Raw genomic sequence first — 72,089 nt, forward strand, 5'->3', positions numbered from 1 at the left:
GTTTGGGCTTTGAGTCAGTCTTTGATAGAACCAGGGAGCTTATCTGTTTTTCTCTTCCCCTATTCCATTGTCCCTGGCTTTATTAACTTTACCTTTGTTGTAAATTTTATTCCCATTAAGAAAACCTGGTTTGTTTGTGGAAAAGAGGCTGTTAATATCCTTTCTTATTAGCCTGGGAGAAACAACTAAAAAAGGCAGTTTGGAAGGAAGAAAACTTTGGATCTAGAGGCCTCTCATTATTTTCTGAACCCCAATATTATAGTGAGCCACCCAATTAACTCTCCCCATAATAAATTTGGCCCCTACAAAGTGTTGGCCTTTATGTCAGGAAGACTTTAACTCCTACCTCTGACAGTTAGCTATGTGACCATTGGCAAGTCATTGAACCTCTCAGCTTTGGTTTCTTCATCTGTAAAATGGGAAAAATAATAATATCTGTAGCACTTACCTTACTGGGTTGAGAGACTCAAATGAGATGATATATTTAAAGGGCTTTGTATATCTTTGAAAATGAACTCTAAAATTGGGAGAAATTATTATTTCTGGATCAGGGGTCCATGTCCTCAAATAGCAAGGGAATCTACCTTGTGAGAGGGGTGATAAAAATATAATTTGTCTGGAGATGTGAGAATCTGTTCAAATGGCTTATAAACTGAAATTTTTAAGGGGAAGGAAAAACATCTTATGTTTATTCACTAAGGCAGATAGCACAGGGAGTAATAGTTATTACAGTGGAAGCAGAGTAGAAGTGGGGAAGAACAATAAGTTGCAAGATAAAATACTCAACAAGAGGGATGCTCCACTCCCCCCCAACCCCCCCCACAAACAAGCAAACAAATAAACAAACAAAAAAAACCCCAAACCCTTACCCTCTGATGTTTAGACACAAAATGGTCAAAGAATTGGTAATGAAGAAAATGTGCTATGTACATTTTAATGCAAGGAGATAAACTTAACCTTATGGATATAAACAGAAGCAGCAGTAACAATAACTAGTATTTTTAAAGTGCTTTAAGGTTTGCAAAACTTTTACCTATGTTCACTTATTTGATAAAGAAAACTATTTCTTAATAAAAAAGGAACACATTTGTTAAAAAGGAGTTTATATCTTTTAAAAAATGTATACTTGTAAAGACATTCATGAATTACAGTAAAGCATGGCAGATAGTAACTTAGAGAGAACTCTAAATTGGAGAGGTCCAAGCTCTATCATTGGTCCAGGGCTACTTAACATTTTATCAGTGAATTAGGTGAAGGTGTAAATCTCATATTTATCTAGTTTTCAAGTGGACAAACTGGGATAGAGAGCTAACTCTTTGGACACGTGAGAATCCAAGAAAATTTCACAAAGCTAGAAACATGGTCCAAATTTAAGAAGATGTAATATAACAGAGATAAATGTAAAATCTTACATTTGGACTACAACTTAGATTATCTGTAGACGTATCAGGTAGGCATGACTCAACAACTCTTCTTATGAAAAAACATATGGAAGTTTGAGTGGACTGCCAGAATCCACAATTTGACATGGAGAAGAGTTAATCCATTCATACCCTGGATGCAGAACAAAGAAAAGTCCATTTAGTTCTCTGATCCACATTTCAGGAAGGACATTGATAACATGGAAAATGTTCAGAAAAGAGTAACTAGGATGGCAAAAGAACTTCAATCTCTTCCACATAAGTTGATCAGTTGAAGGACTTGGGGATGTTTGGCCTGGAGAAGAGAAGACTTGTAGAGAGGAAGGGACATAATAGGTGTCTTCAAGTACTTGAAGGATTACTACAATGGGTGGCAGTTGCAAAGGGGGAAATCTTGTCTTCATGTCTGGAAAAAAATTTCCTGAGTTATCCCAAACTGTAACAGGTTTTCTCAGGATGTAGTGAGACTCTTCCCATTAGAGATCTTCAAGTGGAGCCTGGATAGGCAATGGTCAGGTATGTTACTGTCAAAAATTAAATATAGTTTTTATTTGCATGTCTCTTACAAAAATAATAAACATATCAGAGAAATCAATTTTATAATATCTACTATAATTTGTTTCCATACCTGTCCTATGAACAAAACAGATCATAGAACAGAAGAAACATAGTACTAATTTATTTTGTCCCAAGAAGAAACAAGCATGATCTTGCTGGAGACCCCTTTCTAAGAAGCTCAAAGACTCCCTCTTTCTGAGGGTATAAAAGGTTCCTTTGCTCACTGGTTACAGAGTAATGTCAGTTTTATTAGCATGATACAAATTAACCTAAAGTAAATACTATAACAGGCAGCTTAAAGATACAGGAAGGGTTTATCAAGGACAAGGATGCCTGGGTATTTGCTAAGGAGAACAATAAGATCTATTTACACTCTTGGGGAAATAAATTAGTAAATAAGGACTTATTTGCTAGCTATCTGGGTTCATTTTGGAGTTTTAGTCAAAGGGCATTTTGTTCTGTAATGATTGGAATGATGCCACCTACTGGAGACTTACTATTGGAAAGCTCCACCCTGAGGAGAATGCCTCAGAGGGCAAGGCCATGCAGCTTTTCCTTGGCGTCAGGAAGTAACATTTGCACATGGATACTGTCAACCAAGGCTACCAGCCAATCAACTTGAGGAGCCTCCCATTTTCTGGGAGGGGACAGGAAGGAGGAAGGAGGGCCTGCGCGGAGAGGTCTCTCTCTTTTGGGTTCCTGACTGGATGGTGGTGGTGGCGGCAGAGGACTTCATAGGAAATTTGAGGAAAGATAGGAATACCAGGCTGTTGGAATTCTGTTCTCAATCTTTCTCTATCTTTCAATAAACCCTTAAAAACCTAAACTCATTTTATCAGTGATTTTACTCAGTTTTCCCCATTAATCCAGAGTCTCATAAAATCCATTTGGATAACAAGGCAGCTCCATCAAATCCAGGTGATCCATACATGCATATTAACATTGCGAAGGGAATTCATCTGGAAGTCCATGTTAAACTTCATAGCCACAGAAGCACCTCCTACACCTGAAATTCTGTGATCCAAGACGACTATAAAAAGCTGGCTCGTGCTCACTGAATATCAACATTCAGTGCAACAAGCATTTGTTAATCACCTACTATATACAAGGTGTCATAGTTAGAGATAATTATTCCAGATATAAGTTGAAGTGGATCCTAGAGATCATCATGAAATAGAAGAGTCAGAATTTTAAACCAAGTCCCTGTTGTTCATATCTGACTTTCTGCTCCATCTCATTGCCACAAACACTGCTGATCTTTGGGAGGTCACAGTCAAAAGAAGGGGAAGCTGGAAAACATGTCCTAGAGGATCTAAGATCACAGGTTTAAAACTAGAAGACACTATAAAAGTCATTTAGTTCAACACCCCTCTCACCTCATTTTACAGAGGAAGAAGTCCAGAGAAGGAAAGTGAGTAGCCCAGAGTGACACAAGGAACAAGTGAACAGACAGATAATTCAAAGCCAGGTCATCTGATTCCAAATATGATGCTCTTTGGTCCTTTAATTTTGGTACTGGCTTATTGATTTACTTAATCTGTTCTCTGCAGGTAAGAATATGGAAGGGGGTTGTGCTGATGAATTCTCCTAGTGATTTAATTTGTTGTGAGCATTGAACATTAATTAGCTCTTTAAATGAACATCTATTTTTGAACAAGGCTTATCACAGACCAAAGCAGTAATGTTATGAGAAATTGCACAAAACTCCTATTTTTTCTCAGTTCCTGTGAAAATTCTTACGTCTCTGGCAAGTCACAGAATTTAAAAATCAGAAGGAACCTCAGAGTCTGTCTAATTACTTGACCCCTGAGATGCTTTTCCCTGCAATGCTCTTTCCTCACCTCTGCCTTTTGTAATTTCTCCCTCCATAAAGGCTTCAGGGGGTCCTAATACTAAAAGAGATGTTTTCTGACCACCTGGTAAATTGTTAGTTATTCATGCTCCCCCAAGTACTTCATGTTTACTTTGTGTATCCTTTATGTTTACTTATACATGCTCTTTTCCTCTACTTAGAAAGTCCGCTGATTGAGGGAAGGGATTGTTTTCATTTTTTGTCCTTGTATTTACAGCACCTAGTACAGTGCTTGGTTCATATACAATTTAATGAATTGTATAAAGTACAATCTATAATCAAACAAGAATTCCCTGTAATATACACCTGAGAGGGTGATGATGTGGTAGAAAGAACACCAGTCCAGAACTTAGAACATCTGAAGTTAGCTCTGCCTTTAACCAACTGTACATTCTTAAGTCACTTGACTTTACTGGACCTGTTTCCCCACTTTCCAAGCATAAAAGTGACCCCTTTTGGGGGTTGTGTGAAATGTCCCTGTCCAATTATTGGGAGGTGGAGTGAGACAGGAGCTGAGAATATGTTGATCATTCATTCTGTTTCTCCACATAAATTGTGTCATTGACTAAGTGTATTAAGGTAGGGGGAAGCTGGAAAAGGTGTTAACTATATATTGATGCTTGGGGATATTTGTTACTTTAGGTGAGCCAAAGGTGGGAAGCAATTGGTGATCTCACCTTGGAGTTTGAGGAAATAGTTCTAGGATCAGGAGACAGGTTTCAAGGAACCTGGCACAGGCATAAATGTATATTCCGTGTGGCATATGTGCAAGAGGTAACAAAATCATCAAGGGCAGAAGAAACACAGAAACAACTCTCCAGCTAAAGGGGGTCAGTTTTAGGTTGATTGGGCAGAATAGATCTGCAGTGAGACAGCAACTATCCAGAGGCCCACCCCAGAAGGGTGGGATGGTTCAGGCTATAGGGGTCCACATTCTAGCATAAGTCTCAGACTTCCATACTCCATAAATGAAGGGTAGAAAAGCATGTTTGTGAGACCTGAGAAGACCAACCCTGGCAAACCCAATCCATAGGAATGGAGCTAGAGCAAATCAAAGCCAAGACCATTGAGAAAAAAAAATTAGGCAAGAGAAAGCTAAGAGGAGTAGTCCAAAAATTTTATAGTTGGTGTAGAAAAGCAGAGTTTACTCTAAATACCTATGAAAACTGGCCACCCAAGTATATGTTGCCACTGAAGTGCTTTCTAGTAATATCTCTTTTATATACTGAAGAGTCTGGTGTGTTATTGTAGCTTAGTAAGGAAAACAATAGGGAGGAGGAATCAAAAGAATTCCCTGTTATCTTTTCCAGTAGGAGCCCAGGGATTTAGAGAAAGAAGCCTGGAAGCAAGATGGAATGGTGACCCCTAGAAAACTGAAGGGGGCACCATTGAACTAAAACCTGAGTTTGCTTTTAGTAAAAAACAATGGGGGCAGCTAGGTGGCACAGTGGATAAAGCACTGGCCCTGGATTCAGGAGTACCTGAGTTCAAATCCAGCCTCAGACACTTGACACTTACTAGCTGTGTGACCCTGGGCAAGTCACTTAACCCCCATTGCCCCACAAAAAAAACCAAAACCAAAAACAAAACACCAAAACAAAACAAAACAAAACAATGGGGGAAGTTTGCTCTATGTGATCTCCAAGGTTTCACTAAATTAAAAAACTTCTATTGTCTTATCTGTCCCTATCAGAAAGCAGTTAGGAGTTGTGGAGTTAGTGCTACCACCATCCCTCCCAAACCTCCAGTAGTGTGCCTCTCTCAGGAAATCCCTCATGGATAATAAAAGCCAGTGGGTGAGTCTAATACAGCCTAGCTTCCAGTGATTTTTTTTTTTAACCTGAGCCAGCTGACAAGCCCTAGAGTGGAGTTATTAAGCAGTTATATCCCTGCCAAAGAACAAATATATCCCAACCTGCTTTTTGGGTGGCATTTAGAAGGAAAACCAAGGCCAATGCTCTCATGAAAAGATGAAACTTCCTTTAAACTGAAATTATACCAAATTTGAAGATTCTTTAAAGACAACCTCCCATGCTCTGTCTTTAAGCCAAGTCTGGAATGAATTGCTGGGTGGGGGAAAATTATGTGTTATGGCTGCCATCACAATTCATGAAGTGGTTTTAAAAGTAATTCCAATTTCTCAGACTAGAGAAAGGAGCACAAGGTAGTTGTATTGAATGTTCCTGACCATGATAACATTATCCTTTGAAGACACACAAACAAACACACTAAAAAACAAATTTCTTTTTAAAACTTCCTTTGAGATTTGTTCCACTGGGTGGCTCCCTTTGAGTTCTGACCCTCCTGCACAGGGATTTAAAAAGTTCATTCTCTCCAGCATCTTCCTCTGCCCTGAAATTCCTTTTTGTGTAGCCATGTGGCTTAGTCCAATGAATCTTTTGTGTTTCTGCATCATTTTCCAGAATTTTTTTTCTAGTTTGTTTCCCCAGTGGGGACAGATTTTTCTTCCATTTTCCCCTACCCTCACATTGTTTTAATTACCATTGCTGTTTTGTTACATGATAAACTGTGAAAATGTCCTATGGTTGTTTTAGTTGCATATCTTGTTTGGAGGAGGAGTATGAGACCCAGAAATCTATTGATTTGTTTATTTATTCTATAGAAAGGGAAGCAGAAATGAAGATAAGGTATAATCCATCTCTTGATTATCATCATCCTTGATAAGTCATTCTTCAGTTTTTGTTTGGTATTAGCACAGTCTGCAAATTTACTGGGCCAGGGTCCAGTGCTGCGTCTTGCAAGAGGAAGGCAAGGCCTACAGTAGTAAAATATCTCTTAACTATATCTTTTATTAAAATTTAATCAGGGTAGAAGAATTAGGGCTGACTTGGCTCTATTTTGCTCTTAGTCACAATGGATGTTTACTAAACTCCATGATCACTATCCTTAACTGAGACTAATCTGAAGGTAATAGGAAACTGGAAGTAAAGGAGGTTCAGAGAGAGAGAGATACAGAGAGATACATACACACAGAATGTGAAGAAAAAGGACAGGAATGGAGGCCATTATTGTCTTTGGGAAGTATCTTTGTGTCAAGAAATTCAATGCAGCAAATATTTACTAGGTGACTACTATGTGTAAGATGCTGGAATCTGTCTTGGGGGTACAAAGAGACAATATTCTTCACATACAAATAGCATCTTAATTAATAGTAAAATTTTAGTCGACAATAGAAACACTGTCATTGTGGACTATATCAGTTATGCTTATGAACTTTGCTTGCTGTATATGATTAGAATTTCCTTAATTGAGAAAGTTTCCTTTATACACATAGATACATAGATCTCATATCTCCTGTTCAAAAATTTTCAGGGTTCTCTATTGCTTTTTACTTTTTTGGACTGGATCTAAGATATCAGTGACAAAGGGAAATCTAGATGAGAAAACTCCCTCCCAACACAGATGAGCAATTGCTTTTTAATTTGTAATATTAGAAATGTTTCTGGGGTGGGGTGGGGGGTGCTAAGAGGTTAAGTGACTTGCCTTATAGTCACTTGGGCCAGATAGTCAGTATATGTCAGAGGTGAAACTTCAACCCAGTCATTCCCAACTCCAAGGCAGGCTTTTTATTTATTTATTTATTTATTTTTAGTGAGGCAATTTGGGGTTAAGTGACTTACCCAGGGTCACACAGCTAGTAAGTGTTAAGTGTCTGAGGTCGGATTTGAACTCAGGTACTCCTGAATCCAGGGCCGGTGCTCTATCCCCTGCGCCACCTAGCTGCCCCCAAGGCAGGCTTTTTTAAATCAACTATGACTTATTTCTATTAACTATGGCTTACTGAGTAAACTTTTAACTCCCTTTCCTGGCATTTCAAAGCCTATCATGATTTGACACCATACTCTAATCCTTTTGCCATTTGACTAGGATTATTTTTTCTTTCTAACCATGAAATTACCATCAGTAGTGGATGGGGTACAGGATTGGAGTCAGGAAGATGGGTTTGATCTCACTTCTAATTCTTATTGCTATGTGACTATAGACAAGCCATTCTAACTCTTTAAACTTCAGTTTTCTCATTTGGCATAATGGAGTCATAATAATAATGATTATAGTTACTCTCTCATAGGGATTTTTTTTTTTAGGTTTGAATGAGATAACGTATGTAAAGGACTCTGTAAAGCTTTAAGGGCTACAGAAAAAAAAAAAAAAAAACAACCACATATGTGATTACCAACATCATCATCACTTATTGCCTCCTCCTACTCTGCTTCATACTTGTCACACTTTCAGTATACCTGAAATATTCTCTTCCTTCCAAAAAATGACCTGTGTACTTTCTTCTCCATCTCTTTGCTCATTTTGTTCTTTATGCATGGTTTCCTTCTCTCTCCTCTTTACCTGTTGAATTCCTAGCCATATTTCAAAGGCATTGCAAATGCTACTTTCTCCATAAAATCTCTCCAATCTCCAAATCAATAATGGTGACCTTTCCCCTTCAAGCTCACATTATATTTTATTTTAAAACTCGCTAATTAACCTGTCATATAATACTTCGTATTATACTTTTCTGTACTTCTTATATATCCTCCTAATATATTTTAAGGCACATTAGGGCAGGGACTCTGTTTTAGCCAAATTTTATATCTGTTCTAGTGCCTAACACAAGGCTCTACTTTCAGTCATTAATTTAATACTTGCAGAATGAAAGAGAGAAAGAAATAAGGGAAAGAAAGAAGGAAGGAAGGAGGGAAGGAAGAAAGGAAGGAAGAGGGAAGAAAGGAAGGAAGGAAGGAGATAAGGAAGAAAGGAAGGAAGGGGGAAGGAAGGAAGAAGTAAAGGAAGACTGAATGAATGTTGACAAGTTATTGCATCTGCAACTAATAAGGCTTTAAGAATGTCTTCAGTTTCAAGATACCTCAGAATAATAGAATCTCAGAGCTGCAAGGGAGGTCACATTTAATTTAATGTTTTCACTTGTTAGTTGAGAAAACTGAGACTTAGACCTATTAAATATTAAATTCTCACTGGGTAAGCTACAGACTTCTCAATCGTGCCCCAGCAACCTTTTCATCCTGGAAGATTACTTCACTCTGATTAGATGACTCCTCCCAGAATCTCAATTTAAGGAATGGTCCACATTCCATTTTACCATGTCTTCATTTCACACCAGGATAGAATAAATACTTCTTTTCTCCTCATTCCCCTTCCTTTTTCAGTTTTCCCATTGGAATGTTGTCTTTCCCCACTAGAATGTCAGCTTCTTGAAGGCAGGTATTTTTTTTCTTTCTGTTTGTGTTTGTATTCCCAGCACTTAGCACCATGCCTACTACATAGTAAGTCCTAATAATTGTTTGTTGACTGACTTACTGACCTCTTATAATCATATAGCCACTGTTATAGCTGGAACTCAGATCCAGATCTTCTGCTTCCCAGTCCAGAATTTATTTAATCTACAAAGAGCTTGTTTCATCATTGATTCAATAAACTGTCTTGTGCATGCAGCGAGATTGCCCTTTTTTTTTAATTTTACTTACTATATCACTACTATGCAAAGCAATCTAAATTTGTCATTGTTCATTAGCTATTTGTACTGAAGATCTCACTGCCTTTTTAGAGTGTCATTTTTGACAATGTGCTAAATAGCCCTCTGCTATGAATAGTCCTCTGGATGAATCAGTCTAAAGACTGGCAGTTGTTGTTCTTGTCAAGTCAGTGCTAATCTCACCTCCTCTAATCACAATACTTCTGTTTTTCCTCCTCCACAGCTCCCTGGCAGATCTGGATAAATAGTGGTATAATGAAGAAGTAGCTAGCTAGGGGAATACATTGAAAGGAATTTCCTGCCCTTTCTTTAGATACAGGCATTTCTGTGTCTGGCATGAATTTTGGTTGCTACAGTACGAGACACCTGTGTGTGTGCGTGTGTGTGTGTGTGTGTGTGTGTGTGTGTGTGTGTGTGTGTGTGTGTTTTCCCTGTGGAGTACAACATCTCCTAGAATCACAGCATACTATGGTCTATAGCTACAATCTCAACTCTTGCTTGTATTGAGGAACCAAGTTCTCTGAGGTGGCTAGGCTTGTCCCTAAGGAGTGGAGGGTATGTTTTCTACCATGAATGCCTTTTGATTATCAATTAATCAGCCAGATGGAATTAATTTTTAGAAAAGAATATTTTCTAAAGGGTATAATAGTAAGAAGATGTTGTACAAAAATTGTCCCAAAGCTTATGATACATTTACCTATTATGAACTCTACAGTATAGGGGGAAGTGGGCTCAAACTTAGAAAGCACATATGACAAAGGGGTAACTCACAGCTCTTGGGAGACCTTTTGCTGGCATTCCCTAGATGTCCTCCTTTGGTATGGCATAGATTTCTCCAGAAATCTTTGTAAAACTGTAAATTTGTGTCCAATCTGTCTTTTGTTCCTTATGCAAACACTGTCATCAGATGACCTGGAGGTGCTACTAGGATGGTAATGGAAAAACAGAACATTTTCTGAATCTTTGATGTATACAAGTTTCTCTTTGGTTAAGAGGAGGGAGAAGGAGACTGAGTCTGAGACTAAGGTCTAGGGCTTTGCTTCTTATCCTGGTCCCCCACCCTCACCCCAACCCCAACCATAAACATCGATTCCTTTTCAAGGAAACCTCTTTCCTTTCTTTTTTTTTTTGGGGGGAAATGAGGGTTAAGTGACTTGCCCATGGTCACACAGCTAGTAAGTGTCAAGAGTCTGAGGCTGGATTTGAACTCAGATACTCCTGAATCCAGGGCCGGTGCTTTATCCACTCCACCACCTAGCTGTCCCCACCTCTTTCCTTTCAACTTGCTTGAATCTATGTGACCTTGTCTAGGATAAAACTGGGCTCTTTGCATTTGTAGAGATGACCAGGAAAGATTCTCTATATGGGACATTGGTTATTTAATTCCCTAGTTTGGAGAGCTACACAAGAAAAATTGATATTTTTTTTCTTTCTTTCATTTTTAGACTCTGTTGAATAGTAAGTTTTTGTTTGTTTTGTTTTTTGGTGTTTCCTTTAAAAGTCAGAGATGACTTTTGCATAGTTGACTGTTTGGGTACTGATAAACCTTTATCACTGAATCCTTTACAGTATGGATGTTGAGGTTAATATTCCTGGTGTCGAGTTGATAAATGTTCATATTTTTTCTTTTGCTTTTAAAGGGACCTAGATTATTGTGAGTTCCTTAAAAACTACAGACCTCTTAGTAAGGTTTGCCTGCTGTCCTTGAAACCCCAATTAATCATCTCCAAGTGATTAGTTCTTTTTCTTGACAGTTTTGTACTTGTTTGATGCTTAACCGATCCTGTTTCTTTAGTTGCTCATGGAACCTACTTATCCTATTGGGTGAGTTTGGGATTCGGTTTGGATTGCCCTTGAAGTGGCAGAGATGCAGTGGGAAATTTTGGGTACCCTTTGACATGTAGACCCAAAGGGAATTTTCTGAAACTGGAAGGGATTGTCTATGGTACAGGGACCCTTGAGGAAATTTTGGTGTGCACATTATGAAAAAGAAAACTTAGAGATTTTGTTTGAACTTCCAATAGGATTCTCTTTGTGTTTCAAGGTTCCCTGGAGAAAATTTGAGTTGCCCTCATTAAATCTGCCCTTTGAGTATGGGTATGGAGCAGATTGGGTGGTCCCTTCATGGAAGAGAGAAAAGGTGAAGTATATATACTAGGCCCCCAGGACCCAGAGCTGTTTTGCAAACACCAAGTCAAATTGGTTTCTCACCTTACCATGAAGCGGTGAATGTTAATTGACTCCAGGCCCTAGATTCTATTTTAGCTAACCCACCACCTCTAAGATAGGAAGCTGGATTTTCTTTGCCTTTGTGTTGGCGAAGTCCATTTCAATTATGGAGACAGGCACAACTTATTCAATAGTAAGGAAAAATAATCTTTGTTATAAAAGATTCTTTGTTGGACATGTGTGACTATTTGGTGGGGGAAATTGTTATTTTCATCTTTACATTTGAGATTAAATTAGGTATCACCACATGAGATGTTTTGTTCCAGGGAAATCTGTGAAACAACAATATTTATTCTTTCTCAGGGCCTCAGAGGTCTTTTCTGAACTGGAGGCAAGGACTGTGTGTTCAAAATGGACCTTGGCTGATTTGCCAAGATGACAAATTTGAAACAAGGAAAGATTATAATTGGTAGTTAACTCATTTATTTAAATGAGAATCCCTATTCTCAGGTCATGGTTAGCATGGTCTACCAGCTTGGTAAACCTGCTTCCAGAAGTGTGCAATGATGTAATGGATCCTTTTCTTCTCCCCTTTATAGTAGGCACAATTTTAAAATGACTTTTATTGACTTTTATTAGATAGAACTGAGTGTTCTTTCAAAAGTCACTAACCTGCCAAAGAGAGCCTTTCTTTCTCCTTTTCATCCTGGTCGTATTCAAATTAGGAAGCAAGAACTGCTATAAGCCTTCAGGTATGGGGGAGAGGGAGGGAAGGAGGAAGGGGGAGAGAGAGAGGAAGGGGGAGAAAGAGAGAGGGAGGGAGGGAGAGAGAGAGACAGAGACAGAGAGAGAGACACACAGAGAAAGACATAGAGAGAGAGCTAGTTCTAGAAACCTGCTTTCCTCACTCAAGTCGACATGAAGCTATAAGCACATAGCCTACAATTGATTTTGTCCTTGTGTTAGTTCTTTCTTGCCTTATGTAAAAAGTGTATTGGAAAAAGAATGGACTAGGTTTTGACATAGTGAGCTTTTAAAGATTGGAAGAATGAGCTGCTCAAAGTCCAGTTATGGAGTTTCACTGACTATGTTACATTCAGAAATGAACTTGGAGGTGGGACTGAATAATTTGTAGCAACTGTTTTGAGTTTGAGCCTAATCTCTCTAGGGATTGAGGTGATAAAAGGAAAAGAATGCACTCCCGGATGTTGGGAGAAATGTTTATATTTATATTCTTCTTATACTTTTTTAGTAAATATCCCTTTACAAAAGCTAATTGACAGTAATTGGTTAAATTATACTGGAGGCTATCAATAATATAAGGGAGATATTTATTGTTACTAGCAGTTGATATTGGGGAGAATACATTGGAATAGAGGCTTGAACTGAGGGCATTAGAAGAACAATCCCAATCCCATAATGAGTACCTCTAGAACCCTGAGGAGAAAATATAGCTTTGTTCTGGGGAACCAAACTTGACCCTATGAGTAGAAGTTGCAGTAAGGACCTCTGGAATTTAGAAGTGCTACAAAGAAATGAGATCATAGCATCTCAGAGCTGAAAGGAATTTCAGAGGTGATACCATGCAGAAGTTTCAGACATGTGGACTGTAGGGTATGCCATAATATTTCCTAATGCAGCCAGAACCAAATTGAAATGTAATTAGGAAATATTTAACAAAATGAATAAAATGCAAAATGACATAGATGACATTGCATTTTAAAACTGTCAATATGCAATCCACAGAGATGCTTATGTATTGATTTTTGGCCCTCATTTCTATTGGAGTTTGACACAACTGGTCTAGTGCAACCTGTACCTGAAAAAGAATCCCCTTTACGTCATACTTGGCAGTTATCGTTCAACTTTGTTTAGAGATTATATGTAGCTAGGAACCCTCTATTTCCCAAAGTAGCCCATCCTACTTTTGGATAGCACTAATTGTTAGGAAATTTTTCCTAACATCAAGCCCATTTCAAAAACAAAAAAATACCAACAAAACAAAACAAAGCAAAACTTCTAACCAATGCTCCTATTTCTGCTTTTCAGGGCCAAGATGAGAACTAGTTTAATTCCTTTTTTTTGATAAAGCCTTCTGAAAAACTTATGATAGCAATCATATCCTTCTACATTCTCTTCTCCAGGTTAAATAACCCCAGTTCCTTCAACTAATCCTTATATGGACACAAAGCTTCTCACCATCCTTGTTGTCTTCCTCTGGATACTTGGCTTAAAATATGGTGCCCAAACTGAATATAATACCGAACTGCATATAATACTTTAAATGTGGTCTGACCAGCTCAGAATACAACAAGACTATCACCTCTATAATCCTGGTAGCTATGCTTCTCTAAAAGCAGCACAAAATTGCATGATCTTTCTTAGTTGATAAGAGAAATTATTGTTAAATGACAAATTATTTGGGAGATCCCTGACCTTTCCCCCCAAATAAGACCACCTTGTCTAGATGTAATTGTTGCCCCACCTAACTAGAAAAAAAAAACTTACAAAGAGATTCTAGTCCAGTGAAATCTCTCCCATTGTGCTCTACTCAGGCTTGGGTTGGGGTAGATCCTTTGTCTAGATTATCTGAGGTTGGGACTGGTCTGGGAGTAAGAGTGAACAAAGTCACATCCCCAGGCTGTCATTAGAACAAGCCCACCTCTCATAATATTCATTGTTCTCATTAACTGTTAATCAACCAGAGTTGATTGCTCTCAGACTCAGTAATACCCACTCTTCCAAGGGCATATAAGTGCTGAGTGGGTTCCATGAAGGGTCTTAGGCATTTCAGAGTGCCACTGACCTCTTTTATTAATTATCTGCTAGCATGATTAATAAAATGATTAATTACCCCAAAAGTGTCACTCAAATTTTTTATATACCACGATATCATATAACGCCATTTTGTACTTGCTAATCAAATGAATGAAATTATTTGGAGGAATTACCATTGCCAATTCTAGCCATTCCTCCACCATCCTCTCTCATGTTATATTTCTGAAGATAATTTTTTGGAGCCAGATTTAACACTTGATATTTATCTCTCTTGAAATTCAGAGTAAATATATTTGAATCTTCTATTTTCCCAAAATCCTTTTTGAATCTTGACTAAATCATATCACCAGAATGGTAACAGAATGCTTGATTAAACATTCATTCATTCCATAAATTTGGGGGATAGGGTACCTATTTCAAGGGGCAGATAGGAAATAGAGTGAATGGAGCATCAGGTCTGGATGCAGGGAGACTCATCATCCTGAGTTCAAATGTGGCTTCAAACTCTTACTAACTGTGTGACCCTGGGAAAATAATTTAATTACTTTTGCCTCAATTCCCTCATATGTAAAATGAGTAGGAAAAAGAAATTGCAAGCCACTCCAGTATCTTTGTCATAAAAATCCCAAATGGAATCATGAAGTCAGACATGACTGAAATGACTGAACAACAACAACAGCCTACTTCAAGCAAGACATTATGCTAGACACGGTGAAGCATACAAAGAATAAGACATGGCCCTTGTCCATATAGAGCTTACAATCCGATAATAGAAAAGTGTAGATTCATTAGACTAGGCTCCTGTATAAGAGGAAAGAATGGAGACAGGTAGACATAAACAGCTAGATAGATACATGAAACCTTCTTTGAGACTCAAGGATTTTTATTAGTCCCTGTGTGTTTATTTATATGTGACCTAGTCATGGTTGTTATATACCTAGGTACCAGGGATTACAGAATTTGTAAATGTTCCAGTTCCATTTATGTTCCTCAGTATAAACTGACCTAGAAACCTATGGGCCTTTTGGAATCAGTCCATAATGATGGACAGAGAGCATTTTCTAGATTATGTTTATGTGTGTAGTTCATTTCCCAGAATCAGAATAAGACTGGGATCTAAGGGTGTGGTATGGTGAATACAGAAGTCTTCTGGCATCCTTTTGTCAGTCTTCCAATAACTTATATAAAACTAATAAATAGGGTAGTTATAATAGAAGTGAGGGTGGCAGTGTTTCTATTTTTTGAGATCCAGAGTAGAACTAAGGCAAGGAGATAAAACATGCACAAATAAATATAGTGTCAAGTAGCACGTGAAGGTGTGGTGAGATATAACCAGTACAGTGGGTGTTAAGATGAGGGAGAGATCAGTTGGGGTTGGTAGAGTCACAGAAGGCTTCATGGAAGCAATGGCTTTTGAGTTGAGCTTTAAAGGATGTCTTGATTAAAATGCACCACCATGCTTAAAGTTTGCAGCCCTTCCCCATTTTAAAATGTGATTCCAATTATTCTCCTGGTTACCAAGCTTAATTCCCAGCTGTAGGAGAATGTAATGCAGTTTGTATATGCTGTGCCTCCAAATAACTTTTAATTAGACATTTAAATTAGACTTGTGCTGGTTCACTGAATTCAACATTTTTATATTTCTCCAATCCAATTATTAGGTGTTTTAACTCCCCAATTCAGGACTTGGTATTTATTCTCATATTAAATAGTACAACATTAAAACCATGATGCCGAGATTTTTCTCATAAATAAATCGAGACATAAAGGTCCAAGTTTAAAAAACAAGTGAAAGAACCAAGTCCATAGTAGAACCCCACCCCAGCTTATTCTCAAATTCAATGGTATTTTGAAGAAATGCACCATAACAAACATAACTATCAAATGAGGAAGAAAACACTAGTACAATTCTGTGTGGTCTTTGTCCCCTCTGTGAATGAGAGCAGGTCACCATGAACTGGCTCGGTGGTGGAGGGGACACTAAACCACTCCTAACTCCTTGCTCTGCTACCCCCTGATCAAAATTATGGGTGAATCCCAATTGTGCCCAAGCAATTCAAAGGGGAAAATGAAACCAACCTCAAGTGGAGCATATTGTTTCCCTAATGCTTAGTTGAAATGAGAAAAGTGTTGGGACCATACTATATCTACTGTCATGGCCACAGAGCCCTGTTCTATGGCTTTTGGGGCCAGATCCTTTTAACAGGCTGGCCAGCCCCATTAAAAATGGTCAACAGGTATAGAGTAAAGAGCATCTGATTTGGGCTCAGAAAATTTGGGACTGAATTTTGAGTCTATAACTTCCTAGCTGTAGAGCCTTAATTTCCTCATTTAAAAACTGGTGGGGATAAAGTCTACCAAACCTTCTTTACCCACTAGGAGTGGTGACCACCACTCTGATGACTCATCATAGTGTATGTAGAAGCAAACTTGAGTGTTCAGAGCCAGGGCAGCAGTGACACACCCTGATTCAACATCATAGAAAGGTGTTTGGTATAGTCCCAGGGTCAGACTGAGTCTGCTTTCTGAGGAACAGCCTAGGGGAGCATGGAGAGTCTCATCATCAATAGTCTAGTCACTTGGTGATGAATTCTTTGGGGGGAATGGAAGAAATAAGTATTTATCATTCAGTCATTTTCCATTTGTGTCTGACTTTGTGATCCCATTTCTGGTTTTCCTGGCAAAGATACTAAAGTGGCTTTCCATTTTCTTCTCTAGTATATTTTAAACATGCAAAGCTTAAGCAAAGAGGGTTAAAAGTGACTTGCCCAGGGTCACAAATCTAGTAAATGTCTGAGACCAGATTTGAACTTATGAAGATGAGTCTTCTTCATTCCAAGCCTGGTGTTCTATCCACTGTGACTCTTAGCTGCTTACCTAGCTGTATTTATCAAGTGCCTAGAAATATTATCTCATTTGTTCCTCACAGCAACCCTGCAAGATAGGTATTATTATTTCCCCCATTTTACAGTTGAGGAAACTGTGAAAGACAGATTAAGTGACTTGCCCAGGGTCACATAGCTAGTGAGTGTCTGAGGTAGGATTTCAGAAACTCAGGTCTTCCTGACTCTAGGCCCACTAAAAAAAACCAAACCCCCCCCCCAAAAAAAAACCCCAAGTCATTACTACAAATACTACCTAGGAAGAATATTTCAGGTAAATGGCCTATGATTCTAAATGCCATTCTCTCAAATTTTCCTATTTGAAACATTCCTAACTAGCCACTGCTTCCCTCTGTATGCTTCTTCTCCTCTCCACTACTATGTCACCTAGCTGCCTCTTTGGCCATAGCAACCTGAGAAAAAGGGGAAAAAAGGAGGAAAATTAACCTCAGTTTTTTTGTCCCTTTCTATTTCAGTAATAACATTGACAGGATAATGGGGAAAGAGGGGCTGCAGAATCATAGTTTTGTTTTTTTTTTTCTTTTTGAGGGGCAATGAGGGTGAAGTGCCTTGTCCAAGGTCACACAGCTAGTATGTGTCAAACATCTGAGGCCAGATTTGAACTCAGGTCCTCCCTAATCCAGGGTCGATGCTTTATCCACTGTGCCACCTAGCTGCCTCAGAATCAGAGTTTTTAGATTGCCTATGAACATTAACTTAGTTCTTGTCAGATTCTTGTCCAGAGACCAAGAAGTGGACATACTGAGGAAATGAATTATGTTAATATTAACATTCTTATTATAAATGATATCAGAAGACACAAGGAGATTGCTCCTATATTGAATGATGGCTCACAACTTCTCCTTGGAAATAAATGAATAGAAGAAGGAATAAAAAAGCCCCGTTGAATAAGTGGTTATTCTCTGCCAGGTACTATGCTAAGTACTGCAAATACAAATATAAGCAAGCTTTTAAGAGGAGAAGAAGCATACAGAGGGAAGCAGTGGCTAGTTAGGAATGTTTCAAATAGGAAAATTTGAGAGAATGGCATTTAGAATCATAGGCCATTTACCTGAAATATTCTTCCTAGGTAGTATTTGTAGTAATGACTTGGGGTTTTTTTTGGGGGTTTTGGTTTTTTTTAGTGAGGCAATTGGGGTTAAGTGACTTGCCCAGGGTCACACAGCTAGTAAGTGTTAAGTGTCTGAGGCCGGATTTGAACTCAGGTACTCCTGACTCCCAGGGCCAGTGCTCTATCCACTGTGCTACCTAGCTGCCCCGTAGTAATGACTTGTAATGGTAATATTGGCAGTGGTAGTGTTGACTTAGTTCCTGTTCTCAGAGATAGACTTGGAAAGGGGTACAGGTGATATATTATGCACATAGTGTCTTCTCGTGGTACTGGCTGAGAAGTGGCATGGTAGATTTGGGTTTAGGAAAAGGAAAGATGGGGTGACTGCTCAATAGTCAGAAAGCCTGGGTTTGAGAAGTTGAGTTTTTCATGAAAATGGAGGCTAGAATACAGAAGGAATGAAGACAGATAGTTGAGAAGTGGCAAATAAAGGGAAAACATGGAGTTGGTTTTATAAGACATACAAAAGGAACAATTATGACATGCTTGCTTCACTTGTATTGTGATATTCATAATGAACATTTATGAAAAGACAGTAACAAAGATAATGCACCTTACAGACACAAATGATTAAAAGGTCTAGAGAATATAGCATCACATTATACTTATTGTTTGTTGATCATAAAAAAGTATTTGATTAGAAGAGTAACATGCCACCAAAAAGACTGTCTTCCAAAAAAAATGCCTCCTGTCACTAGTGAAATTCAACAAAGGTAGATTGTTTCCCCACCCCCAAGACAGCAACATGAACTGAGGCTGAGTGAGATGAGCAGAACCTGGAGAACATTGTATACAGTATCAACAACATTGTGTGTTGATCACCTGTGATAGACTTGACTCTTCTCAGCAATACAATGGTCCAAGATAGTTCCAAAGACTCATAATGGAAAATGTTCTCCAAATCCAGAAAAAATAACTATGGAATGTAGATGCAGATTGAATCACACTATTTCTATTTTTTTCTTTTTTTTCTTTTTCTTTTTGCTCTGATTCTTCTTACAGAGCATGACTAATGCAAAAATATGTTTAATGTGATTGTACATATATAACCTATATCAGATTGCTTGCTGTCTTGGGGATGGGGGAGGGAGAGGGGAGGGAGGGGAGGGAGGGAGAAAAATTCGAAACTAGAACTTTTAAAGAGAAATGTTGAAAACTATCTCAACATGTTACTGGAAAAAATAAAATACTGTTATGAAAAAAAAAAAGAAGTATCTTTGACAGCTCCATTAAAAAGCAGGGAGGTAAATGCTTGTCAAAGGTGTTTGCCACTGTCATGGAGGATGTCCAACACAGATCCCAAATCCAAGGGGGATTCCTTCTATATGCTCCTAATGCACTTGTAGATGCTTTTGTTTGTAATGGACATTATATTGATTATATCAAGGCCTACAGCCTTGTAGAACCTCCCAAGTGAAATCTATAACCACTCAAACTATGTTGACTATAATCCAGGAAGAAAACAAACACAAATGATGGCAACATATTGTCCAAATTATTAGCAACTCATGGAATTTCTCCCTCAGTACGTTTATCTTAGGCACTTCAGATGGACAATGGTCTGGGTACAGAATTGAATAGGTTAAGATGAACATATTAGATTGCATATGGGAAACTGGACAATGAAGTTAAACTTTTCTCTGAAACAAAGGCTTGTCTTTTTAAGACCTATATTCTTTTCATCATGCTATTTGGCTGAAAACGCCCCTGTTTTTGAATAATAAAAGTTTCACTTCACCCAAGAGGCAATCGAAAAGCACATAGTGGGCTTGAATATACTGTAGCATATTACCATTGAAGAGAGTGTCAGGAGAAGGACATATAGAGGATTTGATCAGGGTAAGAAGCAACTAGGAAAGGAAGTAGGTCAGTAATATAAGTCAACCAAGTGAGACCCAGTGCACAAATTTTGTATTCTCCTGGTTCTAAACCTTTTGGAAACCACTTGCATATATATGCAAAGCCAAATGATCTAGAGGAAACATGTTGGTTAGACATTTCTATGGAGGACATGTGGAAAGGTATGGATAAGAATAATATAGCATAATAAAACATAGATGATAATAATAATAGCTAACATTTCTATAACACTTTAAGGTTTGCAAAACACCATACATGTTATCTCTTTTGATCCTCATAACACTATAAAGTAGATACTATTATTATCCTCATCTTATAGAATTTGCCTAGGGTCACATAGCTAGCAAATGTCTTAAAAGGGATTTGAACTCAGGTCTTCCTGACTTCACATTCAATTCTCTTAATGACTGGGCTACCTATTATGAACTACTATGCTATAAACTGAGATCTGCATTCTTAGAGGGAAGACACACACCAAAAAGATCTTAGATCCACAGAAATATCTATCACTCACAGTCTTGTCAAGAGCAAATGATAATATGAAAGTAAACTATTTTGTAACTATAAACTATATTATGTATTACATATTCATTATTATTGATTACATACTCATGATATAAACATATCATACATTATGAATAATAACATGGATATTACTATCTTTTCTTTTATGATACCTCAAACCTTATTAATATCCTTTATCTCCTCTTCATATAAAGGAGGGAGAGTAGGAAATAAGAGGAAAAAAGATGGAAGACTTGGGAATGTAATGCTTTCAAAATGATTTTGGAGATCTTGAAGCATAGAAAATGATATTTAGCCATTGGATTGGATGATTATTAATTTTTTATTCTGAGAATAGAGCTTCTGGGCCTTCCAGTATTAGTTTTACAAAGGTCTTCTGTATGGTAAAAGTCTTTGTGTGGATAATCAATACTTCAAATACTTCAAGAGTCTATCATTTTATCAGTAGAAATATTCCCACCAGGCACAGCTAGGTGGTGCAGTGGATAAAGCACTGGCCCTGGATTCAGGAGGACCTGAGGTCAAATCCCGGCTCAGACACTTGACACTTACTAGCTGTGTGACCCTGGGCAAGTCACTTAACCCTCATTGCCCCACAAAAAAAAAAAAAAGAAAGAAAAATATTCCCTCCATAGATGCAAATTTTATAAATTAGTGGAGGGTCTTGGAAAGTTTTTGTAACCAAAATATTCCAGTCATCAAACCACTTTTTAGTTCTAGCAAACTTCAATAAAAATAGCAGTGGAGTCAATAAGCGTTTTGAAGCTACAGGGATTTTTGAATTTCCTATATACCAAGATAAGACTATTTCTCATTACTATAAGAATAGCTGAGCTTCAGAAACCATTTGGAAACCCAAGGCAAAAGATCTGACTTCTGGGCCTTGCAATAAGCTGTTATTAACGCTATCAAGGGTAATCTACTTTTGTCTTGACCTCCCTTTAGATTCTCTGCAGGTGTAATGGACAGATTGGTACTGGTTTTGTTTCTTTTGAAAGAAAGACTAGATAAATGTTCTTCCCCATAAGATTATAAAAATCCAATGTAAATGAAAAGTTCACCACCTCTCTTTATAACAGAAATAATCTTCACAATGAATGCATCTCACCCAGAAGATATGAGTGATGCTCCTAATGATTGTAACTGGTGAAAGCTGGCTGAGTATAAGCTTCATTTTCAAGCCATTGAAGGTTTTGCTCAATCTAGTAGATTGAAACCTTTTTTTTTCCCTTTAGCAAATAAAACCAGGGGGAAGACTTTACATCTGCTTAGAGAATACAAAAGAAATAAATTCTCGTTACACTGACTTTTAGGTACATATGTCCTTTGTTCAAAATGAAGCTAAAATAATGATTTGGGCCATTTGACTCATATAAAATTTGATACATATCTAATATATCTTGTAAATATGAGAAATAATTGTAGCACCTAAAAGATACAGGTAAAATTCATTAGCCACTAGATTAATCATAAGTCTTCATGAAGGTAAGTAATGAAAATATTATTTTATATTTGTATTACATAGCCTCAGTATCCTCATTTGTAAAATGTACTACTTGGACCTTGGCTCCTTCTTACTATATTTATACTGACACTTAAAAAGGATTGTTGGTTTCATCAGGGTGGGTATCTCTTTCATTGGCATAAATTAATAAATGGGAATGATAGGGTGACTGCTCAACAATCAGAAAGCCAGGGTTTGATAACTTGAGTTCTTGTTGAAAATGGACACTTAGTAAAGAAATCTCTGGGAATTGAAATGGGTGAAAAATTCATTACTGGACAATCTTGTGATAAGATACTCTAATTGGGCTAAACTTGTCCCTACAGGATAAACACAAAAGCTTTTCATTGATCCATATTCAAAACCTTTTCAGCTTGGTAAGACCTGATGGAGCTTGTGTTCTAACATTTGGGAAACCAGGATCACCTCTGTACAGAGGATTTTTATAATTTGATGGGAGAAAACACCAGGCACTGTAATAAGTGTTTATTGAAATTATAGTATATTGTAATATGACATGACATCCCATGTCATACCATACCATACCATTTCCTACCATAATACAATGTGAACAATATGATATAATGTAATGTACACAATTGTTACAATGCTTGATTTGGTATCAGGAAGACTTGAGTTCAAATTTGCCTTCAGACACTTATTAGGCATGTGACCTTAGACAAGCCACTTAACTTCTTTGTCCCCTTTCTTCAACTGTAAAATGGGGATAATAATAGCACCAACCTTTCAGATTGCTATGAGATAATATCTGCAAAATTTAGCATAGTAACTGGTACATAGTAGGCACCATATGAATACTTATTTCCTTTATGTCCCTGAATGTAACATAACATAATTGATATAATATTGGGGAAACTGAAATATAGTAATATTCACATTCTTGTTATAAATTAAACATAATCATAAGGAAGTCATAACTAAATGGAAAGAGGGCTAACAGATTATTCTTAGGTGAATAAAAGAATTGATAGAAGTGGTTTCGGCATGTATACAAAGTCAATGAGAGAAATCTAGGCTTGTATTGTTCATGATAAACATAGGCAAAAAGACTACAATGAAGATAATTTATATATTACTATCTGTTGCAAAGGATGAAAAAATAGAGACTTTTTTTTGTTTTTTGGGGGTTTTTTGCAGGGCAATGAGGGTTAAGTGACTTGCCCAGGGTCACACAGATAGTTAAGTGTCAAGTGTCTGAGACTGGATTTGAACTCAGGTCCTCCTGAATCCAAGGCCAGTGCTTTATCCACTGTGCCACCTAGCTGCCCCCTAGAGACAAATTTTTGAAGAAAAATTTTGCAGAGTCCTCAAAACTGTCAACATATTTCTAGTAGCCTCAATACAAAGGTGGTCATGGAAACATGGCAAAAAATATGCTGGAAAACATCATTCAGGATTAAGAAAAAATGAATGAGAATGAACACTTGTAGGCTGCTCAGAAACCGTTTCAATTTTAAGGCATATTTTCTTTCTTTTTCTTTCTTTCTTTGACTTTCTTTGTTTCTTTTTCTTTCTTTGTTTCTTTGTTTCCTTCCTTTCTTCCTTCTTTTCTTTCTTTCCTTTCTTTTTTAAATGAATACTTTCTTCATTAAATGACTTATATATTCTATTATAATGGTTAAGGACCAAATAGCATCACAAAAAAGGAAATTGACTTTATTTTAAAAGATGAGTGACTTAGTTACTCATGTAGGAGTAGTTTCTGAATCAGCTATTCGTGTGCAATCTGGCTAGCAACTGTTAAAGAAAATGTCAAAATCAATATCAAATTATAAGCAAGGAAAATTGAAAAGAAGACACTAAGTTAACAACAGTTTCAACTTGACCTATTTAGAAAAGTATTGATGTCTTCAGAATGGGAAATTGATAAAAGGAAAACATTGACTTTGATTATCACTATTTCCAACATAAGTTTAACTAATAGAAAACAACTGCCACAATGAAGAAGCCAAAAGATCCTAAGAAACCATCTCACTCAAGAAACACTTTCCAGGGTGAAAGATATGACAACCAAAGGCATTGTCAATTCAGAACATGTGTTTGTGAAATGTTAGAGAAGGAGAATGTAAGAATATAATAACTATTGCTTGATAAAACAGTGAAGAATGGTGTGGGGAGGCAGTTCTGCTGGTGAATATTTAACAACCCACTCACTAAAAGTATACATATGATAAACCTTTAAGTTTAATTTGCCTTATTTTCTCCTTCACTTTTTAATGTTTAGACCATTAACAAAACAATTAAACCAGCCATTTTTCAATTTCCAAGGTGCAAATGCTCACTTGAAAATTTAACAGTTGGCTCTTGGGAGCCCATTTGAACTGAGTCCACCACTTGGGGCTAATAAATCTAAGAAAGTTTTACGTAAGACATAGCTAAGCTAGATCATCACAAAATGATGGAAGGAGAAAAACTGGAAGAGGAATAATGGAAATAATTTGCCAGTATTTTAGTAGTTGTCATCAATGGCAATGCAACCAGTGTCTAATTTGCTAATTGAGAAGATGAACATGGCACTAAAGTGGTCAAGAGAAGTGAGCAGAATAAAACAAAACATTTATTTAGCACCTACTATTTTACAGGTATTGTGCTAATTTCTGGGCATCTGGACCAGACAAAGTAAACATAGAAGATATCTGTGAAAAGTTAAGTAATCTTGAAAATACTGAAGGGTTGATTTCCAAGATGGGTAAAAGAGGGAAGATGCAAGTAAACTGGAAAAAATATGAATGGTGTTTTTAAAAGCAATGAAAAAGATACCAGTGATTATGGACCCACATTCCTACACACCAAAAAAGGATATTTCTATACATAGAAAACAAAAGAAGCTTCTATATGAAACTCTGAATATGCATTTCATACTTTTAAAATATGTGTGTGTGTGTGTGTGTGTGTGTGTGTGTGTGTGTGTCTTCTATTTTAGTTACAGAAGTTACAGAAGTGGAGTTTTGTGTTGGGGCTGGGTTCTGCATCTTGCTGGTTTTTGCATGAAGTAGGTAGCCCTGTTTGGTCTTCTCTTATTTTATGGGTTCCTATTTTGGCCTCAACATCCTGCAGTTTGACCCTGTCTCTCCATCCCTATCTTTGAGGTTCAAAACACTAGATCAAAGGCTGTGTCCTTGAAACCCTTAGTCTGGGGCATCGGAGCGCTGAAGCAGCACAGTGGTTATTGCCCACTAACTGCTGCTGATCCCTAGATTCCCCCTCCCCCTTAGGGTTTGTGACCATTCTGGGGATTTCTAGGTGTAGCCTTCTACTCTTTTTGTCTTGTATACTACATAGAACCTTGGTGAGACTACTTATCTAAGCCTGCACCAACTTTGCTGAGAACCTCCTAATGCCCCCAGTCTTCTATCTAAAATCTTATATAGGTCTGGAGTAGAAGAAAACACTTATTATACTTTTTGATCATCATTCACTTTGGTGTTAACTTTAGGGTTTTGCTGGAATTAGTATCTGGGAACTGGTCTGCCTGCATTCTGTTCAGGCAGCCATCTTGGCCAGAAGTACTTATGCCTGTTTTCACATTTCTATATAATATTTATCAGAATGTTCTGTACATATATTAAAGGTATCCTTGATAGAATTATGAGAAGGGGTAGACTTTTGTGTAGTATTTTCTATAGCATATCATAATAGTCACACAATTTATTGAAGATCATAAATGTAAAATCCCATTATCCTTATTGTTTGTTAGAAATTTAAAATAACTGATTAAACAGAACAAAATACAACCTTGAAGATCCTCTAACAAAGTGTCTCCTTATGATCAATAAATATCCATTGATAAATGGATTGCTAAATTACCATTCAATAAATACCAAGTGATGCATAAAAGAGCTTGCCAATGCCATGGAATGTATCCTATCAAGAGTCCAAATGGAAAAAGAGATTCCTTATAGTGAATAAGAAATCACAGGGTAGATTAACTGATTCTCTGTTAATTGCAGAATGTTAAAAAAGACTTGGGCAGCTAAGTGGCATAGTGAATAGAGGGTCTGCCCTTCAGTTGGCCAGACCCATTAGAAACTAGCTGCGTGATGCTGGGCAAGTCACTTAAGCCTGTCTGCCTCAGTTTCCTCATCAGTAAAATGATCTGAAGAGAGAAATGACAAACTATTCCAGTATCGGTTCCTAAGAAAATCCCAAATGGAGTCACAAAGAGTCATACACAACTGAAATGACTGAACAAAAACCAACGGCTTAGAGAAGATAGCCTTCAGTACATTGAGTAGATCATTCACGGAGGATTTATAGAAGTACATGGACAAGAATTTCATGGCGCAAGAAGGAGATATACACAAAAACACACACATATATGTATGTATATATATATATATATATAATTTGTACCTTTCAAAAGAGCATCTGATCAGATCATGATCCATTAAAATATGAATGGTATGGGCAGCTAGGTGGTACAGTGGATAAAACACCAGCCCTGGATTCAGGAGGATCTGAGTTCAAGTCTGACCTCAGACACTTGACACTAGCTGTGTGACTCTGGGCAATTCATTTAACCCTCATTGCCCTGCAAAAAAAAATATGAATGGTACAATCTAAGACCAGTTAACATAAGGTAATAAAATATAACATTTTGAAGAATAGATTCAGAATCAAAAGATTTGGGCTTCACTCCTTGTTCTGTGACTTCAGGCAAGTAATTTAACCTTTCTGGATTATAGATTTTCATCTGTAAAATGATCTCTAAGGATTCTTTTAGCTTTATATGCTATAATTTCTGTTTTTCTCTTTATAAAGTTGTAAAGAACAAGAGAAATGATATAACTTAAAGTACTATACAAATGTTATATGCTATTAAGGTAATAACTTTTCAAAGCTCTTTCATATTTATCACTTAATTTAACCTCATAACAACCCTTTAACAAGACAGATTATATTAATTTCCATTTTGAGAAAACTGAGATATGGAGGTCCTTGTTTTGACTAAGACCACAGGAAAAACAATGGAAGAGCCAGGACTTGCTTCCTGGTTCTGCTCTCAAACTACTAAGTCATATGATGAATATGATATGAGAAGAAGTTCCTTATTTTTCACCTACCTCCACTCTTTTCTAATTTTTGTTTTATCAAAAATTTTGTTTATTATCAGGGAAGTTCTCCTTAACAAAAGGAAAAGATAACAAAAGTTCAATGCAACACTGATACATTCTTTTTTTTTGGGGGGGGGTGAGGCAATTGGGATTAAGTGACTTGCCCAGGGTCACACAGCTAGTAAGTGTTAACTGTATGAGGTCAGACTTGAACACAGGTCCTCCTGACTCCAGGGCTGGTATTCTATCCATTGCACCACCTAGCTGCCGCAACACCGATACATTCTTAATGCTTCCTCTAACTTCTTTCTTTATAGATAAGGAGGGACTCTTATGTAATTCCAGATGACTTATGTGGTCCATCTATCTTACTTAGACTCTGGATGCCCTTTTCAATGGAAATTTTAAAGTTTTTGGGGACTTCGAGGGTATGTGTGTGTGGAGTCCACTTTTCTCCAAGTCTTGAATAAATCAAAAGTATAAATTAGATGTGAATAAATCCTAGATACTTCCATTTAATCAATCAATCACTGAAGGTCTAATGTAGATGAGGGCAAGTCAATTCAATCTGGGAGGAATGAGGTCCATTCATTTTTTATAAAGGACCATACATGCAAGAAATATATTGCAAATGACTGAAAGGATCAGATACATCTCTGGACCTAAGATGACAGCAAGACAATACAGCATCCCAGTCATTCTAGTAGCAGTGAGTGCTTTAGAGAATCACCCTTGGTTGGGATCAAATTTTTCATCCTGGTTGGGGGATGTTTTTGAAATAGCCTTTCTTGTTATACTTAGTAAATACTCTTTTCTAAAAACTAATTAACTTTGTCTGGATAATTAGGGGGCACCCTGGATGGGGGCACTTGAAAGATAGTACTAGAAAATTGAGCACTTTAGGGTTACCACAGGACCCCAATGGGGAAAAGCAATCATTTGTCTTCTACAGACCCTATTTGCTTCCATGAATGGGAGTTGAGGGAGTGAGCTAGAAGAGGGGGAGTGCTACACTTTCTAAGTCATTATGTGATCAATTCAATGCAACAAGTTGATTAAATGCCTACTTTGTGTGTAGGTCTATGAAAGCTGCTGGGTGAGAACCAAACTTTCTAGAATATACTCTCCCATTTTCATGGAGTTTTCATTCTTGGGTCATATGAAAGCAGCAAAAATATTTTGTTGCTTTTAGTCTTACAATACTTACAACAGTTCCTTCAAGTAGTAAGGAAATCTTGATCTTATCTAAATTAATATGGGGTAAAGGACCTCAAATTAATACGTGGTTCAATTCAATTCCTTTCAACAAGTCTTTATTTATTTATTTTTTTGATGAGGCAATTGGGGTTAAGTGACTTGCCTAGCCTCACACAGCTAGTAAATGTCAAGTGTCTGAGGCCAGATTTGAACTCAGGACCTCCTGAATCCACTGCGCCACCTAGCTGCCCCTAACAAGTCTTTATTAAAGAATAGATCTCCAAAAACCAAAAAAAAAAAACCAACCAAAAATGGGGGCAGCTAGATGGCGCAGTGGTTAAAGCACCGGCCCTGGACTCAGGAGTACCTGAGTTCAAATCCGGCCTCAGACACTTGACATTTACTAGCTATGTGACTGTGGGCAAGTCACTTAACCCCCGTTGCCTAAAAAAAAAAACCAAAAACCAAAAAAAAAAAAAACCAACCAAAGAATAGATCCCTGGTCTATACACACACACACACACACACACACACATGCACACAACACACACATACATGTATACACATGTATGTACATATACACAAATGTCTGTATATATGTATATTCCACTAGGAGAAACAATATATACACAGATGAAGAAATAAAAAAATATATATACAAATTAAGCATGAAGTAATTTGCAAGGGATGTCATACCAACAACTGCGGGAATCAGAAAAGGCCTCTCATAGGAGATAACATTTAAGCTGAAATTTGAAAGGATACATGAAGAGACTGAGATGAGGGGATAGAAAGAGAAGAAGGAAACAAGTATTTATTAAGCACCTAGGAACTTTGTTAAGCACTTTACAAATGTTATTTTGTTTGATCCGCACAACAAACCTGGGAGGTAGATACTATTATTCCATTTCACAGTTGAGGAAACTGGGTCAAACAGAAGTAAGTGACTTGTTCAGGATCACACAGCAAGTAAGTGTCTGAGATTGGATTTGAATTTAGATCTTCTTAACTCCAAGCCCAGCACACTCTGTTCACTGTACCACCTATGTGCAGAGGGAGAAAATTCAGTGCATGAGAGATAAGCACATGTAAAGGCACAAAAATAGAACATGGAAAAGTATGTATGTGCACATGTATATATATATATATATATATATATATACACATATGTAACGTGTTTTACAAATATAAATGTTTCTGTATATATGTATAAATACATGCATATATATATATGTATTTGTAAACAAAAGGCTAAGTATCATGTTACTTCAGAATGGAAGAAAAAAAGGCTTTCACTGGATTCAAGGAAGAGACTTAGTTAAGTGGTAGGATGTTGAACCCCTATCATCTCTCAGTCCTGTAAATAGCTAGATGGAACTAGTTATTCACAGATGCAAGGAAGAAGGAAATGGTGTGACAGAAAACATCACTGAAGGGCAACTATTATTATGGTTGCATTTTTTCTTCCCACATATTTTCCTTTAAAATAATTCTTCATAACTAGATAAAATAGTGGTATTTCTGGGTCAAAGGGCATAGGTAGTTTAATAACTCTTTGGGCATAATTCCAGATAATCCCCCAAAATGCTTGGATAAATTCACAATTCCACCAACAATGAATTAGTGTCCCATTTTTGCTATGTTCCCTCCAACATTTATCACTTTCCCCTTCCATCATTTTAGACTATCTGATAGATATAAAATGATACCTCAAAGTTGTTTAGTTTGCATTTCTCTAATTAATAATGATTTAGAGCATTTTTCATATTACTATAAATTGTTTTCATTTCTACATTGGAAAACTGCCTGTTCATATCTGTTGACCATTTATTAAATAGAGAATGACTTGTATTCTTAGAGATTTAACAAAGTTCTTTATGTAATTTAGATATGATATCTTTATCTGATAAACTGTCTATAAAATTCCCCCTCCCCCCAATTTTCTGTTTTCCTTTTCATTGTGTCTACATTTGTTTTATTTGTAAAACACCATTTTAATTTAATATAATTGAAATTATCCATTTTACACCTCACTCTGCTTTCTATCTCTTGTTTATTTTAAAATTAAAATCCATAAGTGTGATAAATAATATGTTCTGTGGTCTAATTTTCTTGTAAAAGCTCTCCTTATATCTAGATCATATATCCATTTTGACCTCTTGGTAAATGGTGTGAGATAGTGGTCTATGCCTAGTTTCTGCCATATTACTTTCTAGTTTTCCCAATTTTTTTTGTTTTACCAAATGATGAATTCTTATCCCCAAATTTTAAGTCTTTACACTTGTCAAATACAAGGTTATTATGCTTATTTTCTGCTGTAAATTGTATGTCCACTCCATTCCATTGATCTACCTTTCTATTTCTTAGCCAGTAGCAGAAAGTTTTGATAATTTCTGCCTTATAATATAGTTTTTTTTAAAAAATTAAATCATAAAAGTATTTTACAACTTTCCAGTTACATGTCAAGATAGTTAACATTTGTTTTCTTTCTTTGTTTCTTTATCTTTTTTTTTTTTGGTGGGGCAATGAGGGTTAAGTGACTTGCCAAGGGTCACACAGCTGGTGTCAAGTATCTGAGGTCAGATTTGAACTCAGATCCTCCTGAATCCAGGGCCAGTGCTTTATCCACTGTTCCACCTAGCTTCCCCCACCCCCATTTGTTTTCATAAGAATTTTAGTTCCATATTTTTCTGCCTCCCTCCCTTCCCTCTCCCCTCTCCAAGACAGAAAACAATCTGATAAAGATTATATTATAATATAGTTTAAGAATTGATATTGCTAAACCTATTTCCTTACATATTTTTCATTATTTCCTTTGATATTCTTGACTCTTTGTTTTTCCAAATGAATTTTGTTATATATTTTCTAATTCAGTAAAAGGTATTTTTATTTATTTATTTTTTATTAAACCAAAAATGTAATACCCAGCAAAAAAAGGTGGTTTTGGGGGGATAATTTAATTAGGATGGTGTCAAATTTTATTTTGGTTTCAAGATTAATTTCAAGTTTAAAATTAATTCAACTTTGGCTGAAAACTAATTTTGGCAAAATTGTCATTTTTATTATACTGGCCCTGCCTACCTATGAACAATTAATATTTCTCCAATTATTTAAATCTTACTTCATTTGTATAAAAAGTTTTTAAAATTTTTTTACATGTTTTCTGAATTTGTTTTGGTAGGGGTAATCCCAAATATTTTATACTGTCTAGAGTTATTTTAAATGGGGTATTTTAAAATTATCTCTTCTTGTATAGTTTTGTTTGTGACATATAGCAAGGCTGATGATTTATGTGGATTTCCTTCATGTCCTGCTACTTTGCTAAAATTATTAATTATTTCAACTGACTTTTAAGTTGTCTGGGATTTTCCAATTATATCATCATATTGTCTGCAAAAAGAGAAAGTTTTATTTCCTTACTCCCTATTCTGATTCTTTCAATTTCTTTTTAATTTCTTATTGCTAATTTTAGGATTTCCAATACAATATTGAATAATGTTAGTGAGTGTGCATCTTTGTTTCACACCTGATATTACTGTGAAAGTTTCTACTTCATCCTCATTACAAATAATGTCTACTAATGGTTTCAGAGAAACGCTTTTTATCAATTTACAGAGAAATACACTTATACCAATACTTTCAAGTACTTTTAATAAAAATAAATGTTGAACTTTATCAAAAGCTTTTCCTGCATCTATTGATATAATCATGTTTTTTTTTTACTTTTAATATTGAGGTAATTATGTTAATGATTTTCTTTCTGTTAAAACATCCCTGCATTCCTGCTGTAAATCCCATGAATCATAATATATAATCTTTTAAATTATTGTTGTAATATTTTAGCTAGTATTTTTAAAAATAATAAGCATTTTTATTTATAATTTTGAGTTCCAATTTTTATCTCTCCTTTTATTCCTCCCCTAACCTCTCCCTGAGGTGGTAAGCAATCAAATACGGGTTATACATGTACAATTATATAAAACATTATCATATGAGTCATTTTGTATTGTATTGCTGAGATGAAGAACTGTATTGATGAATTGTGAATGACAACTATTCTCAGCAATACAATACAAATAATGTCATATAATTGCTTTAATTTCATTGTTGTGTTATATTCACCCTTTTCATTTTTAATATTAGTGATTTGATTTTCTTCTTTTTTGTAATCAAATTAACCAATTGTTTATTTTATCTATTTTTAAAATAAAACTAACTCAGTTTTTTTTATTAATTCAGTGGTTTTTAATCTCAGTATTATTAATCTCACCCTTAATCTTTAGGTCACCCCTTACTTATATAACTCTACGATTTATTTCCTCCTGTAACTAATTTAACTTGTCCTTTAAAAATTTTAAATGGTGGGAAAAATGATAAAAGTTTGAGGGGATGTCAAAAAATTGAGACGTTAATACACTGTTGGTTGAACTATGAACTAATCCAACCATTTTGTAGTGTAATCTGGAATTATGCTCAAAAAGTTATAAATCTTTCTACCTTTTGACCTAGAAATACCCCTATTAAGTCTCTTTCCAAAGGTGATCAGAGAAAGAAGAAAACAATCTATAGGTTCTAAAATATTTATTGCAGCTCCCTTTGTGGTGGCAAAGAACTGGAAATTTAGAGGATACCCATCAGTTGGGGAATGGCTAACCAAACTGTGGTGTGTGATTGTAATAGAATTCTACTTTGCTATAAGAAATGATGAGTTGCTTTATTTTAGAAAAACATGGAAAGACTTGCATTAAATAAAATAGCAATATTGTTTGAAGAATAATTGTGAAAAACACATTATTCTGAGTGCTATATATTCAAATCAACTATAAAAGACCTATGAAGGAAGATACTACCCAACTCCAGAGAAAGAACAGATAAACAGAAGTTCACATAATATGGTTTTACATATATTTATGAATCTGCATCAAATGTTGGCCTTTTCTAGTGCAGGGTGGGGAGGCAGGGAGACAGTTAAATGTAACCAAAAAGAAATTAAATTAAACATATTTGGGTGCTATACAATTTGGTGCATATATGTTAATATTGATATTACTTTATTGTCTATGATACTTTTTTTTTTTTAGTGAGGCAGTTGGGGTTAAGTGACTTGCCCAGGGTCACACAGCTAGTAAGTGTTAAGTGTCTGAGGTCAGATTTGAACTCAGGTCCTCCTGACTCCAGGGCTGGTGCTCTATCCACTGCGCCATCTAGCTGCCCCGTCTATGATACTTTTAACAAGATGTAGTTTTCTTCATTATGTCTTTTAATTAGGTATATTTTTGCTTCTGCTTTGTCTGAGATTATAATTGTTATCTCTACCTTTTTTTTTTACTTCTGCTGAAGCATAATAGGTTCTGCTCTAGTCCCTTACTCTTATTCTATGTGTGTGTGTGTGTGTGTGTGTTTGAGAGAGAGAGAGAGAGAGAGAGAGAGAGAGAGAGAGAGAGAGAGAGAGAGAGAGTGAGTTTCTAATATGTTTCTTGTAAACATCATATTGTAGGATTCTGGTTTTAATTCACTCTGCTATCTGCTTCTATTTTATGAGTAAGTTCTTCCCATTCCCATTCACAGTTAGGATCACTATGTATTTCTCTCCATGCTATTTCCCACATTTATCCTTCTCTCTCTTTCTCCTTTTACCCTGTTCCTCCCTCACCTGTGTTTTGCTTTGACCACTGCTTCCCCCAATCTGCCATCCTTTCTATTCATCTCTCCCTTCTCTTATCCACTTTCCCTCCTAGCTCCTCATAGGATAAGATAGATTTCTTTACCCATCTGAGTGTGTATGCTATCACCTCTTTGAGCTAATTCCAATGAGAGTAATGTTCAGGCAATGACTGCCCCCCCCCATCTCTCCCTCCACTCTAATAAATCTTCCATGCTTCTTCAGTTAGATGATTTACCTAATTCTACCTATCACTTCCATATTCTCCCACTGCAATACTCTTTTTCACCATTAATTTTGTTTTTATGTACCATCCCATCAAAGTCAATATATCTTCCCTCGGTCTTTGTATATGCTTTCTAACTGACCTAATAGCTATAAAGATATCAAAAATTACTAGTATCATCTTCCTGTGTAGTGTAATGGCCTAAAATTCTAGCTGTGTTGTCTAAAATCTAATGAGTGGTCACCTTAAATTAGAAGCTTTAGCAATAATTTTGACTTTTAAGTATTTATTAAAGTGCATCAGAAGTTAGTGAAGAGAGAGGTAAAAAGCAAACATCATCTAACTATCTAAGAGAGCCCAGCATCTGTCCTCTTGCTAAACTGCAGTCCCAAAATGAAATGCCTCGCTCCTCCCAGAAGCCTCCTGTGAAACAGGAAACAGGGCCGTCTACACACACACAGCTCCAAGCTAATGGGTTGGAGCTCTGATTGGCAGGACCCACGGGTGGCAAACATCACTTCCTGATGCCGATCTGACCTTCAAAACCCCAGAAAAGGTCACTTCCAGGCACTAAAGTCGCATGGTTTCTTTTCAGGCCAGAGCTCACAATGTCCCTCCCAGCAGGGGGTGTCATTCTATTTCTCACAGTAGGGATATAAACAGTTTAACCATATTGAATCCCTTATGTTTTTTCTTTCCTATTTACCTTTTTATCCTTCTGTTGACTCATATTTGAAAATCAAATTTTCTGTTCAACTTTGGTCTTTTCATCAGGAATGCTTAAAAGTCCTCTATTCCATTGAATATCCATTTCCCCCTTGATAGATTATACTCAGTTTTGATGGGTTGGTGATTCTTGGTTGTAACCCTAACTCCTTTGACTTCTGTAATATATTCCAAGTCCTCCAATCCCTTAATGTAGAAGCTGCTAAATCTTTTGTGATCTTGACTATGATCCCATGAGATCTGAATTGTTTCATTCTGCCTGCTTGCAATATTTTCTCCTTGACGTGAAGTTCTAGAATTTGGCTATAATACTCTTGGCAATTTTCCTTTTGGGATATCTTTCAGGAAGTAACTGGTGGATTCTTTCATTTTCTATTTACCCTCCGGTTCTAGGATATCAGGTCAGTTTTCCTTGAAAGTTGATGTCCAGGCTCATCTTTTTTTGATCATGGCTTTCAGGTAGTCCAATAATTCTTAAAATATCTCTTCTGGATCTATTTTCCAAGTCATTCGTATTTCCAATCAGCTATTTCACTATTTTTTTTTCATTCTTTTAATTTTTTTCTATTACTTATTTGATATGTCAGAGAGTCATTAAATTCCACTTGCCCAATTGTAATTTTTAAGAAATTATTTTCCTCAGAGAGCTTTTGTGCTTCCTTTTCCATTTGGCCAATTCTACTTTTTAAGGAGTTGTTTTCTTCAGTGAAGTTTTCTACATCTTTTTTCCATTTCTTGTGCTTCTTTTACCAAACTGTTGACTCTTTTTTCATGATTCTTTTACATCACTCTCACATTTTCCCCCAATATTTCTTCTTCCTCTCTTCTTTTATTTTAACAATCCCTTTTGAGCTCTTTCAGGAGTACTTTATGGATCTATGACCAACTTACATTTTTCTTTGAGTCTTTACATGTGTGCAGTTTGGCCATTTCCTATTCTGAGTGTGTTTGGAACTTTCTTGTTACAATGGTCATCTTCTATGGTCAGGTTATTATTATCATTATTATTCTCAATTTTCCACTGTATTTCACATCTTTTAAAGTTAGGCTTTGTTCATGTGGTTTTACCATAGCCTCTTGTTGGGTTCTGCTACTCCAGAATTCATTTTGAGGCATTATTTAGGTTTGGAGGTTAATTTAGGAGGATTCAGGTGAATTCCTGCCTTATTTTATTATCTTATTCATAAAACTCTTGAATTCAGGGTCTTAGGGTATTTTCATCAAGGTATGAGAGGATATGAGACTCCAGATGGTGATGGAAGTATTCTGATGTGCCTGGCAATGCTACTTTCTACTTCATTACAGGGTGCACCAATGTGTTATCTAGGCTGGCTTACCTGCTCTGTGGTGGTAGTCTTGTGGCAAATTTGGGGGATGGCTGGCCCTTTTTCCACTGGCTTGCTTTCTAGAATGATGGCAACAGGGACTGAATAGGGAATAGAACTGGTGTTCTTGGGAGACTCCCTCTCTCAGGGATTTTGTGACCATCTTGAGTGTGAAGAGAAGTAAAGTGTAAGAATACTGTAAAGATAAAAGAGGGAAGTTACCAAATGCTTTAAATACCACACACACAAAATATATATTTGATCTAGGAGATAATAGGGAGACAAAAGGAGCTCTCTGAGCAGAAAGGTAATAGAATGACATATTCATACCTATGCTTCAAAAAAAGCACCTTTTTAGCTAAATGGAACATGTATGTCACTGGAGTTGTGAGGGACAGAGTCAGGGAGATGAGTCTAAAGACCACTGCAATATTCTAGGTAAGAAACAATGAGAGCTCAAACTAGGGTGGTAGCTATATGAATGAAGAGAAGTCAACATATATACCTGAGAAATTATGAAGATATAAATTACAAGTTTTGACAATGGATTGAATATGTAGGATCAGTGAAAATGAGGAGTTGAGGAAAACCCCAAGGTTTTGTGTCCATATGTCAAGTACCCTTGACAGTAACAGGAAAGGTTAAAAATATGAGGGCTTTGGGAGAAAGAAAATATATTCTGTTTTGGACATGATGGGTTTGAGATGAGTATAGAATATTGTTTTTTTTAATAAAAATATACATTTTTACTTAAAGTTTTGAGTTTCAAATTCTATCCCTCATTTCCTCCCTCCCCTCCTCCTTCCTGAAGTGGTAAGCAGATATAGGTATGAATGTGAAATTAGGTAAAACATTCCTATATTTTTCAGTTTGCATAAGAAAACTTGATTAAAGAAAAAAATAAAAGAAAGTGAAAAATAGCATGCTTCAGTCGGTGTTTCACTGTGTCCTCTGGGATGCCTGTTATATAGTCAACAAATTTCCTTTCACCTTAAATCTTTTACTTTCCAAATCCTTCCATATTCTAGATATTACTTAAACCTGGTACAGGTGACACAGCTCCCAGTCATACAGCCTCCCTGGACACCCTTTCTAGTAATGGCTGCACAGTCTCTCATTTTCCTAGACTCATTGGTCAAGGTGGAGGAATAATAATCCTTCCCATTTCTAGTTCTAGGTTCTCTCCCTACCTCCATGAGTTAGCCAACTCACCTCCTTTGAGGTTCATGCTATTTATCTCTACCACCCAGTCAAAAATCTCAGTAGCTGTTGCCTCTAGACCTCTAGGTCACTTCCCTTCCTTCTTCAATGAGTTCAATACTTGGCTTAAATTGTTTTGTCTTCTCTCCATTTTTCCCCCTCATAGTAGGAGATTTCAATATTTGACTCTCCATCAAATACCCTAAACACTCAATTCCTCAACCTGTTCACTCCCCATGAACTATTCCTCTACTCCACCTTAGCCACAAAGATGTTCATATCCTTGATCTTGCAATCACTTACAAATATACCACCTCCATATTCAAATATTACAAAATCTCATCCTCTGATCATAATCTATTGACTTTCTGTCTCTACCTAAGCCTTCCCTTAATAAACCTTATTCTTCATTTACATCAGAGTTCAATTCTTTGATACTTCAGTCCTCTCCCAAGCCATTTCCCTTGCACTGTCCACTCTTTCCTCTTTTCTCTATCTTTACTCATTGGTGAACCAATCCAACTGTATACTGTTCTCTGTTCTTGAGTACCTAACCCCTTATCATTTTCACTGATTGTACCCTACCAAACTTCAGCCTTGGATCACTCCCACTATGTTACACCTTTGATCTTACATGTGTGCTACTGAATGAAGGTAGAGAACATCACACAACTATTCTGATTGGGTACACTCTACATTTATGATACATAACCTCAACTGGGCCCTCACTGCTGCTAGGTAATCCTACTATACCTACCTTATCAATTTAATATTCCAGTATCAACATCAGGTCTTCAAATCCATTTTATCCCTCCTCAAGCCTCTCATTCCCTTTTCATTTAAAAACCTGGCCTTACATATTACAGGAAAGATAGAGGCCATATTCTATGAGCTTCCTTATTTCCCATCTTTCTCATCTCATATCACGCAGATGCCTTCTGCTACTATTTCCTTCATCACTTTCTTACATAATGAGGTAGCCTTGCTGATAACCAAGGCTAATGCCTCTACCAGCACCAATGGTCCCATTTCATCCTGCCTTCATTAACAGGTTACCTCCTTTGTCATCCACACTCTATCATTTATTTTCTGTCTCTCCTTGTCTTCTGGATACTTGTCTACTTCCTGCCCATGTCTCCCCAATCCTCAAAAACGCTTATCTGATTTATCTATCTCTTCTGTCCTTTATGGCTAAACTTCATGAAAAGGCCATCTACAATAGGTGTCTTCACTTTTTTCCTCTCACTCTCTTATTAACTACTTACAATCTGATTTCCCTCTCCCTTTTCCTTGAGACTTTCTTCTCTCAGTTTTTGGAACATTATTCTCTCCTGGTTATCATTCTCTCTCTCTCAATCTCCTTTGTTGTATTATCATCCAGATCATAACTTCTAACCGTACGTGTCCCAAAAGGTTCTGTCCTGAGCCCTCTTCTGTTCTCCCTCTATACTATTTCACTTGGTGATCTCATCAGCTCCTTTGGATTTAATTACCATCTCTATGTTGACTATTCTCAAATTTACCTATCCTACTCTAACCTCTTTGCTGACCTTCAATCTTGCATCTCCAGTTTTCTTTCAGACATCTAAAATTAGATGTCCAGTAGACATCAAAATCAATGTGTCAAAAACCAACCTCATTGTCTTTCCCCTCAACTTTCTCTATCTCCTACCTTCCCTATTACTGTAGAGGGCAAGACCATCTTCTCATTCCCTTAAGCTAGATATCTAGTTGTCATACTCAACTCCTTGCCATCTGTCACCCTCCATATCTAATCTTTTGTCAAAGCCTCTCAATTTCACCTTTACAACATCTCTCAATTATGCTCCTTTCTCTCCTCTTACATTGCCTCCACCTAAGTGTAGGCCCTTAGCACATCATACCTAGACTATTGCTATAGCCAGAAGTGTGTTGGCTTGCCTCCAGTCCCTCCCATTTTCAATCTATCCTCTATTTAGCCATATTACTCTTATACTTAAACTCCAGTGGCTCTCTATTACTTCCAGGATCAAATACAAAATCTTCTGTTTGGCATAAGCTAGCACACTCTTACCTTTCCACTTTCCACTTTCCATCTTATTCCTCATCATATACGCTGAGATCCAGTGACAATGACCTCCTGCCTGTTTCATAAACTAGAAACTCTATCTCTCAGCCCTGGCATTTTTTTTTACTGGATGTCCTCCATGCCTAGAATGCTCTTTCTCATCATCACTGCCTAGTGGCTTCCCTAGCTTCCTTCAAGGCCCAGATGAAAATCCATCTTCTACTGGAAACTTTTCCAAACCCCTGTTAATTCTAATGCCTTCCTTCTGTTCCTTATTTCCTATTTTTCCTGTATATAGCTTTTTGTACGTATTTGTTTGCTTTTTTTCTCCTTTATTTGATTGTGAACTCCTTGAGGGTAGGGGCTGTCTTTTCTTCTTTTTGTGCCCCCAGTGCTTAGCATAGTACCTGGTACATAGCAGGTACTTAATAAATGTTTATTGATTGGTAATATATAACTGTAGCTTAGAAAGGGAATTAAGACCAAATATAGTTATATCTATATTTATATCTATATATCTATATGTATCTATCAATTTATATGTCTGGGAATTATTTACATAGAGATGATATTTGAATCCATTGGAGATGATGTGGGATAGTAAAAACTGAAATGAAAAGAGGACCCAGGATATAGCTTTGGGGAACACCAAAGTTTAATGGGCATGCCATGGATGAAGATTCTGCAAAGGAGACTGACTGTGAAGGAGTGATTGGGCAGATAAGAAAATAAGTGTCAAAAAATCCTAGATCAAAGAAAGGATTCAGGATAAGAAGGTGATCAATGCTGTCAAATACTCCAGAAAGGCCAAAAAGAATGAGTACTCAGAAAATGCAATTGTCTTTTGGCTAGTTCAGACATTCTGGAGAGAGAAGTATAATTGAATGATGATATTGGAATTCATATTGAGGGCGGTTTAGAAGATAGTGGCAGGGGAGAAAGTGGGGACATTGAGTGTAGATGGCTTTCTCAAGGAGTTTAGCCATGAAGGGGAGGAAAGATATGGAGAGTTATAGGATAAAAATTAACAGGATAGGATTAAGTTATAGTTCTTTAAGGATGGAGGACACAGGGGCATATTTAGAGAGAGGGAGAAGGAGAGGGGAGAGAGAGAGAGAGAGAGAGAGAGAGAGAGAGAGAGAGAGAGCGCCAGAGAGAGAGAGAGAGAGAGCGCCAGAGAGAGAGAGAGAGAGCGCCACCTCTTTGATATGGTAAATGTTGTCTGATTAATCTGAGGAGAACAGTAAAGACAGCATTGAACATAGAAACTGAGAATGACTGACTTGTTCACAAATGGACCAGCAGATAGAAGCAAACACTAGCTGCTGAATCACCTTTCCTCCTTCTTTCTCTGTCCTTCAGGGGTGGTGTTATAGAGACAATTAAGGATAAGGAAGACCTTTTACTTATTTTACTAGATTTAATGAGATTTGCTGACCTTTTAAACTTTTAAGGAGGCTTTGATTGTTCACAGAGTCAGACCCATATGACTTCTGGGAAGTGGTAAGGGTACTACAATATGCCAGTCCCATATTTTTTGTTTCATCATTTATGTGTGTTATGTTTTTGTAGTTATATCTTAAAACTAAAATGAATACAATTAAGTCTGCTTTGAGAGTTTGAGGAAATCTTTTGTGACAACCCTCATGATAGGTGGCCATTCATATACATATATACACATGTGTGTATATATGTATATATATATATATACATATATATATATGTATACACACACACACACACACACACATACACAAGAGACTTTTGTCAGCATGACCATTTTAGAGGTGAGGTCAATATGCCAGGAAGCCCAGGGCAGCTAGGTGGCACAGTGGATAGAGCACCGGCCCTGGATTCAGGAGGACCTTAGTTCAAATCCAGCCTCAGACTCTTGACACTTACTAGCTGTGTGACCCTGGGCAAGCCACTTAACCCCAATTGCCTCACACACAAAAAAAGATGCTGGTAAGCCCAAAGAAGTTAAAGAAATTGCACCAAAGCCATTATTTAAACCAAGATGCTCCACTTTCCAATTCTAGGACTCTTCCAACTGTGCCAAAACCCTCTCCCTGAATGTCACAAAACTAAGATTAGGAAAATTTTTGAGGAAGGCTTTTCTGGAACAAGAATGGTAGAGAAAATCAGAATGAAGTAATCAATTTATATGAAACCTAAAACTTTCAAGATAACCTCAGAGTCAGAGGTCTTAGACTGGCATTGGGGAATATGCCATGGCCATCACTCCTCCCAATACATTTTTTTAGCCCTCTGACCCTTTCACTCCTATTCTGGTACCCTCCATGTTGTGTACATTCCCAGTAATATAGAAAGAATTGAGCAACTCAGATGATGATATAATAGCAATGGAAGAAAGAATTTAAGAAGCATATAGTGGGGAGAAAGAAAAGTTTGTAATTGCTTTGAGGAATGAGTAGGGGAAGAGATGGAGAGCAAGATGTGAGAAAATGATCACTTTTGGCAGGAGCAAAAGCTACTTTTTTACTGATGGCTGGCAGACCGTGAATGGATAGACACTAAAAAAACAGGACAGACAGATAAGAGTAACAGAGGGGACACGGCTGGGAATTGGGAATTTCCCTACTTCTGATTAAATGTATTACTGTCATGAGCTGTCTTTGTCAGGGAATAATATTATTCTTGCCTCACAAACTTTTTTTGGAATAATCACTTTAACAAACAATAAAACGTTCTCAAACCAAAACTTTCAAATATCCTTGATTATGACAAAATGTCAACAGAGTTTTACTTTCTTAGGAAAATTGCAGTAGTTCTAAGCTTTCCTATCCCTGTAGTTATTAGAGAAACAAGAGGACAGGGCAGTGTCTATATTGATGCTTTTGGAGAAAGAGAAGGAAAAGATACGAGTTAGAAATATTTGAAGGGGCGCCAGTCATTTGTCATTCTTTTGGGTTGTTTCCAAAAGGTTCCTATTAAAATGGAAATATGTGACATGGTATGATAGGCATAGAAAGATTAATCCATCAATTAGTCATAGCTTTAAGAAGCAGGTATAGAACCATGTGGATTGGATACAGGACAAATTTACCTGAATATAAGGGAAAGCAGATAAATCCAGAATGTGGGAATTTTTTAGAGTGGGCAGACCTAGGCTAAGAACTCTAGAGCTTGGGAGAATTAGAAACTCCAAATGATAGTGGTACCAGACATTGGAAATTAGAGAAAGAGGTCTAGCTGCTAAAGATTGGATTTGGGATATGTAGCAGGACAAAAAGCAAACAAACAAAAAAACCCAAACTACATCAAAGTATTGCTTCTTTACATGAAAGCTATGTTTAATTCCATTCTTCTATAGATCAGTTAATATGTAAAATACAAAATGATGACTGTTTATACTGTTTTGCTGGAAAACTAGGCTACCAATCTTACATTGAACAGTTGTGCATCGAAAGGTATTCCAGCATCCATCTCTCTGACAAATCCTACTATGTATATATCCCCATGGAAAGAAGCACCTATTTTAATAGCCCTTGTTTTTCTGAAAGCAATCTGGGAGTTTTAGTGGACTGAAAACTAAATAGGAGTGTGATATGGCAGCCAGGAAAGCTAATGCAATCTTAGGCTTGATTAAAAGACACATTGGGTCCATGATTGGGGATATTATAGCACTCCAATACTCTGCCCTAGTCACAATACTCCTTGAATAGAACTATCAGTTCTGGGCACCACTTTAGGAAGTGCATTGATAAACCATAAAGTAACTGGAGAAGGGCAACTAAGGTGATAAAACCCTTAAATTCTTTCCATATGAGAAGTGGTTGAAAGAAATGGAGATGTTTAGCTTGGAGAAGAGAATATTTAGGGAGAAAAATGGTAGGTGATGAAGTTTTTGAAGGACTTTGCTTTGAAAGGGAGATGGAATTTTTCTGCTTGGCTCTAGAGGGAAGGAATAGGAGGAATGGGTGAAAGTTACAAAGATGAAGATTTTAGCTTGGTGTAAGGAAAAGAATTCCCAGTAGTTAATGCTATCTGAAAATATAGTGTGATCTTTTGGGAGATTGTGTCTTCCTCATAGCCAGGAGATATTAAGGAAGGTTCCCAGCTTGTTGAATGTCACTTCATGGTGAACTTATGGAAGATGTGGACAAAAAAAGGCCACAGGATGGCCTTTTCTCAACATTCTTATTCTTAGCTTCTCTGCGGCCTATAACACTGTCGATCACCGTCTTCTCCTTAGTGCTCTCTTCTCCCTAGGTTTTCGTGTCATCTTTCTCTACTAGTTTTCCTCCTACTCAGTCTGTTTCTTTTCAGTCTCCTTTTCTGGATCTTTAGCAAGATTGTACTAACTGTGGGTATCCCCCAACACTCTGCTCTTAGTCCTTTTCTCTTCTCCCTCTATACTCTTTTTGCTGGGTGATCTCATCAGCTCCCATAGATTTAGCTATCAACTCCATGTTGATGATTCTCAAATCTGTTTATCCAGCCCTAACCTCTTTCCTGACATTTAGCCTTGAAGTTCTGTCTTTTGGACATCTCAGACTATGTCCCATAGATATCTTTTATTGTTTGTTTGTTTGCTTGCTTGCTTGTTTTTTGGAGGGGAAATGAGGGTTAAGTGACTTGCCCAGGGTCACACAGCTAGTAAGTGTCAAGTGTCTGAGGTCAGATTTGAACTCAGGTCCTCCTGACTCCAGGGCCGGTGCTCTATCCACTGCGCCACCTAGCTGCCCCAGATATCTTAAACTCAACATGTTCCAAATTGATCTGATTATTTTTCTCTGTAGCCCTACCCTCTCTTTTTCCCAAGTTCCCTATTACTATTGAAGACACCATCGTCACAGTTTCCTATGCTCTCAATCTGTGTGGCACCTCCTACTCCTCACTTTCTCTCTTCATCTAATCTGTTACCAAGTCCTGCTGCTTCCATCTTTATAACATCTCTCATATATACTACCTTGTGTCTGACACTACAAACCATCATAGTGCGGAGCCTCATCACTTCACATCTAGACTATTACAATAGCCTTGTGGTTGGTCTGCCACCGAGTTGCCAAAGGGACTTTCCTAAAGCCTAGGTCTGATCACGTCACCCCCTTAGTAAGTAAATTCCAGTATTTGGATTTAAAGTCCTCCCCAATCTGGCCCCTTCTTACTTTTGTTGTCTTTTTTCTTTTTACTCCCCTCCATGTACTTTACAATCCAGTGATACTGGATTCCTTGCTGTTTCTTGCTGAAGGTATGTGACATTCTGATTGTGAATTTTCAAAGGCTATTCTACACATGTGGAACTCTCTTTTCTGGCTTCCCTGACTTTCTTCAAATCTCAGCTGAAATACAACTTTCTGTAAGAAGCTTTCCCCAGTCTTTCTTAACACGTGTACCTTCTATCTAAGATGATTTCCAATTTATTTAGTCTATATTTTTGTTTACACCAGTTCTTTGTTTGTGCTAGTTCTTTGCAAGGTCCTTCCCCCATTAGATCATGAGCTCTTTGAAAGCTGGAGCTGACTTTTTCGTTTCTGGGTATCCCTAACACTCAACACAGCACCTGGCACATCACAGGCATTCCATAAATGTCTATTTACTTGATCTGAGGATGGGTAGTCATGAACGGGCTGTGGTTTGAATTGGTGGAAGGTATACTTGCATCAAGGAAATTATGGATTTATTGGAGTATTTGGAGTATTTTAGAACGCTTTCAAACACAGGTTCAAATTAAATCCCTTTTCACATTTAAAATACTCATTCTTGTAGCTTGTTTGTCCCTCTGTATTCTCCTTCCCCACTGCCACTTCTCTGACTCTGCCATTTACAAAGCCCCACATACAGCACAGAAAAATTTAAGATTCTTGCATGTAAGGGCTCTTCCCCCTCCCTTTCTCCACCCCTCTCTTTTTCTGTCTTTGACTGTCATTGTCTCTCTTTTTTTTTCTACCTCCCCCTGCCTCTTTCCTTCTCTCTCTGTCTCGTCTCTTTCTCTTTTCTTTCTATTTCCCTCTCTCCCTTTTTCTCTATTTATGTCTCTGTCTATCTCTGTTTCTGCCATTCTGCCTGTCTATCTCACTATAGATTGTTGTCTCTCTGTCTCTTTCCCTATCTCTTTTTTACAGTTTTCCCTCATGTCTCTTTCCCTGTCTCTCTCCTTGTCTTTCTGTCTCTGTCTCTTTTCTTATCTTCTCCTGCCTTTTCCCCTGTCTCTCTTCCTATCTCTGTTTCTCTGTCTCTTTTTGTTTCTCTCTCTGCCTCTGTGCATCTCTCTGTCTCTCTGTATTTCTCTCTCTCTCTCTCTCTCTCTCTCTCTCTCTCTCTCTCTCTCTCTCTCTGTCTGTCTCTCATTTTCATACAGTCTACATGTAGGAAGTTCCTATCTTCTCTGTGCAAGCATATTTAAGAGATTTTAATAATACATATGCCGAGCTAGACTCATTTTCTCCCTGCATGTACTATGATTTGCAATCAAGTAGAACAATTAGATTGTCACACAGCCCTTTAAACCCCACTAAGAGTTGCCTGAAGATGTAAAATCTGCCAGAAGGTGAAGTAGAAATGATTTTTCTTTTTATTGCTCTTCAATTTTCAATTTATATTCCAAGATGCATTCTTAAAAAATTGTAGAATCTTAGGACAGAATTGTATCATTGTGAATAAGAGGAAACTGATTCATTTATCAGATTTCATGTTAATAAAAAAAGAAACTGCAGTGTGCAGAAAGGCTGCAAGTGGTCCTTTTGACAAAGAGCATGTTTTCTGAACGAGAAAGAGAAGTCTGAATTTCTCATTTATTCTTAGCTATCCACAGGGATTTGGTTACATCATCCCAAATCATGGGCATTCCTGAAGGGAAACAGTGAGCAAGTCATTATGCATTTTCATTCAGCAAGCCAAGATCTAGCAAAACAGTTCAGAGTCATTAGGCAATTAAAAGAGAGAAACTGATCACAATTCCCAAGATAGTTTTTAAAAAATGAATTTGTAAAGTGACAAAGGTTAGGGAGATAAAAAATAAAGCCCCCAAATATTATAATACTGAAATCTGTCACTGCAACTATGAGCTTGGAGGTATATTAACTCAATACTTGAGTATAGTTGGAAAAATTAAAGAAAACTTCCAGCCAGTAGTAAACCATTTCAGTGAACCCACTGATAGATATGTCACTTTAATATCAGACTCAAATAACTCTACACAAGCCTTTTATCATCTGGATTATTTTTTTAATGCTTACAAAAAGTAGGGGGAAAAAACCCCAAATTATGAAGTAGTCTTTGGCCCTCTGCAGAACTCTTTAGACATCTCTTGACCCAAGGCTTTGGTACCAGTACTTAGATCCTTAGTGTTCTCCTTTAGTTCCCTCCTTTCTCAGAAAGGATCTAACAATTATTAATACCTTAGCAAGAATGGATTTGTCGGGGCAGCTAGGTGGCGCAGTGGATAGAGCACCGGCCCTGGAGTCAGGAGTACCTGAGTTCAAATCCGGCCTCAGACACTTAACACTTACTAGCTGTGTGACCCTGGGCAAGTCACTTAACCCCAATTGCCTCACTAAAATAAAAAAAAAAATTAAAAAAAAAAAAGAATGAATTTGTCAGTGTTTTCTTTTTTTCATGGATATTTGCATTTTAAACTTTCTCTTTAATTGTGGAGTTCAATTGAATTCAGAGTATTTATTAAGAAGGTAAGGCACTGAAGGGTATACAAAATTAAATGAAAATATTTATACAATGTTAAAGAAATTTCATACATTGGATAATAAATGAAGAATTTTTTTCTTTCCATTTTTGGGAGGTTTGGTTAGTTGGCGGGACCTCTCTTACTGTTCCTGCAATCATAACATAAAAGAAACTGCTCACTCTGAGGCCTATGAGAAAAGCTGACTTTTAAGAAAGATGTTGAGCTATACTTCATTTTTTTTGCGTGTGTGTGAGGCAATTGGGGTTAAGTGACTTGCCCAGGGTTGCACAGCTAGTAAGTGTTAAGTGTCTGAGGCTGGATTTGAACTCAGGTACTCCTGACTCCAGGGCCAGTGCTCTATCCATTGCGCCACCTAGCCGCCCCAGCTATACTGCTTTTTGCAAATAATTGGTAGGCCATCCATTATAATAGTATCTTTTTATTTGTATGAGTCTTGGTCTTACCCAATAAGACCCCTGGGAGAAAGGACCTATTTCATATTGGAAAGCATAATGGCAAAAAGAAGAGAATGCTAGACTTGGAGTTATATACCAGACTTTGAAAAAGCACATATCAAAGTTTGGAGAAAATATAGGTATGATACCAGGGCAAGAATCTCTAATGAGGGATGGGTGATTTAAAACAATTAAATTCTAAACATATTACCTCAGACACTTAATACTTAGTAGCTGTGTGACCCTGGGCAAGGCGCTTAACCCCAGCTGCCTCACAAAAAACAAACAAACAAACAAATTCTAAACATATAATGACAAATATTTGCCATAATAATTGTTTGTGTGATATGTGATAAAATCAGTGTGTCTGTGCTAGAAGCTCTCCTATGAAACCATGGAGTTAAGGCTGCTGAGATGCTTGGGAAAACATTGGGTGGGAATTCTAGCTATAACAAACTTGCTAGGATCATCATTGCCCCAGAACATTTCCAGGCCTGTTGTTACATTGAAGAATCTTATCTGTCTCATCACTGACAACAATCTTATGCTGAATCCACAGGATAAAAGTTTAACTGGGGGGAGTAACAACCTTGTCAAGGATAAGAAATGAACTTAGTGGCTAGAAAAGTAGGTACTGAACCCTTTTCTTGACTTCAGAAGGAAGCTAACTCTGTTCCTTCTTAAGTTATCCCAACCATTTTGAAGGATCTGGGATTTAAGGTCTGTGCTTGGTTTGTCTGTGATTTCCTTTTGTTGGTTTTCTTCCTTGTTGGCTGGGAGGAAAGTAGCAAACATCCTAGGAATTCTTAATAATTTTCAATTTTCTATTCCTTTTGAATAAAGAAAAAGAAAAACAAAAGTGACTGAGATAACTAGCATTCAGTTAGCTCAAAACAAATCTTGTAAAGAACACTGGCTTTCAAGTCAAAAGACTTGATTTTGAATTCTACCTCTACCCTTAAAATGTATGTCATCTTGTACAAGTAACATTCCTGTGGCTCTATTTCCTTATCTATAAAATGAGAGAATTGATGACCTCAGGTTCATCATTGTTCTACATATAGGATATTTTGATTCTCTTTAGATAATGTTATTAGATTGTGAGGTAAAGTATTGCTATCTTGATTTCAGCAACAAAATCTGATAAAAATATTTTATGATACCCTGGTGAATAAGATGGAATGAATGATAGTACAGTTAGTGGAATTTATAGACATTTTTAAAAATCTATACCCAGGGGGCAGCTAGGTGGCACAGTGGATAAAGCACTGGCCCTGGATTCAGTAGTACCTGAGTTCAAATCTGGCTTCAGACACTTGACACATACTAGCTGTGTGACCCTGGGCAAGTCACTTAACCCCCATAGCCCCGCAAAAAAAAAAATCTATATGCAAAAAATCTGACTCAATGACTCAGTATCAACCAAGATATGCTACTATTGGGCTTGATCTCAAATATTTTTTTCCAGTGACTTGGAATAACATATAAAAAAACCCAAACAAACAAAAAACATGATTGTCACATCTTTTGGGTGGGTCATAACTGGATGGGAGAGTACAGATGATATAATAATAGAATTTTATTTTATTTTTTTTTTTTTTAGTGAGGCAATTGGGGTTAAGTGACTTGCCCAGGGTCACACAGCTAGTAAGTGTTAAGTGTCTGAGGCCAGATTTGAACTCAGGTACTCCTGACTCCAGGGCCGGTGCTCTATCCACTGCACCATCTAGCTGCCCCAATAATAGAATTTTAAAGTGAAAAGTATACAGATTATCTGACCCAAGTTCTTCATTTATGAATAAGCCTTGGAGGCTGAGCAACTTGTCCAAGGTCAGAATGGCAGAACTGAATTGAGAATCCAAGTCTCCTAACTCTTAGTCTAGTTCTCCCCAATATAGGCCATTAGTTCCCATTCTCATAGAATGAAAAGGAAGCCGACAATTAACCCGGGATAAGCGTAAAGATATGAGGTTCCAAAAAAGTGAATTGGAAGAGTATGTATTTTCTTCCTTGCTTTGCTCATGAAATTTTGGGACATCAAAACCACACCTTAGCTTCGGTCTCCTCCTGAAACTTCCCTCAATACCTGGAGCTTCCTCATTCTGCAATATCCTCTTTCTCCCATTTGTAAAATCCTCCTGGGGCCTCCATTTTGCAAAGGGGGCCTAGTTGGCCTTCATTCACCTCACAAATATGCTCTTTATTTACTGTACTTCACAACGAGGCCCCAACTCTGATATTTTCATTTCCTCTCATCCCTTTCAGCTCCATTTTGGATATTGTCTTCTTATATTAGACTGTAAACTCCTTGTGGGCAAAGGCTATCTTTTTTGTTTGTTTGTTTTGTTTGTTTTGTTTTTGTTTTTGCAGGGCAATGAGGGTTAAGTGACTTGCCCAGGGTCACCAGATAGTTAAGTGTCAAGTGTCTGAGGCTGGATTTGAACTCAGGTGCTCCTGAATCCAAGGCCAGTGCTTTATCCACTGAGCCACCTAGCTGACCCTGCAAAGACTATCTTTTGTGCTTCAATTTATCTCCCTAGAACTTAGCATAGTGCCTGACTCATTTCAAGCACTTAATAAATATGTTTTGACTTGATTTGCCTACAAATAGGGCAGACCTGGTTTTAAAGTCTTTGAGAATAGTGATTATTATTTAATTCTTTGTATTAATATCCCTATTGCCTAGCATATTGCTTTGCAAATGGTAACTTCTTATCAAGTGCAAGTTACAGAGAAACAGATATTGACTCCATAGATAGCATAAGGAAAAAGAAATGTCCTAACACTTTGACCTATTCAGAAGTGGAAGCCTTCAGGAAGAGGCCAGATAATCACTTTTCATAGACATTATGGAAGACATGGGTGAGAATTTGGACTAAATGATATCTAATGTTTCTTTTAATTCTAATATTATATTTGGGTAGATTATAAAACCATTCTGAAGAAAGAGAAGATTCAAGCATTTTTCTCTTCTAACATATCATCTATTTTTTTTTTTTTTTGGTGAGGCAATTGGGGTTAAGTGACTTGCCCAAGGTCAGACAGCTGGTAGGTGTAAAGTGTCTGAGTACAGATTTGAACTCGGGTCCTCCTGACTCCAGGGCCAGTGCTCTAACCACTGCGCCATCTAGCTGCCCCCATATCATCTATTATTGTCAGCTTAGAGGCAAGCTGAATGTCTCCAATACCATTCCTTTCCTAAACTCTTGTCCCTATTATTTAGGCCAGCTATATTCCTGTCTGGAAATACTCTTTCTCTGTCTAACTCTCTCTCCTAGCACTTCCCATTGTATACAATGGAATCCTTATATTCTTTTTTTTTTTTTTTTTTTTGGTGAGGCAATTGTGGTTAAGTGACTTGCCCAGCGTCACACAGCTAGTAAGTGTTAAGTGTTTGAAGCCAGATTTGAACTCAGGTCCTTCTGAATCCAGGGCCGGTGCTCTATCCACTGCGTCACCTAGCTGCCCTATCCTTATATTCTTATAAGTTCTTTGTCTTTTGACTTTTTGTTAAACACTTCTTATACCATTTCCTTATAGCTTCCTTCAAACTAAAGATATCACATCCTTCAAAAATCTCTGCAATGGCAAGAATTGACAAGATATAGTGACTGATTTGAGGGATAAAGTAGAGGAAGAATTCAAAGTTGTATATAGGTTTTGATTGTGGATGATTGGGAGGTAGATAATAGAATCCAAGGACCATTGTTCCAAATGGACTGTCAGTGGAGTCAGGCTGCCCATTTTCAGAGGGGTGGTAAATGTTTACTTTCATGGAATGATGGAGGACTTATAAATTATTTTACCAACTCTGTGGGAAAAACAAGCCAAAAAAAAACCAAAATAAAATGTAGGCACAACATACTTTGAAGTTTAATTGACTATATTAATATTTTCTCTCTTCAGTCTTTTTTTCCCTTTTCTACTAGTGTTTGACTCTTTATGACCCCACGTGGGATTTTCTTGGCAAAGATACTGGAGTGGTTTGCCATTTCCTCTTCCAGCTCATTTTAGAGATGAGGAAACTAAGGCAGATAAGCTTAAGCAACTTGCCTAGGATCACATAATTAGTAAATGTCTGGGGCCAGATTTGATGAAAATTGAGTCTTCCTGACTTTAAGCCTGGAACTCTATCTACTGGGCCACCTAGCTGCTAGTATCTTAAAACAATAACTCAAAGAGCACATTTCTTACTTCAACTACAAGAGGGAAGAAATGGAAAAATTACTATCATCATTTAACAGATGAGGAAACTAGTTTCAAAGAGTTTATATGACCTGCTACAGTTGAAAACTTAAGTTTTAGAACTCACACCTGAATTCAGGTGGCTCATTCCAAGTCCTTTCCACTGCCTGCTCTAACCATTATACTATACTTCCTTGTCTTCCTTGGTGGTAATGAGTTAGGATCCTAACATCTTATTATGAATGTATTTAAATACTGAGTCCCTAGGGGACAGAAAGGGGTGGAAATTGGAGACAGAGGGTGGGTATAGAAAAGGAACCTCCTTTATTTCATAAATTTCTTTGGCATCTTCTTAAATTAAAGAATTGACAAATGGCCATGGCCACAGAAAAACAAATTTATAAATAAATAGAGCTCAGAGGGCAGGCTTAGTTTATGTCAAGAATAATACGTTATCATTCACTGGCCTTCTTCATATTCCTTAGGAACTAATATTAGAGATTTAGACTGAGAAGCATTTTTAGAGATCATCCAGTCCACCCATTTTACAGATGAGAAAACTAAGAGTCAGATGATTAAATGACATGACCAATTTCACATGGGTAGTAGCAGCAGAGTTAGGATATGAACTGAGGCTATCAGAATCAAGATCCTGTGCTCTTTCCCCTATAATTCTATACCATTCTTTGTAATAATTTTTACTTTGTTATTATTATTATTATTTTTCTTTTCCATAGGAAAATAAAAGCACTGTCTGTGTATTAAATTGTCTGCTGGGTTTTTGTTTCATTTTGTGGCGTGTGTGTGTGTGTGTGTGTGTGTGTGTGTGTGTGTGAGAGAGAGATGTTAAGGGCTAAAATTCTGGCTAAACTGTCTAAAATATCTAATGAGTGGTCGCCAATAAATTATAAGCTTTAGCAAGAGTTAGACTTTTAAGCATTTATTAAGGAGAATAAGAGTTTGGTAAAGAGAGAAGAAAAGGCCTAGATTCCTATCTATTAAAGGGAGAGCACATTTCTAGCTCCCCTCTCCACCAGCGTCCTCAGGAAAGAGCGCGAGACCAAGCGCCAGTCTCTTCCTTCCTCCTCCCTCTTGCCCGCATCACTTCCTGACGCCAAAGAAAAGACTCCTGGTCTTGCCCTCTAAGACCTTCGTTTCATGGACGGAACTCTTCTATAGTAAGTCTCCAGCAGGTGGCGTCATTCCAATCGTTACAGTTCCCCACTTTGTTTCCTCAAGAAATGGTACGTTTCCTTGATGAAACAGTCAAAAATAACAGAATATAATAACCTATGCTAACTAACAATATGTTAATAACAATATAGAAAAGGAAGAGAGGAAATTTTTGTCCAGAGGGGCAATTTTTTTTGTCCTCATGAACCAACGCTTTGACATTAGTCTTGCAAAGGGAGGGCCTCTGCAGAGAATACGTGTTACAGATGGTGTATAGAGAGAGAGAAGGGATATGTTTGTGTGTAAAGCTTTCAGTTTCCTGTTAGACAAGCCAGTTCATCATTTTTTTAAAGCTTCAGTCCATCCCTTTGTAAAACTATGATACATTCCTTATCTTTATTTTTTTACTGTACTATAGACTAGCACTTTACCAAGAAAAATTAGTGTTCATTAAGAATGTTTGAAGATTTAAGGGACTGCTTAACAGGCTTCAAAAAAGGTTTGAATAGGAATAGACATAAGTCAGGGGGCAGCTCCTTTCTGGAGAGAGCTAGCAGGTTTTGTAAGCAGTCATCAGAATTATCTGATAATTAGGAAAATTCTGAGTCTTTGAAATCACAGAAAGTGAAGTTTTTGGAAATGGGGTGGCCAACTTGGCTTCTAACCTAGTGGCTGAACCACTGTAATTAATTAGCTCCCCCTGGTTTCATAGGGAAACAAGGTTGCTGTGTTACGGCAATAACCATGGCTGCCCATGAATTATCAGCATGCTCCAGATACAGAGTTCCTTTCTCTAGGGAAAAGAAATTCCTATAATTTAACAAATTACTGTATTGGGGTTTTTGACACTGTGCATGCTTTTCAATTTCCATCTGTTACTTGGGCCCATTAGTATTTTCTTGTTGCAGCAGCCAACAATATTTTAATAGTTTTTTTTTTCTCTCTGTAAAAACAACAACAACCACCTCTCTTCTCTTACTTCCCTTTGGACACTTAAAAATGACATGTCCCTTCCAATTATGAATAGCTCTGAGAAAACATTGTTTTGGGCCTTTTCCCAGAAGCCCAAGGTGGCTGCTGTTGGCTATGAGTTAGAATAATTGCATTCTCAACGAGAACAAACATTCAAAGTCTACTTCAGATGCAAATTTTCATATGTACAGTATTGGCGGGATATAGATCTGTGTTCTCTTTCCTTCTCAAAATATCTTTTCTATGCAGAGAGCCTTCTGTGCACAGAGAAATATCTTTTCTATGCACAGAAGTTCATCACACAGAAAAAGTTCCCTGTGATGTGAGAAGAATACTTATCTAAGAGGAGCACTGTCTGAACTTTGGAACTACAGCAACACTGAGGTAGCAGAGCAAGGACAGGATGTGACTAGTACATTGTTGGTTGCCATAAAAAGATTCTCTGTGCTGCTTTGGCTATACAAATAAGGTGAGGAAAATAGCTTTCCAGAACATCTACTGCCCCCTCCCCCCATTCCTTGAATGTTCTTCCTGACTTTGTGATTAGTTGAAAATGCAGATCTGAGCATGTCACACATCATCCCCACCCCTCTTCAATAAACAAAAATAGCTCCATTTGAGACTTCCAGTATCAAATATAAAATCCACCATTTGGCATTCAGAGACTTTTGTAATCAACCTCCTCGTATCTGTCCAGTCTTCTTATACCTCCTTCCCTCCCATGTACTCTACAATCCAGTGCCATTGGACTTCTGGCTGTTTCTTGCATGAAACTCCAGCTCCCAATTCTTTGCATTTTCACTGGTTGTCCCACACCTGGAACTTTCTTTCTCCTTACCTCTACCCCTTGGCTTCTTTTAAGTATCAGTTCAAGTCCTACATTCTTTACGAAGCCTTTTCTCCCCGATTTCCTTTAATTTTAGTGCCCTCTTTCAGAGACTACCCCACTCCCCACACCCAGTATCCTATTGTTTGTATAGTTGTTTGCATGTTTTTTTCTTCATTAGCTTGGGGTTCACTGAGGACAGAGATTTTTTTTTCTTTTCTTTGCATCCCTCCTTAGCACAGTAGGCACTAATTTGGCTTTGTGATGACTTCTCTGTTTTAGGCCATTGCTGCGAACTCCTTTACCCACTTTGTGCTTTGTCCAGTGGTTTCTAGCTTAGGAGCTGTCGGTCTTAAAAAAAAAAAATCACAGTATAATTGCAAAAGGTACATGACTCATGTTTACTAGATATTGTCATTTTGCTATTATGTATTTCCACCTGATTGTTGGGAATTCACCGTATCTAGTTGGTCCCAGAACCACCATGATTCCCTCCAGCCATCTTACTACCATGCCACTCCCCCCATGCCCTCCACCTCTAGCTCTGGGAACAGTAATCAACCTCCTATCTTCCCAGTCTTCTTATGCCTCAATCCATTGCCTCATAACTGTTCATACTCTTTTTGACTCTGACCTTTTGAGGCAACTAGGTAGTACAGTGGAGTGAGTACTGGTCTTGGAGTCAGGAAAACTTGATTTCAAATCTAGCCTCTGTCAGAAAATAATGGGTTTTGGGAAAGCTAGATGGCACAGTGGATAAAGCAATAGCCCTGGATTCAGGAGGACCTGAGTTCAAATCTGGCTTCAGACACTTGACACTAGCTTTGTGACCCTGGGCAAGTCAAATAATCCTCATTGCTCCCCCTCACAAAGAGGAAAATAATTGGTTTTGGGACACCCAGAGGCTCCTGCTTGATGAGGATGATATTAAGATTGATTGGATTGACTTTGCTGATTGACTCACTTGGAGTTAACTTGATTGGAACCACACCTATGTGAAGGCCTAGTCCTCAGGGGGTGTGTTCTTTGAACTCTGACCTCAGCACATACTAGTCCAGATCACCCTCAAATCCAGTGAACCAATAGATTTGGATGATGCTAGCCAATAGGCTTTGAGCAGTGTCGAAGTGATACCTCTCTTCTAGACCCAGAGGAAGCTTTGACACTCAGACAGGCTTTCAGATGTCCTTGTGGTGCCTAGATAGGCTTCTTAACTTGTTGAGCCAAGTTTTCTCTATTTACTAAGATTTGGTATGATTTAATAAATGTTTAATGCATCCAAGTCATTCCCTAAATGAGAAATGGTCGAAGGATATGAACAGGCAGTTTTCTGATGAAGAAATCAAAGCTATCTATTGCCATATGAAAAAATGCTCTAAATCACTATTGATTAGGGAGATGCAAATTAAAACAGCTCTGAGTAACATCTGACACCTATCAGATTGGCTAATATGACAAAAAAAAGGAAAATAATAAATGTTGTAGAAGTTGTGGAAAAATTCGAACACTAATGCGTTGTTGGTGGAACTGTGAACTGATCCAACCATTCGGGACAGCAATTGGAATTATGCCCCAAAGGCTATAAAGCTGTGCATACCCTTTGACCCAGCAATACCACTATTTGGTTTTTTTCCCAAAGAGATCATAAAAAAGGGGAAAAGGACACACATGTACAAAAATACTTATAACTGCTCTTTTTGTGGTGGCAAGGAATTGGGAATTGAGGGGCTGCCCATCAACTGGGGAATGGCTGGACAAGTTGTGGGTATATGAATATAATGGAATACTATTGTGCTGTAAGAAATGATGAGCAGGAGGATTTCAGAGAAACCTGGAAGGATGTGCATGAACTGATGCTGAGTGAGATGAGCAGAACCAGGTGAACATTGTACACAGTATCAACAACATTGTGTGTTGATCAATTGTGATAGACTTGATTCTCTGCAGCAAAACAACAGTACAAGATAGTTACAGGGGGTGGCTAGGTGCTGCAGAGGATAAAGCACCAGCCCTGGAGTCAGGAGTACCTGAATTCAAATCCATCTTCAGACACTTGACACTTACTAGCTGTGTGACCCTGGGCAAGTCACTTAACCCCCATTGCCCCCCCCCAAAAAAAGATAGTTACAAAGGACTTATGATGGAAAATGCGCTCCAAATCCAGAAAAACAAAACAAAACAAAAAACTGAAGAACTGTAGAATGTGGATGCAGATTGAACCATACTATTTCTTTTGGTTTTGGTGCTGTTGTTTTTCTTTTCTGAGGTTTTTCCTTTTTTCTCTGATTCTTCTCTTATAACATGACTAATGCAGAAATATATTTAATGTTATTGTACATACATAACCTATATCAGATTACTTGATGTCTTGAGGGAGGGTAGGGAAGGAGAAAAATTTGAAACTAGAAATCTTATAAAAACAAATGTTGAAAACCATCTCTACATGTAACTGGAAATGATAAAATACTTTTATAATTTAAAAAAAAAATGCTTAATGCCCCAAAACTGGTGCTAAAGGTTCTAATTTATAAGTAATAAATATATGATAAACCCCAACTAATTTTCCCCAAACTTGGGACAGAAATAAGGCGACAACATATAGTTTTACTCGCCACACCTCAGACACTTACTAGCTATGTGATTATTGGCAAATAACTCAACCTCTGTCTGCCTTATTTTCTTTAACAGTAAAATGAAGCTCATAGTAGCACCTACCTTCCAGGATTATTGTAAAGGTCAAAAGAATTATATTTATAAAGCTCTTAGCACAGTGCCTGGAATATAGTAAATACTTTATAAATACTTGTTCTGCTCCCTTCCTTCTCTTCCCAGTTCACCCCCTCTCCAATTTAACCTCTTATGTATATCTTACTGTTTTTTGCATATAAGATCTTCAAGGCCTGGGACTGTCTTATTTTTGGTATTTGTATAATTCATGCTTAACATGATATGTAGAAAATAGCAAGTGCTTAATAAATGCATTTTCATTTATTCATTCTCAATAAGCTAGATATTAATAGTAAAACTATTTTGGGGGGACTTGGAGTGTTTTTTGATATCAGAAAGGGGTTTTCATAGTTCATATGGGTGGGAAGTATTCACTTAACCCTTGGATTTGGCTATCTTATACACAACTGTTTTGGTTTGGCACAGGTTCCTATTTCCCCTCCCAGATTAAGATTGAGAGGGTCTATCACAGCATCCTCAGGTTAGAAGGGGTATCCCTACTAATTTGCCCCTAATCACTGACACAAAGGCATAGAAAACTAGCTTCAGAGACAGGTTAAGTCTGGTTTTAAGCCCTGTCACTGACATATACTGACCCTGTGGAGAGACCCATCATTGGCATATACTGACACATACCTTATTGAGCTTTTGTCAACTTTCTAAGAATATAAATGGCAGAATAGGTACCAACTGCCTTGGTAGAGGGAGTTTCCTTGCTGAGAATTCCCTTCACCAAAGAAATTACAGGTTTCCCCCAAACAAACAAGCAAACAAATAACAATGGACTTTAGCTTATATCTAGGTTGGGAGAACATATGAATGCCAGGAGATCCTGGGTTATAGCTTGCTGGTTCCTGGCCAAGAGTTGAAAGCTACAAAGTGCTAGATAAAAATTACTGAAGGTGTTTTACTCTTTGAAAGAGGGTGCCCGATGAATATGTCACTAATGAAAATTAAATCAAAGCAATTATTGAGAGTTATTTTGCCCAATTTATACCAATAAATTTAACAATGTCAGTGAAATGGAAGAATATTTACAAAAAATATAAACTGCCTATATTAATAGAAGAGGAAATAGAATATTAAAATAAATTTATTTTAGAAAAATAAATTGAAGAGGCCATAAATGTGCTTTTTATAAAAACAAAACAAAACAAAACAAAACATCAGGACCAGATGGATTTACAAATGAATTCTACCAAAAATTTAAAGATCAACTAATTCTAATATTAAATAAATTATTTTGAATAATAGATAAGGAAGAAATCCTACCAAACTCCTTTTATGAAACAAACATGGTGCCAATACCTAAATCAGGAAGAGCAAAAACAGAGAAAGAAAAATATAGACCAATTTCATTAATGAAGATGGATGTAAAAATTTTATATAAAATATTAGCAAGGAGATGACAGCAATGTGTCACAAGTATTATACACTATGACCAGATGGGATTTATACTAGGAATATAGGGACAGTTTAAGAAAAGGAAAACAATTCACATAATTGATTATATCAATAAGGAAGCAACAAAATATGTGATTATTTTAATAGTGCAGAAAAAGCTTTTGACAAGATACAAAACTCATTCCTATTAAAAACACCTAAAAGCATATGTATAAATTGATTTTTCCTTAAAACAACAAGAAATATCTACCTAATGCCATCAGGAAGCTTTATTTGTAGTGGAGATAAGCTAGAAGCCTTACCAATAAAATCAGGAATGAAACAAGGATGTCCTTTATCATCAGTATTATTCAGTATTGCATTAGAAATGCTAGCAATAGCAATAAGAGAAGAAAAACAAATTGAAGAAATCAGAATGGGCAATGAAATAATAAAAACTATTTCTTTTTGCAGATGGAAAATCCTAGAGACTCAACTAAAAAGTTAATTGACAATAATTTTAGCAAAATAGTAGGATATAAAATAAACTCATATAAATCATTAACATTCCCATATAATCAACAAAATCTTGTGAGATACCCCATTTAAAATAACTGTACGCTGTATAAAATACCTGGGAGTATACATGCTAAGACAAGCGCAGGAACTACATGAACTACGTGAACATAAGTACAAAACATTTTTATACAAATAAATCCAGATTTAAATAATTGGAGAAATTCTAATTGTTCATGGGTGGGCAAAGCCATATAATAAAAATGCTTATTTTCTCCAAACAAATCTACTTATTCAATGACATCTCAATTAAATTTCCAAAAAATATGTTATTGATAGAAGATATGATAAAATCCATCTGGAAGAACAAAAGATCAAGAATATCAAAGGAGTAATAAAAAATGTAATTCAAGGAGGTTTAGCAGCACCAGATCTTATATTATAAGGCAGGAATTTAAAAAAAATATCTGGTACTGGCTAAAAATAGAAATGTGAATCAGTGGGATAGAGTAGAAATAAAATACATAGTAGTAAATGATTATAGAAACATTGCATTTGAGAAATGTAAAGATAAAAGCTTTGGGGATAAGAATTCATTTTTTGGTCAAAATTGTTGGGAAAACTGGAAAGTGGTCTGGCAGAAGGTGGGTACAGACCAATACATCATTTACTAAGTTCAAAATGTGCATATGACCTAAATATAAAGGGAACTATCATAAAAACCAGAAGAACATAGAACAAATTACCTATTAGACATGAATACAAGGCTTTATCAATAAATGAAATATAGGGAAAAATGTGAATATCAAATGGATATTTTTGATCACATTGAATTAAAAAGCTTTTGTAGAAATGAAACCAATGTAACCAAGACTAGAAGGAAAGCAGAAAATTGGGAAAAAATTTTATAGACAGTTTCTCAGATGAAGGTTTCATATCTCAAACATATAGAAAACATTGTCAATTTTATAACAATATGAGTTATTCCCAAATTTAAAAATGTTAAAAGGATATGAATAGGTAACGGAAGACAATATAAAATACTTGGGACTCTACTTGCCAAGACAAACCCAGGAACTCTATGAACACAATTACAAAACACTTTTTCACACAAATCAAATCAGATCTAAATAATTGGAAAAATATCAATTGCTCATGGATAGGTTGAGCTAATGTAATAAAAATGACAATTCTACCTAAATTAATTTCCTTAATTCAGTGCCATACCAATCAGACTACCTAAAAATTATTGTATAGAGCTAGAAAAAATGATGACAAAATCCATCTGGAAAAACAAAAGGTCAAGAATATCAAGGGAAATAATGAAAAAAAAATGCACAGGAAGGTGGGCTAGCTGTACCAAATCTGAAGCTTTAATATAAAGCAGCAGTCATCAAAACTATGTGGTACTGGCTAAGAAATAGAGTGGAGGATCAATGGAATATGTTAGGCACAGGAGGCACAGTAGTAAATGACTTAAGACTCCAGCTTCTGGGATAGGAATTCAATAGTTGACAAAAACTGCTGGGAAAACTAGAAGAGAGTGTGGCAGAAACTAGGCATAGACCAACATCTTACACCTTATACTAAAATAAGGTCAAAATGGGCACATGATTTAGACATAAGAGGTGATACCATAGGTAAATTAGGAGAGGAAGGAATAGTTTACCTCTCAGATCTTTGGAAAGGAGAGCAGTTTATGACCAAACAAGAGATAGAGAACAGTATGAAATGCAAAATGGATGATTTTGATTACATTAAATTAAAAAGGTTTTATACAAACAGAAGCAATGCGTCCAAAATTAGAAGGGAGACAGAAAACTGGGAAACAACTTTTATAGCAAGTACTTCTGATAAAGGCCTCATTTCTAAAATATATAGAGAACTAAATCAAATTAATAAGAATCCAAGTCATTCCCCAATTGAGAAATGGTCAAAGGACATGAACAGGCAGTTTTCTGATGAAGAAATCACAGCTATCTATTGTCATGTGAAAAAAAATTCTCTAAATCACCATTGATTAGAGAGATGCAAATTAAAACAACTCTGAGGTACCACCTGACACCTATCAGATTGGCTAATATGACAAAAAAGGAAAATAATAAATGTTGGAGAAGCTGTGGAAAAATTGGTACACTAATACATTGTTAGTGGAGCTGTGAACTGATCCAACCATTCTGGAGAGTAGTTTGGAACTATGCCCAAAGGGCTATAAAGCTTTGCATACCCTTTGACCCAGCAATACCACTATTAGGTATTTTTCCCAAAGAGATCATAAAAAAAGGGAAAAGAAACCCCCCCTATATATATATATATATATATATATATATATATATATATATACACATAAATTTATAGCTGCTCTTTTTGTGGTCGCAAGGAATTGGAAATTGAGGGGTTGCCCATCAATTGGGGAATGGCTGAACAAGTTGTGGTATATGAATGTAATAGAATACTATTGTGCTGTAAGAAATGATGAGCAGTTAGTTTTCAGAGAAACCTGGAAGGACTTGCATGAACTGATATTGAGTGAGATGAGCAGAACCAGGAGAACATTGTAGACAGTATCAAAAATGTTGTGTGTTGATCAACTGTGATAGACTTGTTTCTTCTCAGCAATACAATGGTCCAAGGACTAATGATGGAAAATGCTCTCCAAATCCAGAAAAAAAACTGTTGAATATGGATGCAGATTGAACCATACTATTTCTACTGTTTTTGTTGTTGTTTTTCTTTTTTGAGGTTTTTTCTTTTTGCTCTGATTCTTCTTTCATTACATGAGTAATGCAGAAATATGTTTAATGTTATTGTACATATATAACCTATATCAGATTACCTGCTGTCTGTGGAGGTGGGGGAAGGAGGGGAGGAATGGAGAAAAAAGTTGAAACTATAAATCTTATAAAAACAAATGTTATGGGGCAGCTGGGTGGTGTAGTGGATAAAGCACTGGCCCTGGATTCAGCAGAACGTGAGTTCAAATCCGACCTCAGACACAACATTTACTAGCTGTGTGACCCTGTGTGAGTCATTTAACCCTCATTGTCTTACCCCCACCAAATGTTGAAAATTATCTCTAAATTTAACTGGAAAAATAATCTCTAAATGTAACTGGAAAATAATAAAATATTTATATGGAAAAAAGGGATATGAATAGGCAGTTTTATAATCAATACATAAAAACTCTATATAATCACATAAAAATGTTCTAAATATTTATTGACTAGAGAAATAAAAACCAAAACAACTCTGAGATATTATCTCATACTCAACATATTGGCTAAAATGATAGAAAGGAAAACAAACTTGGCACATTAATACATTGTTGGTGGAACTGTGAGCCTATCTGGTCATTTTACCGAGCAATCTTGAATTATGCCAAAAGTGTTATAAAACTTTACACACCCTTTGACCCATCAATATCACTAGTAAATCTTTTTTCTAGAAAATAACCTATTTGTACAAAAATATTTATGGAAGCTTTTTCTGTGGTGACTAAGAAATTAGAAATTGAAGGCATGCCTATCCATTGGGGAATGGATAAAGAACTTGTGGTATATGATTGTGATAGCATACTACCATGCTATAATAAATGATGAGCTTGTTGATTTTTGGAAAAAAAAAACATGGAGACTTGCATGAAATAATGATGTGAAATGAGCAGAACAAAGAGAATATTGTATACAGTAATAGCAATATTATTGGATGAATAATTGTGAGCAACCAAGATATTCTGAGTGTTAAAAATGTTTAAATGAACTACATAGGACCTATGAAGGAAAATTCTATTCACCTTTGAAGAAAGAACTGATAAAGAGAAGTATGTATAATATAGTTTTACATATATGTATTAATCTGTGAAAGTATGGCCTCTATTGTGGAGTGGAGAGGGACAAAGGGAAACAATTCAGAATTTAAAATGTAACAAAAAACGATCAAATAAAGAGGTTGTAGATTTTTGCATGTGATCCCTAATATATACATGGAAATTGTCATTACTTTTGGGTTTTCAATAGCATAGGATTTATATCTCTTGTGAATGTATCATGTTCAATTTGTATTTTATCCTAAAGGTAGCGGTTATAGGGTGTTGAAGGAGGATTAGCACCTCTGGTGTGAGGACTCGCTGAGCTCTTCTCAAGGCTGCTCATCCACCTTTGGTGTCCACCTGGTGTTTAACTCTCACCTGTGACTCCAAGAAGCCATGGCATGTGCAGTGTCTTGGCAGATGGGCTAAACCAGGTTGAAGATAATGAACAGATCTCCAACTCCTCAGTGAATTAGCCAGGTGTCTACCCTAAGTGAAGACCTCCCCTGGCAGCATGGACACCTGAAAACAGTTTGTTCCAGTGGCCATGAAGGCTGTTGAAGCAGGCACTGTGGAGTGCTTAGAGCTTGGTCAGACACTGAAGACTCCAAAGTCTTCCACTGCATCCCAGGTCATTGCCAGTAGTCCTGACTTTTGTCTTACTATTGGACTCCCGCGACTTTGCAAGAGAGAATGAGGTGGACAACTTTGTGCATGTCTGTTTCCAATCTAAGAGAAGTCAAGACCACCCCATGATGTCATTGGTTCTCTTTAAAAACAAAGGAAAAGGGGCAGCTAGGTGGCACAGTGGATAGAGCACTGGCCCTGGATTCAGGAGGATTTGACTTCAAATCTGGCCTCAGACACTTAACACTTACTAGCTGGGTGACCCTGGGCAAGTCACTTAACCCCAATTGCTTTACCAAAGTGGGGGAAAAACAAAACAAAACAAAAACAAAGGAAAAACAACAACAACCTATAGTCAATAGGCAGCCACCAATGTTTGTTGAACCAAGGAGTAACATTCTCAGATGGGTGTATCGAGAACTTTTCATCTTGACATTCAAAGTTTTTCACAATCTAGCTTACTCCTACCATTTCAGACCTATTTCACATCACAGTCCTTCCTGTACTCCAAACTGGTTTGACAGTTGTTCCCTGAACTTGGCATTTCATCTCCTATCTCTGGCACAAAGGCTTTTTTTTCCCCTGAGGCTTAGAAACCATTACCTTCTTACCAGTTATTAGTATCTTTAGCTTTCTTCAAGGCTCAGCCTCTCTAGATCTCTTAGGAAAAATCCTTTACTGATCCATAGCCTTGTCAGTGTACTCTCCTTTTTCTTCAAAGTAATATTTAGTTATCTAATCACATATTATATCTTCCTACCAGGATGTAAACTCTTTGAGGACATGGATTGTATCTATGCTTTTGTATCTCCAGTACCTATCACAGAGGCTTGTACATTGTTGTTACTTAGTCCTTCAGTCCTGCCTGACTCTTTGTGAGGTCAAATTTGAACTCAGGTCTTCCTGACTTCTGGTCCAGTGCTTTAATCCACTAAGCCACATAGCTCCCTCTTTGCCTTGTGCACAGTAATCATTTAATAAGGTTTTTTGGGAAAAAAATGGATTAAATTTCCTTTTAGATGATAGTTAGCTGAGTGACTTCCCTGATGACAGAGACCACATTTTATCTATGTATCTCCCTATCATCAGATTTTTTATTTGGCATAGAGTAGGTTCATTTATTGACAAAATGTTCTTAATAAATCTGTTTATTGTTCAGTGAACTGTGAGAATGAAGAAACTGTATATCAGGTCACATGAGCATAGACTTAGCTATGCCCTTAATATTTCGGAGCTTTCAAAAGCTAACTGATTGGAACTGGGTACATAACTATCATGGATCATTTCAAGCAAGCTGGTGAAATTGATTCTATGCTATGGAAGAAGAATGTGAGACAGGCTTTTGGACACCCTCAGAATACAATCATCTGTATTTCTGATTGCTATTAGAACTTTCTGCAGTATCATAGGTCATAAGACACCATTCCATTTGAAGTTATCCAGGCAGGGAAATAGCATAGTTTTTAAATTTTGGGGGCCAACATTAAGTGACAACATCTTCAATTTCTCTAATTAATAAGACCATCTACCCCATTAAAAAGCATTAATTAAACATCAACTACAAAGTGCTGTACCAGGTGAAGGTAGTTAAAAAATAAATATGAAGTCACTTCAAGGATTATACATTTCATGTGTGCAACATTGAATATGAGTATAATAAAAAGAAGGGGGTCAGACAAAGTACTCTCAGAATATTTGAGGAGGGAGCTAGTGGAGATGAGGGAAGAGAAATGGAGACTTCAGGGAAGTTCTCTCTTAATGGGAGGCAAGGATTCAGAAAGGGGCAGGTGAACAAAGAATACATTCTAGGCATGAGGGATATGCTAGGCTCTGGGTGGGGGAGGAAGATGGACTATTAATTTAAGGAACAGCAAGAATTCAATTTGACCCACACATAAAGTAGGTGAGAGTGATTTGAAGTAACGATGGGGAGCTTGATTGGAGCCTGACTGGGGTGGGGGAGGACTTTAACATTAGATGGACCAGAGACATCAATTAACAAGTGAATATTTTTGTAATAAAAATTTAAAAATAATGTCTATCGGGGCAGCTAGGTGGCGCAGTGGATAGAGCACCGGCCCTGGAGTCAGGAGTACCTGAGTTCAAATCCGGCCTCAGACACTAGCTGTGTGACCCTGGGCAAGTCACTTAACCCCAATTGCCTTACTAAAAAACAAAAAACTACTAGATTTGGAAGAAACCTCAGTCTTCCCTCTACTGCCTGTGTTTATCATTGGGTTAAAAGCTGAAGAAGTCAAGATCTTTTCTGAGACCTGGCCACTAAAACGAGTGGTGGCCGAGCAACCCCAGAATTTCTGAGGCAAAATTATCCACCAGAGTTTGGAGGAAAAGGAAGCAGATCAAGTTCCAAAAGTTTCTCCTAGATCCATTGTTCAGTCTGGTCCTCTGGAGAGAAAACTGAGGAAGGAGACTTCTGGGGTGAAGAGGGTCCTCTGAAGCTCAGTAGTCTTAGGCCTCAGGGTACATGCCTTGAGTCTGATAGGCTATCTGAGACACAGGGTCCAGATTGGCTTTTCATCCAATGTCATGACAGAGACATATTATGGAGATCATCTCCACAATTGCTGCCTGGCCTGCAAGGCTGCAGGACCCACACACCAAGCAGGCCTCAGATCTGGGGGACAGGGGCCGTGGCCTCGAGGGACCCACCAACTATGGAGGGGGGGGTGGAAGGCAGGAATCGACCCCAAACCCCAGCTGGGCCAGGCCCCAGGCCAGGAGGGCCCATGAGCTGTCTGCCTCCTCTGGTGCCTCAAAAGCTTGTGTCAACCCATTAACTCTTGAAACATCTCATTTCACATTTAGAGAGCTCTTATGGGTCAGGAAGCTTTCTTTATATTGAGCTGAAATGCACCCTTCTGCAACAATTTCCATTCACTATTCTTTATTTTGGTCTCTGGGCCTAGGCAGAACAAATCTCATCCCTCTTTACCCACTACCACCTTTTAAGTACTTGAGGACTACAATCACCTCTCCCCATTCCCCAAGTCTTCTCTTGTCTAGGCAAAAAATTCTCCGTTCTTCAGGTGGATCCTCTGATAGCATGGTTTCTAATTCTGTCATCACTCTGGGCATCCTATTCTAGTTCCATTTTAATTTGTCAATGAACTGAACATAAAGCTGCAGGTGGAGTCTGATCAGGGCTGGATATAATGTAACCATGACAGCACCTCTTCTTGTGTGGTACACTATGCCTCTTAAGTAGCTTCCCATGATGGCTTCCTGTAAGGCCAGTGCTGGAAACAAGAAACTCAGGGTTTTCAAATTCAAGTCCCACACTCTAGTACAATTAGATGCTGTCATTTGTCCAAATGCAAACAGAATTTTGTTTAGGAGGTATTTCCCTTGGCATCAATTTCAACTCCAGCTTGACTGATTGCTTTTAATATTCTAAACAGCTAGGAGAGGAATAATGAGGTGATATAGGAAAAAAGTGTCTTTAAAGTGTATGGTTGGCAATTTTAACCCCATGTCCTGACAGCTCCCTAAAGAAGGTTACCCCTTATTGCCTACTCGATACCTGGTACTGGGGTATTTCCTCTGCCTGCTTCTTGCCCTTGGATTTGATTGCCATCCCAACATCTATATGTGGTTACCATCATTAGAAAAAACTTAGGCCATTGCTACTGCCCAGGAATGCAACATATACAACAAAGTGATCAAAGCCTTTTGTCATTCATGCCGCCAAGTATTTGAGCTCTATACTCTGCCTGTTAACTTTATTAAGCATCTCCTATGTGGAAAGCACTATACTAGGTGCAGGAAGGAAAATATTAGACAATCTAATAAGATGAAATCTAGTAAGAATAAATGTAGTTTTATGATCAAGTTAAAAAAATAACTTTGTAGGTATAAGCCATTAAAAATATCTGACATTTACAAATTGCTTTATATACATTATCTTTTTTTTTTTTTTTTTAGTGAGGCAATTGGGGTTAAGTGACTTGCCCAGGGTCACACAGCTAGTAAATGTTGTGTCTGAGGCCGGATTTGAACTCAGGTACTCCTGACTCCAGGGCCGGTGCTCTATCCACTGCGCCACCTAGCTGCCCCACATTATCTTATTTAAACTGTTTTGCCAACCTATAAGATGCTAAGGACATCAGGATATCCATTTTATATAGAAAGAAACAGGGTTTAGAGAGGGTGCCTGACTTGTAAGTGGTCCTAAAGCTTGGAAATGTCAAAGGTGATATTTGAACCCAAGACTGTATGACTTCAAGTTGGGCACAAAATTCACTATACCATATTGCTTTTCTGCACAAAATGGAAGTGTGGCTCAAGAGAAGAAGGTCATCTGAAAAAGATCTGCAGGTTCTAGTAGACTTTGATATCTATGTGATATGTTTTTGTTTTTTTTGCGGGGCAATGACGGTTAAGTGACTTGCCTAGGGTCACACAGATAGAATCAAGTGTCTGAGGCTGGATTTGAACTCAGATCCTCCTGAATCCAAGGATAGTGCTTTATCCACTGAACCACCTAGCTGCCCCATCTATGTGATGTGGTAGCCAAAAAAAGTTAATGCTTACTTTGGTTGCGTCCAAAGTTTGGCACTGTCTAGCACTATGCCCTGGTCAGATAGCATTTGGAATATTATATTGGGCCCTGTATTTCAAAATTGAGATTGATAAAATATAGAAGATTCATAGAAGTCCTAGAAGAGAAGGGAATTAACTTCCAGTAGTGATGACTTAGGAAGAATGTGATAACCACAGCAAACAAAATTTTGTTGCTTACTTAATTAACAAGTTGGCCTGGGGTTATTTACAGATCAGAGCATTAACAGGCCAGGTGTGTGAAGAACCTGCCACTCCTTAAATCATACCACCTGGGATCCCCTGAAGCTTGGGACAGTGTAACTTGGAAGCAGGACTCCACTTTAAGAAGGAATTAAAAAGTCAAGTAAAAGATGGGCAAGATAAGCAGGCAGAGAAAGATCCAAACCATAGAAAATTTCTTTAGTGACAAGGAAGATTGAGGTACACCCTCAGAAGAGGATAGCAATGTCAGGGCTCTTACATCTAAGGAAGGATATGATAACAGTCTTTAGATATTTTAATGACCCATATGAGAAAGAGCAATTGAACCTTTCTTCTTGGCCCTATAGGGTAGAATCAGGAAGTGTGGGTGAAACTGCAGAGAATTAGATAAATACTTGAATTCAGAAAAACAAACAAAACAAAAATTTCCTAAATCTTCCCACACTTTATGATTCAGCTCAACTAGTCTCTCTGTTGTACCCACATTACACTCCATCCCCACTCTCTGCTTTTGCAATTTCTATTCTACATAAATGGAATGCACTCCCTCTTTGATTCTTCCTCATAGAATCTCTTCTTTCCTTTAAGATGCAGCTGAAACACCCTCTTTCTTATGAAGCTTTGTTCTGATCCCTCCAAGTACTGATGCCTTCCTTCCCAAACTACCTTGTACTAAACTACTTTGTATATTTATTCACTTTCTAATTATATTAGGAGGCACTGTGGGCAGGGTGTGAAGGAAGACTCATCTTCCTGAGTTCAAATCTGGCTTTAGACACTTACTAGCTGTGTGATCCTGGGCAAGTCACTTCAGGCTGTTTGCCTCAGTTTCTTCATTTGTAAAATGAGATGGAGAAGGAAATGGCAAACCACTCTAGTATCTTTGCTAAGAAAACTCCAACACAACTGAACCACAACTGAAATATTTGTATATGTATTTGCTGTCTTCCCCATTAGAATAAAAACTCAGTGAGTAGAAATTGTTGCTTCTCTGTACTTATATCCTCACTGTCTGACACATGCATGGTAGGTGTTTACTAAACACTTGGTTTTTGATTGAATCAATTGCCATGGGAGGTATTAGGTTTCAGCTGGAGGCCTTCCAACAGAAGCTGCCTAATCCTCTGTCAAGTATATTGAAGATAGGATTCAATTTCAGTTTTAAATTGGACCAGATGGTCTACATGGTCCCTCACAACCCTAAGATTCTATAATTCTGTGGCCTCCAGGTTGCTGTTACTTTTCCTAGCTATTTGACTGCTTATCTCACTCTACTCCTATGACCAGAACTTCTTGTTGCTTGGACTAAGTTGTTCTTAGTCTCTTCTGCCTTGAGGTATTTATGTATTATTTATTTCATTTGCTTACCTAGTCCCAACTTTTGGACTGTCTAGACAGTTGTTTCATATGTCTTCTGTTTCTCAATTGCCAGAATCCTGCCTGACCTCCTGATCCTGCTGTTCCCCATAATCTGGCATCACATGTGGTCTTTGAATATCAGGGACACAAACCATCATTGAGATAGAATGAGTATCATTTTGGTAGTTGAAATAATGTGCAAAATGCCAGAGATACTGTGGACATCTGGGAAGCCTCCCTCTAACCATACTTGAATTGCAAATTTATTTTATTAGCTGAATTTAGTGTAATCATTCAAGGACCACAGCAGGATGACAGTGCTGGCCTTCTGTTGGGTCTACCATCCCACCCTCATGCCTGACAGAATAGCTAAACAAACTTGCCTAGGATCTGATTTATTTCCTTCACTGCACATGAGATCCCTGTCTCTTGGCACCAGACTCTTAAGCAGCATCATTGTTCACTCCTGTCAGGATTCAGTTGCTTACTTATAATGTGATATGGCTTGGAGTACATTTCACGCATTATCTTCTCCTGTAACATGGTTACTTGGTTTTTCACCATGACTGAAACTTGTGCCATGTGGATTATTTCATTTGGGGAATATGAATAGAAATTTAAGAATCAAGCAGGAATGAACAGCATACCTCCCTATAAACACTTTACTTTCAAAAGCAAAGTCTATCTCCCTCCCTCCCCTTCATAGATTCCTGAACACTTTCCTTTGAATTCATGTATTTTTATTAAGACTGGGAATATTTCCCATTCTCTGATATATTCTCTTCATACTATTTCAGACTTTTTCCTCCCCACTAATAGTTGAGCAGAAGTAGCATTAACAGAACTCTGTATAATGATTTAGGCTGTGGGATGCCAGAAAGCACTGCTCCACTAAAAAGAAGGAGAAAAGTACAAGGTAAATAATGCCTTAGAATCAATCCTCTTAATTCTTTGGTCAGTGCAGAGAGAAGAAGGCAAGGCAAGTGTCAACCATGATTTAAGTAAGTAATGTAGCTTAAGGCCTCAGGTGTACTGAATCTCGATGTCTTATAATACTGGGAAAACATGCCTTCACCATCTCATACCCTGAACAAGAATGAGATAACATGTACCTCATGGTGAAAGACTGAAGGGGGATAGGGAAGAACAATTATAAAATCTATTATTTACTTGCCTATTTGCATTGTTATTATCAGTATTCAGGAATGAAGGAAACTGACAACTCTTGGAATAAGTTGTATTATTATAAATAGGGCCTTTAGAGGATTAGCTATCAATTAAACATAGATGAATGCTCTAAAGTGAAGATTAAACAAAGCTAACTTTAACCTCAAACTGACATCTTGTCTTTTTGTAGTATGCCTCCTTATCCAGTTGGTATATACTTAGGAAATGCAAACTGATTTTAGTATTAGCCTAAAAAAGCTACCACAATTAAAAAGTTAAGTCCTTTGGGAAAAAAAAAAATCTTACCTATCTCTCCAAATCAAAATCTAAAATTTTAATTTATTGGTTATTATCACTACTATTAAATGAAGATAATGGGAGTGGTGAGATACAGAAAGTAATCATGGGAGGGAAAAAGGGAGAGAGAAACAAAGTTTTCTTGCCCTATTCCACATTCACTTGATTTCAGGCTGTAAACTTAACTAAGTCTTATATGGGGGAAAATCATTGCTAGTCTATGGTTACTTGATATAAACTTGTCTTTTAAAAAAAATCAGATAACTATTATGTTGGTGACAAGACACAATTGATGCTAAGTGGATGGGAAGAAACACAAGAAACCAGAATTTCATTTCTTGGAGGTTTATATAACCTGAGGGTATTGTTGCTTTTTTGTTGGTGGTAGTTTGTTCAATGTTCAGGAACAAGACAGTATAATAATTCTATCTGTGGCATAATCATTCCAGATACAGACCAGTAAAAAAGGCATTTGTGAGAAATGTCAGAAGACTAATAGCATCAGAGAGAGAGACAGAC

This window comes from Dromiciops gliroides, chromosome 2, assembly GCF_019393635.1.
Source record: "Dromiciops gliroides isolate mDroGli1 chromosome 2, mDroGli1.pri, whole genome shotgun sequence".
Taxonomy (NCBI): domain Eukaryota; kingdom Metazoa; phylum Chordata; class Mammalia; order Microbiotheria; family Microbiotheriidae; genus Dromiciops; species Dromiciops gliroides.